The 72,089-nt window shown below is 39.2% G+C and overlaps 1 protein-coding gene across 1 annotated transcript; it reads right to left on the bottom strand.

Annotated features, from left to right (window-relative positions):
* Positions 1–31,581: 31,581 nt before the first annotated feature.
* LOC125819229 (uncharacterized) lies at positions 31,582–41,075 on the bottom strand (the record flags this gene model as incomplete). Its single annotated transcript, XM_049498695.1, is given in 9 exon segments — positions 31,582–31,702; positions 31,856–32,634; positions 32,752–33,389; positions 33,830–33,941; positions 33,943–34,087; positions 34,538–35,640; positions 38,396–38,514; positions 39,412–39,828; positions 40,982–41,075. Coding segments are annotated over 9 exon segments (3,528 nt in total), but the record flags the coding sequence as incomplete, so codon positions are not given.
* Between the last annotated feature and the right edge of the window lie 31,014 nt (positions 41,076–72,089).

Below are 72,089 nucleotides of genomic sequence, written 5' to 3' on the forward strand. Positions count from 1 at the left end.
GTATATTCTTGTTGCGGTTGATTATGTGTCGAAGTGGGTGGAAGCAATTGCACTTTCCAACAATGAAGGTAAGAGTGTCACCGCATTCTTGAAAAAGAATATCTTCTCCAGATTTGGTACACCTAGGGCAATTATCAGCGATGGAGGTTCCCACTTTTGTAATAAGTTGTTCAAAGCATTACTTGAGAAATATGGCGTCCGCCATAACGTAGCCACTCCTTACCATCCACAGTCTAGTAGGCAAGTCGAAGTGTCCAACAGAGAGATCAAGCATATTTTGGCAAAGACTGTGAATGCTAATAGAACGGATTGCTCGAGGAAGCTTGATGATGCTCTATGGGCCTATGCACCGCATTCAAGACATCCATAGGTATGTCCGTCCCCCTACCAACTTGTTTATGGGAAGTCTTGACATTTGTCGGTAGAGCTAGAGCGTAAGGCTATATATGTGGGCAATAAAGAAGTTAAATTCGGATTGGGGGGCCGCATCAAAGCAGAGAATTAGTGACTTTAATGCGCTTGATGAGTTTTGTTTAAGAGCTTATGAAAGTTCTGCCTTGTACAAGGAGAACATGAAGAAGTATCATGATCAAAGAATTGAAAAGCGAGAATTTGTTGTGGGTGATCTTGTGCTTCTATTCAACTCTAGGTTGCGCTTATTTCCAGGCAAGCTCAAGTCCAAGTGGACCGGGCCATTCTTAGTCATGCAAGTGCTCCCACATGGACCGGTCGAGCTCAAAAACAGTGAGGGAACAAGGTTTAAGGTAAATGAGCAAAGGATCAAGATCTATCTGGGTAACATGGAAAGTGTGCAAGAAGTTGTTGATGCCTATTATCTTGATGAAGTCTGAGTAATCAAGATGTCTGAATCGTGCCACGACGTTGAATCAAGTGCTGCTTGTGAGGCAACCCAAGTTGTACAATCTAGACAACTATAGGATTTTCTTTTCGGTTTGGTAGTTTTCTTTGTTTAGTTGATTTTCTGTATTCCTTTAGATAAGTGCTTCATTTTTACTTTAGTGTTGGCTAGATATAGCATAGGGTTCGTGTCTATAAAGTATCGAGAAAATGTAAAAAGAAAGGCCTAACGGTTGCTATATGTGCAGGATTGAAAAGCAAAATCTATAGAAAAAGTCTATTGCAAAGGTCTACGAACCCCATCGACGGTCTGTGGTTCATCCCATGGACCGTGAATGGCGTCCGTAAATCCCAGGTAAGTTCTCTGAAATTTCTAAGTATGAGAGTGACCTACAGACCCCATTTATGGACCGTAGGTCGACCCACAGATCGTAGATGGGGTCTCGTGGGTCCAAACCCTAGTTCTGCCTGACCCAACCCGGACCCCTCTTAAATAAATCCCCCACGTTGGAAATCATTTCCCATCTCCCACATTTTACTCCCAACCGTTTCTAAACCCCTCTAACTACTAAAATCCCTTCATATTACTCCCATTTCCCCATTGATTACTCCACATTTCATCAACCTATAATCTCTAATTTCCTCTTCTCTCCCAAAATCCTTTTATTTTCAATTCTGCAAGAGATTTCGGTGTCCGGGTTTGGTGTGAAAGGCGAGTTAGAAGTGTTGTAAGTCTAGAGTCGTCACACAATCACCCCATTTCCTTTGCTTGTAAGGAAATTGACTATCCCTTCACATTGAATTTCCGATTCATTGTTGTTATAGAAAGTCAGGAATTGGGTCTTGACCTTGGGTAGTTGTTGTATGAAAATACATGCTAAACTAAAACTATAAACATCCTTGGGACGATAGATTGTGATTGTGTTGTCTTTATAATGTGTAAAATCAGCTAAATAAGAGTCTAAATGCAAGTTTCGACTTACGGTTCCTAGCCTTGTATTCATTACCTGTAAAAAATTCAGTAATTGGAACCCTTGGGATGACAAACTAGCATAAATTATGTTGAAATGCATAGTTAGGCTATGGTCAATAGGTTTGAAATGATAAAATTTGGTTTCGAAAATAAAAGTGTATGATACTTGGCACATACTGGATCCACGAGACCCCGTCTACGGACCGTAGTTCAGTCTACGGACTGTAGATCGGGTCCGGCCGGGTCAGCCTACAGACCGTAGATACCCACCGTAGGTGGCCACTGAACCAACTATCTGAAATTTTTTTAGTTTTTCGTTTTTGTTTGTTCTTTGTTCTAAAAAAAATTCGAGTGTGTTTTTAGGTTGTATTAGTACTAATTCCCCCTCCATAAGTACCATGGCCTCGAAAAAAGCTATAGCCATCAAGGGTAGATCCAAATCCATGGCACCGACTTTTTGGCTAATCAACGAAGACACTGATGTGGAGAAGGACACCGAATATGTCCCCCCACTAGAAGGACATCACCCACAGCACCCCGGGACACTCAAAATCAGTCCAAAAAGGTGGTCTCCGACGTAGTCACTGCCTCCCAGTCTAATTAGGAGCATACATTGATCGAGTAACCGGCTGGGTCTGCCTCCGGTTCTGAGAACGCACCAGTTGCAGGGTCTGCTTCTGAGTCCACCACAGGCTCGAGTTCACATGGTAGGGCTTCCTCGTCTGATGAGGCTACTAGTTCGGGGGTGGTTCCAGTGCCATCAAACACAGACCCTCATTCGGTTGCGGGGAGCCTAATAGGTGGTGTGTAGAGGGTCAATGAAAGATATATAAAGATGCCTTGATGTTGAATGAGAAGAGGTTTAAGGCCCAGGAAATCACTGAGGAGTGTAGAGTTCTCACGAGGAGCCTACACACCATACCCGACATCCACCGGCTCTTCCAGAAACACAAGTTCGATTGGATGGCTAGGAACCCCGGGACTTAATAAGAGGTGATTGTGAGGGAGTTCTATGCTTCCTATGCTGCCACACTTCGGGGATCTATCGATAGACGGGCCAAGCCCATATTCAAGGACCCACTCACTTCCACTTTAGTCCGAGGTATTTCAGTGGACATATCGCCGATCACTATCATTCGATTCCTCTATGGTTCGGGCACCTCTTGGGCACTCAACACTCAAGAATTTGACTATCGGTGGGATATAGTGAGGGGCAGTGAGTTCCAGTGGCATGCAGAGAAGATAGAAGTTGTTCTACTTTGGTTAGTCAGGCATATAACAATGGATGGAGAGCGCACGCAGTGGGTGAGCACACCACGTTTGGGTATTCGGATGTCCACCCTAAACTTGATGGTCGAGTTCTTCTGGCTGCTGGTACGCAACAGGATATCGCCCACTAAGGCCGATAATGCACTTACTTGGGATAGAGCGGTGATGGATGCGGCTCTAGTTGTTGGGTTCGAGATAGACTATCCCCGCATGTTGTAGGAAGAGATCCATGAGAGGGCATTCAAGACTACCACTACTCTACCCTTTCTGTGTATGAATTTTCAATTGTACAGGGATGCTAGGGTGCCTATATGTCATTGTGACAACTTGGTACAGGCGATCGGGACAGTTGATATCGGCCTTATTTAAAATGCGGCCAATGTAGCTGCCCCACAACGTGGCCCTGTTGAATCCACAAATTGGACTCATTTAGGGATTTATTTTGATAAGAATAGTGTCCTCGAACGCTTATTTTGTCTAAATATCTAATGAAAACTCTTAAGTTTCAGGTATTTGAAGTTTTAGTGAAAGACGGACACTTAGGTGCAAAAATAAACAAAAAGGTTGAAAAGAACGACGAAGCTGAAGCCAAAGCATCGCCAAGCACACTTGGTGATTCGCCAAAGGGATTTACTCCGCCCTTTGTTCCAGTACGCGAAGCCCTGAAGGAGAAGGATCCAAAAGGCGATGAAAGGAGCAGTCGGCGCTTTGCCGAATAGTTTCACGAAGCAGTACAATACCGCCCAATGTTCCAGAACGTGAAGGTGCTGAAGGAAAGCACGAAACGGCGATGAGACACACAAAGGGTGAGTCGCCTAAGTCATTCGGCGACATCGACTAACTTTTCTGAAAGATCAGTCAGTGCTATTTTCTAAAGTCTATCAATATTGAACTTATTATTATTTTTAATAGTCAAACTTTTATTTTAATTTCCAGAATAAAATAGTACTTTTTAGATATTTTCTCTCAAGTTTGGAGAGGGTTTTTGGGACCTTGAAGAAAGGAGTTCATCTTCCCCAAGTTGGAAGTGGGTCTTCTCTATTCTTCTTCCTTTGCTTAAATTAAGGTTTAATTTCCTATACCCATTTAATTTTACTATCATTTTAGGTGTATTTTGTTAATTCTTGATGTGTGGCTAAAAACCCCCATTATTGGGGTGTGATTTATCAAATATGTGTTGATATTATCGTTGGGTCTTGCTTGCTAATAGGTTAGATGTAGTTTAATGGTAATTTCACCTAGTGGTTGTGGTTTAATCCTAAGGGTTTGTAGTTGCAAATACAAAGCCACTCATGTGTTTTCGGCTTGCCCAAGAGGGAGGTCGCGAAACCAAGACAACTAGACTGATGGCCTAAGGAGTGGGTCGACATGAGGTTCAGCCCGAGAGGGTGAACCCTAGTCCCATATCCTAACACTCAGCTCGAGAGATTGAGTGGGGTAAGGCGTAGGATGGTCTTCATGCGGCAAATGGGTATTTGAGAGGAACGCATTTGAAACGAGGTAAGTTGCTCGAGAGGGAACTTATTTCCATTTAAAGCTAAACCTAGTCACTATTATCTTACAAATTTCTTATCAAAGAACCCAACTATTTATGTCAACTTGTATTGTGGTCACACCCTAAGAACATTTCCATATACTTGATTTTCTTATTAATTTTTTCCATTTTTACTACTTGTGACAAAACCCCCAAATCGTTATTTGATACTTTTATGTCACCCCCTTTATTTACCATGTTTTTACTCGTTAATATATTTAGCTACGACTAGTTAAAGCTTAATTTTACTTTTCTGCTAATTCTCAAAACCACTCCCTTGGGACATGACCCCAACCTTTAGTTGGATTACTATACAATCGATGATTGTAGACACTCATACCGTAGGTTAGTGTCGTTGGACACAATAAGCATCAAAATGGAGCCGCTGCCGGGGAGTGGTGTTATTTGAGAATTTTTAGATTAGTAGAGTTTTCGTTCTTCTTAGTTGAAGTTCACTAATTTAATTTTTAGTTTTGTTCTATTGACTGTGTAAACATTTCAGAATACATGAGTGTTAACGGTAGTAACAGGAGAAAACTAGGCCATTAGGACGACATTGGTAACCTCCACGATGTCCAAGAACCCAACATCAATGATTCACATCTCATGGGAGGTGTCAGAGCCATCCGTCTACCTCCAGTAGAGGGAAATGTGGTGTTCCACATAACAAGCACCATGTTGCAACTTTTGCAACTAAAAAGACTTTTCAGTGGATTGCCTCATGAGGACCCACATGAACATCTTCGAAACTTCGTGGATGTGTGTCGACCTTTCTCGTTCAAGAACATCTCTCAGGAATCAGTTCGATTAAGACTATTCCCTTTCTCATTGATTGGGGAAGCTTGCAAGTGGCTAGCCGAATTGATAGCATCCAAGGAAGCTCTACTCCATTGAAGGACAAGGATGACGCTTTAGAAACTCCAAGGAGGCCCATAACAAGATCTCAAACCAAGGAGTTCAATGATAAGCTCAATGGGCTTCAATCGCTGATCCAAAGGTTTCTTATTGGGGAAGAAGAGCTCAAGCCCAAGGGAGAGGAATTGTCCAAATGCTACAATTATTTGGTGGCCCAAATTCAAGCCCAAGATGAGGAATTTTAAGGTCCAATTTCGTGCAAAAAAGGTCAAGAAGAGTCCAAGAATCAGCCACAACAAGAGTTGCTTTCTGCCCAAGTTTTGAGAGAAGACTAGTCAAACTTTCCAAGATTGTCAAGATTCTTTTCCTAGTTGGGATTTACCTTATTTATTTATTTATATATAGGTTATTAATATTTCCCTTAGTCTATTTATGGTCTCCTAAGTACCATTTAATGCTTTCCTAGAAGTACTAAATTTGTTCCTAGTTAGGTTACTTTATTTCCTTTCTAGAGTAGGATTCCTTGTAATTGTTTTTTTTAGGGTTTGGCTTCTTGGACGTTTTTCCCTTCTCCTATATATAGGAGTCCTTTTCATTCATTAAAGACAATTTTTAGATTGATATTAATAATATTTGAGAGAGTTCTTTGAACCTTTGTGACTTGTTCTTTGAGAATTTATCTTTAAACCTTTACTAGTTTCATAGTTTAAAGTATAAAGTAACTTCTTCTTGTGATATCTTTGGTTTCTTTTTGGTATTCTTTAGAAGGTGATTAGTTTCTACATACTAATTATTGTCTTTAGTTACTCATAAAGCGGTCAAGATCCGAATCTATCGTTTTGATTCGTTTTCTCAAGTAAAGGCGTTAGATTTCTTCCATAAATCTATACGTTGTTACTTGGATCTTTTCAAGGACTTAGAACATCTAATCTTTGGAAATTCGTGGATCTTTCCTTCGAATTTCCCATATCTTTATTTAGTTTTTTTTTGTTTCTTTTCTTTGTGCTTCCGCATTCTAATATTTAATTCTCTATTTGTGATCTCCCTTAACCTTGCTGTTATCACGAATTACCACGAAATTCAATCACTTCATGGGAGGAACTGGTCACCGCATTTAATGTGCAATTTTTTCCCTCCATCGAAGATGATGACTATCGGGATAACATCCAAAGCTTCAAGCGTCTCCATGGAGATCCTATTCACGAAACTTGGCTCTGATTTAAGGAATTGGTGCTACAATGCCCCACCCATGGTCTACCTGATAATGTGCTCCTTTAATACTTTTACCAGAGTCTAAACTCAGTGAACAAAGGTGTAGCTGACCAACTCTCGCCCGGAGGCTTAATGCAGCAACCATATGCGGTGGCAGCTCAACTTCTCGATGGGATGACAACCATCAACAGTGTGTGGTACACTCATGAAGACCAGGTCTCACCGGTCACATTTCAGCTATCCAAGGAGTAGGTTCAAAAAGATAATGAGAGAGATCAAAACATGGCCAAGATCATGACGCAGCTTGCCATTTTATCAAAAAATGTCATGGGGGTTGGTGCCCGTGGTGTCAATGTTGTAGGAGCCAGGGGTGCGAATCGTGAGGAGATGAAGTTTGAAGCCATGTATGACGAGGAAGTAAATTTCCTAGCTAACCAAGGCGGGTGCTACCGTTCAAACTACCCAAGGCATGGTGGAAAACAAGAATGGGTTAGAGACGAAGGCTAGAAGGATTGATATCGTGAATGGAGGGACTGTAATCCAAATTGGAAGGATGGGGAGAAGGATAGATATGTGCCTCCCCACGAGCGTCAGAAGCCCAAGGATTCGGAAGGTGGTAGGTCTGAGGATAAGCTCTCGCGTATCCTAAACAAAATTGAAGGGTCAGACAAAATGCTAAAAGGTATGAAAGAAGATGTGTCTACCCTGAGCCAAACTGCCTCTCATTCAGTTTCAATCAAATAGTTAGAGACCCAAATGGGTCATATCTCATCTCATCTCAATCCTAGACAACAAGGGGGTTTGCCTAGTGAAATTATGGCTAACCCAAAGAGTGAGGTCTAAAGGTGAACTTGCGTCGTGCTGCGACGTTAAGGCACTGTTTGGGAGGCAACCCAAAACCATTTACTCATTTTGTTTTATCTTGATAAAATAATAGTGTGTTGTTTGTACAAATTGAGTAAGGAAAGTGCTTGAAAAGATGTATGGAGGCGAGCAACAGTTCAGTTTGGCGGATCGTCAACGAGTTCGGCACACCCAACCATTCCCACCATTTGACGCAATACATCTTAAAGATTGAGTCTGTAAAACTCGGCGGAGTATGAATTTTATTGGCGTATCGCCAATCCAATTGGAGATCTTAATCAAGACCGCCAATGCATTGCTCACCTGAACTGAAAATTATGTGATACTCGGCGAGGACATTAGATATTTAGCATTTCACCGAGTGATTGAGTAAGATCAACTGACATCGCTGAATGAGCAAAAACTGGACGGTCACAAGCCACAGGTTTAAAATTTCCATTTCATTCACTTTCTTTCACTTTGTCCCTTTTCACAAACTCACACTCACACTTTAGCAGTATATTTCTTGCACTTTTAGAGTATTTTACGTGTCAAATTGTGCTCAGATTAGCATCACATTGATGCCTAGCAAACCAATACTATCTAATTCGGCATCAAAGGTTGGTAATCAAACTCCTCAGTTATTTGATAAGACTTTTAACTCATTTGGATAATCACTGACAGTAGAAAATCTCTGTTGAGTCTCTGAGTCACTAGAATTGTATGTATTATCAATTAAGACTTGATATTCTCTACATGATTTGAGGGACCATCACTTAGCTTTGCTTTGAAGTGAACTGTTAAGCGGTGAGAATAGCAGTTTCTTGGGTTTTCGTTGAAATCGAGTTATATAAGCATAAGTTGCACTATCTGGGTTGCGGGGTGAAATTTGAAAGGATGGGTTGAAACTAGATACGTTGAGCAGATCGGCGAGATGAACATAATCCACCGAACTGCTCGCCGATTTGCCTATCGTCCCCATTCCGCCTTTAACTGAATACTTTTTGTATTAATCAATCTGTGACTTTCAGCGGTCAATTTAAATCGCAAAATATATTCAGCGACTCGCCGAAAGATCCCTTGCTCGCCCTTTGTCTGCGCCCTTGTATCAGTTGTACATCATTTTCAACAATTGACCTAACAGGATAAGTACTTCACCAACTAGCTTGGCAAATCGATTCCACACCCACAAACACCCTTTCTCTCCGCTTTGAAGTGCTATCTAACTTATCCTCGAAATTGTTGCAGTAATGGCTAGATCAAAAGTCGCAGGGAGAAATGATCCACCCATGCACATAAGAGCACGAAAGTTCAAGAAAGAAGAAAAGAAAGTAGAGCTAGCCAGACAAAGGAAATATACCAATGAAGCTAGAGCAAAGAAACGAATTCCCATCGACCTTAATGTTCCTTCATGTGATCAAGGTTTTGTTGATGCAATACGGGCATTCGGAGCAGCTCAGGAGATAGATCAGATGATTGCAACTAATCTTGCTACAGAGCCCAAGGAAGAGGCAAACAATACTCCGGGTATTGATGCCCAGACAGATGAAGTGACTTATTGGCTAGGATCACCTCGTTACCTCCCACTCTGTCTTATTATATTTTCTAATTTTGGATTCCTAATACTTGTATTTGAGGACAAATGATCTTATTTGTGGTGGGGTGAGGCTCACCTTTTTGTGTGTTTGTTTTAGATACTTGTGCTTTGTATATATTTGGGTTGTCTGTTTATAATTGTGTTAAATACTCCTTTTTCTGTTGATGTTTGAGCTTGTGGCTCCGTTTACTTTTAATTGCAAAATGATTTTGACCCTTCCAAAAAAATTTAAATTTTTCGCACATTTTTGCCATCCCTCGTGAGTTGAATGTGGCTGTTCTTTTGCAAAATTTAAATCCCAGTTTCGATCAATACTGATCACTTGAATAGTTCTCTCAATTGAACGAACATGAATGTATGGCTATGACGAGGCCAAATGAAGTCGAATAGACAATATGTGAACTCTTTTCATCTCGTTGTGATTAGCCATTTATAGAATTGATTCTCTTGTAATTACCATTGCACACTAGCAAAAGTGTGTAGTCTTGTTTGACTTAAGTGTCGATGCCTTGTGTGATTAGCTTGCTTTGAACCATGCAATAATAAACCTAAAATGTGCCCTATTAGTCTGATTAATTTAGAAAGGCGTCCTCTTGATATGATCTTAGGCAAATTTAAAGAGTGTGAGCCAAATTTGACATATACCTCTTTTGTAGCCTACCCATGAGTGTGTGAAACTCTTTTCAATACCCTTTGACCTTACCTTTCTTTGGAAGATTCTTGATGAACCCTAGACCTCACTTGACCCACTACCTATAATCCTCTTAATTTGTGGTTTAGTGAATAACCAACTTGATTTTCTTGTTATTTTTTGCTATTTTTAGTACTTGTGACAAAACCCCCAAATCGATATTTGACACTTATGTGTCACCCCCTTTATTTACCATGGTTTTACTCGTTAACATCTTTAGCTATGACTAGTTAGAGCTTAATTTTACTTTTCTGCTAATTCTCAAAACCACTCCCTTGGGACACAACCCCAACCTTTAGTTGGGTTACTATACTATCGACGATCGTAGACACTCATATCGTAAGTTAGTGTCGTTGGTCACGATAAGCATCAGGCCCATAGATTGAGGTGCTTCCATTAGGAGCAGATTTAGTAGTTGATGTGGAGCAGATGCAGGGTGATGACCCTGCCCCTCCAGCCCACACTGATGATTCTCCGAGCTCTGCACCTCAATTTGCCAGTCGGGCCCCTAGCTCATCCAGAGCCACCCCACCTTTTAGAGTTGTTGTTGTGCCCTTGGCCCGAGTTCAGAAATTGAAGGCACAGATGGCTATATTGTTTCATCATGTGAAGCCATTGATGCAAAAGTCAATTGCAAAGTCTGAGACAAGGATGGAGCGGATGATAGAGACCATGATGGACCAGAATGTCCAGGCCGTCCATAAGCACTTGGATGTTTTCGAGTTGAGAGTCCTCGAGTGACTAACCCCAGTTACAGATCTGTCCTCTTTTCAGACCGAGTTAGATAGTCTCTGGGCCGACCTTGATGCCAACATTGCCCCACCTACAAATGAGCCATAGTTTGCACATAATGTACTGGATGATGATACAATGCTTTGTGCTTTATTCAGCGAGGACATAGCGCAGCCCAAGCCGACCCGTGCTCGAGGGAAGAGGCACCGTTCTAGTCACATTTCTGATACTACTCAAGATGCTCCAGCTAAGAAGCAGGAATGCCAGCAGAATGCGCAGGCTAGGAGATCCTCCATTGTAGATGAGAACTTGCGGCAACAGAGGGTTCGAGAGTTCTATGCCCGTATGGTGCGGTGAGAGTAATTGATAGCACTACTGAGGATGCTGCGATAGATGATGTGGATAATACTGAGGGTGACCCAAGTGTTGTTCCAGCGGGCTCTGGGAAATCAGACCCACCCGCTTATTGATGAGTTTTCGGTGCTATGCACCACAGGTTTACTTCACCTAATCCTGTATTCATTAATTTTATGCATTGGGGACAATTGCACTATATTTTGTTGGGGGTGGCGTAAATGGATTGTGAGGGATAGGATGAAGTCTGAGTAACCCAACTCATAATTCTCTCTTGGGGTTTTCTTGCCTACATTATTTTTCCCCAAGAGACTGTGTTACTTTCTGTTGAACTAGCATGTGTTAGGACTGTACATGTAGAAGCATGAGAAAGAATGAAAGCATGATGGCATAATAAAGGAAGAAAAATGATATCCGTCCAAAATTTGTGATATGTCCTAAAGTCTGTAGGCTCGAATGAGTTGAATGTTTTGGCTCTGAGTATGACATGATAAAGAACCAACTTGATTTCATGACTTAAGCTAAAACTTGAACTGGGTAATCTGATAATGAAACTATATGCCAAGAGTGTGTGAGAATGGTTGTTTATTCAGACAGTTTTGTGCCAATCTAGAACTTGCCCCGTTGGTCCTGCTAGGATAATCTAGGCTAGAAGTTAGGAAGTGATCATTGGTCACTATTCAAATTAGTCCACTTAAGCCTAAAACGATCTAACCAAATGATAGCATTATTCCCTTTTGATCCAAATATTTGAACCTAAAATTGACCAATTCTTTTGATTCAGCTAACTCACCTTCCCATAAAAACATTATCTTAGCCCGGTCCCTCGTTGGACATGTGCACCTTGACTTAGGCCAAAAGCCTAAGTTAAGGGTGGCTAAGCCCAAAAGTTACCTTAATCTTGGCCCTGGTCCGACATCGGACATTGTGCACCTCAACTAATGCAAAATGCATAAGTTGAGGGTGGCAATGAAAAAGGAAACCAAATGGAAAAAAAGGTATGGAATGAGTTTAGTTTTGAAAAGAGAAAAATTATGAAAGAGGATGTAACTTTGTGCAAAAGAAGCAAAAGAAAAGTGTTGAAAGAAATAGAAGAAAAAAGAAAGTAAAAGAAAAAGAAGAAAGTGAAAAATAAGAGTAAAAAAAAAAAGAAGTCAAAAGTCACATCTATGTTGCAAAGAAATAAAGGAAAGAGGTTAAAATGAAAGGATGCCAAAAATAAGTCAACGAAGAGGTAAAAAGCCAATGTGATGCCAAGGAGGACAGAAAGTCACTAAAAAGTACCCAAATGAACCACACCTGACCCAGAGCCTACGTTACAAGCTAAGAAAGTCCTATAGTAATCCTAGAAACTAGTTTGGAGAGTCTAAGCAGTGAAAATAAGGGCAAGTCTATGGTATTGAGCACTAACTATACTTGAAATTACTTTTGAGTGTGAGTGTTGAATGAATCCTTGTACTCAAAATTATATTAATTGTGTGAAAAAGGGATTTCGTTTGAAGTAAGGGCACTAGTTACATTGTCGGAAAAGTTGGTACCTTGGTGATAGCAAAATAGTGTATGTTTAGTGTTGATTGGTCGATCTTTGTCATTTTTTGATCTGCATGAGTTAGCTTGTTCAATTTAAGAGGATAGATTTTCACTCAAAAAGAGAGTTGGGATAGAGAGCATGTGATTGCTTGTACTTGGATGTTTGCTTCAGAACAAGTATCGTTTAAAGTCTTAGTGTGTCGCTTGAGAACAAACAACAAATTTAAGTTGAGGGTGTTGATATACCGTAAGTTTACGGTATTTTTAATACATTTCAATTAAGAGTTGTGTGTGTCTAGGGCCATTTTGTAGTGGTATTAATGTATTTTTATCATGTTTGCAGGAAATAAGTTCAGACGTGGAAGTATGCGACACAATTGAAGAATTGTGCAAAAAAGGGCATATACGGAAGTGATTGACGGACCGTAGGTCCATTCACGTTTTGTAAGTTGTGATAGTAGGTGGGCAGGCAATGCATGAAGAAGAAATCAGGGAATTCTTGACTAAGTGTAGAACCACGAACTCAAACGACGGACCGTAGGTCGACCTACAGGACATCCTGCAAGCCCGTCAAATGTTTCAGAGAGGGGTTCCAGTACCTGATTTTGAAGATTCCAAGAATGGAGCTACGGAGGAGGACCCACGGACCGTGGATCAATCCACGGTCCGTATTGTTGGTCCGTTGATTGAAGCTGAGAAGTGGAGATTTTGCAGTTGAAAAAATGCCTAAGTCATGAGTCACGAAAGGGACCTACGGACCGCAGGTCAGTCCGCAGTCCGTAGGTCAGTATCATAGATCGAAACTGCGTCTGAAACTTTATTTCTTTATTTCGTTTCCTTTTTAGTTGGGACTTATTTTTCTATATATAAGGTATGTACACCTCGTTTTTGGGGGTTAAACTCTATTATTTTAGTTCTAGTTTTTGGCTTTGGAGATTAACTTGCAATTTTAGCAATTCTTGATTTCCTAAGTTCAATTTGAAGATTTTGACTTTTAAATTCAAGTTGAGATTGTGAGTTTCTTCTATTCATTACGTAAGTTCATGATTTCTTCATCTAAAAATATGAATTGTGTTCTTGCTACTATAGGTAACTAAATCCACAACTAGGGTTGTGGGAGCCATTAACGATTAACAAAGTATGAATAGTAACTAAGTAATTCTTGAATAGTGTTATTGCATACATTGATAATTCTTTCGTTTAGAAGTCTTTTTAACGAGTGCACACGTTAGAACTCGCCTTGTTGCTACTTGCCGGACCAAAGAGGTAGTTAATAAGAAAAGAATTATCAACATAGATTTAGTGTGATACTATCTAATAGTCTAATGTCGATTGGTGCAAGGGGGAAAACTAAGCCATACATCGATGTGATGTCTAATATGAGGTAACGGTAAGGGTTAGTAAATTATACACACGTAGCCTGACCAAGGTGCGGGGTGAAATTCTCTAGTTGCCGGACCAAGGAATTAGAGAAACATAACTTATCACTTTGCATGTAATTAAAGGCGATCAAGGGGGATTCGACGAATTGCCAAGTGGTTCGGCGAGCTCGACCCAGCTCACCATATTGCCCAATGTGCCTACTTTTTACCCCGATTTCCAAAGTCTACCCTGAAACACCCGAAAACAAAATCAAACCAAACACTTATTCAATTATACTCATACCCATGCTACCAAGGTACTCAAACTTCACCCGACTAGACCCAACAACAAATAAGCACAACCCAACAATTTAGATCAATTTTAAAGCACTAAATTTCGGGAAATCAACAACTTAGGCATTCAAGACATGATATCGAATTAAAAATCAGCAAACAATCACACAAACACGGATTCAGAGAGGCCCAGCACACATCATTAATAACAAATGATTGCAAATGAGTTTAAACTCTAATTATGAGTTTCGAGGTTCGGAAGAACAACCTTTAATGCCGAATATATGATTTGAAACGCTAGGTGGTAAAGAATTCCAAATCCAAACACAAGATTGACGACTGAGAAGCGGTAACGACATCAAAATGTAGAAAATATAGTGTGGGTGTGATTTTGGGAAGTTAAAAGGTGAGGGAATGTGAAAGAGTTTGAAATTTTAAACCTTTGGCCTTTTAAAATATGTCCAGTTCTTTCCCTTTCGGTGACATTAATTTTTGTCGCCTAACCACTCGGCGACATGCTGAGTGGTCACTTATCTCTTCGAGTTTTATAGGACCTTCAATTAATATAGGGATCCCAAACGGCAGTCCAAGTCAGGCTCGCCAACCGTTTCGATGAGTCGCCGACTGGCCCTTTTGCTCGCCAACCTGCACTTTTCAAACACATTTTACACTTCAACCTACAAAATCAACCCACGATTATTTCAAAAACAAAAGAAAACAATATAAACTTAGGTTGCCTCCCAAGAAGGGCCTTATTTAACGTCGTGGCACGACGCAAGTCCCTACTCAAACTTCATCCATAGGGTTTGCCATAGTTTTACTAGGCACTCCCCCTGTTTGTCTAGGGTAGAGACAAGACAGTTCATGACCCATTTGGGTTTCCACTAACTGAATAGATATGGAATGGGAAGCAATCATCTAATTTAGCATTGAGACATCCTCGTTTATTTGTTTCAACACGCTATCGTGTTCTTCGACTTTGTGGAGAATGAGTGATAGTATCTCTTCTACTTGTCCACCCTCATAGTCCTTGAACTTTTTACGCTCATAAGGGGGAATGTACTTGTCTTCCTTTTTGTGCGGTACTTCCAATTCCATGATCTTTTTGGCCAAGAGATCCAGCTGAGTCAACAATATGGCAAAGACTTAGTCTTTCTCTGTCTCCTTGTTGGTCTTAATCATGCGATCAAGGATTTGGGTTGTTGCTTCATATGGTTATCGTATTAGACCACCCAGAGAAAGTTGGTCAACCACTCTTCTATGTTCAGGACCAAGACCTCTATAGAAGCATTCCAGTAGCATCTTATCTGGAAGTCCATGAGTTGGGCACTGCTGCAATAGTTCCTTAAATCTTGTCACAACTCACAGATAGTCTCACCCTCCAATTGCTTGAAAGTTAGGATGTTATCCCTACAAATCATCAATCTCAAAGGAGGGTGATCCATTTAGTCACCGTTGCTACACGATATGCTCCTTTCCTCTGTTCAACAACCAACACGAAAACTAAAACTAAAAGTAAGTAGATTCAACTATGACTAAAAAGAACAAAATTCAACTTCACCAAAAAAATCTCTAACAACACCACTCCCCGGCAGCGGTACCATTTTGATTAACGTTTCAAGGAAACTTCATCCAATTCTAAGTATCAACAATCGCTAGTCAGTATAAAAACTAACTAAATGTGTTGGGGTCGAATCCCACAGGGAGCGGTAGGTGTTTGAGAATTAATTAGGAAGTATGAATATGGTCAAATAAGCCATAAGAATAGACATTATCGAATAAAAAAATAATTTCCATCAAGGGGTGAAACGAATGTCAAATAAGGGGTTCTGGTTTTAATTCTTAAATACAAATAGTGGCAAACAATACGAAATAACAATAATGAGACGGGTTCTTGAGATGTGATTCGATTATAGGCTAATATAGACAAATGGGTAATTGCAACTATTAGAAAATAGCCAAATATTAGTGAGTAAGCTAGACTATAGAAGAGGTAAACTTTCTCTCGAACAATTTACCCCGAATCAAGTCGATTTATCTCGACCATCAACAAGCATGCAAAATAAGAACAACCCACACCTTAGTTCATTCACTCTCTCGAGCTGAATGTGTGGGATTGAGTTTAGGGTTCACTCTCTCGAATTGAACCCAGGTCAACCCAACACCCACTAACCATCAATCAATAATCCTAGTTTTAAAATCTCTCTCTCGAGCAAGCAAAAAACACAAGGGTAGAACTGCATTTGCAACTACAATTCTTAAATTAAACCACAATTAATGATTGAACTCACTTCTAAATGGCATTTAAACTAACAATTAGCAATACCCATAAACTAAATCAACCCATAATCACATAATCACACCCCAAGAATTGGGGTTTTAGATAGACATCATAAAAAGATAAAAATCGTTACCAAATTGAGTTTCCATCAACTGGGTAAGATTGATTTTGCTCTTACAATGTTCCTTCCAAGTCGAAGAATCTCAAAGACCCACGTCCAATTTCTTGCAAGTAAAAAACTTCAATTCTTCAAAGCTTAGGAAGAACTAGGGAAAAAATTGTCTCAATACATAGAATAATAATCACAATTCGATATAATGAAAATTCAATGCTAAACTAAAAGTTCAAAAATGTATTTATAGTCGCCAACAATATGCTGTGAAGGGACACTTTGTGCAGTAAGTCGGGCACGCCGAACCAGTCGGTGATCCCCCCTTTGGTCAAATCCATCGCCCTTCTACCTTGGCCTTCAGCGTCCTCAAGGTCTGTAACTTTAGGCGATCCAACACTACATAATAGAACCACTCGACGATCCACCGACTTCTCCTTTATCTTGACAACTTGGTTCTTCCATCAAGGCTTGGCAGACTAGAACTTTAGGCGGTGAAGCAGCCATTCGGCGACTCGCCAAGTCGACTTGGTGATCACCAGGCTTGCTTTTCTTCATTCTTTCAGCTCGCTTTGTTTCTTTTTGCAAATTAGTGTCCTTGCTTTGTTCATAAATCCATATACCTAGAAATCAAGGATTTTACATCAATTATTAGCACAAAATAAGCATTCGAGGACACTAAATCTATACAATAAATCCCTAAATGAGTCCAAATCTCAGGCTCATCAATGGGTCAATAGTAGTTTCTTTCATGTCATTTTATGTTTCGAACTGTGTAAAAAGGTTGTGACCCTATTATTGATTCAACGTTGTATTAGATGACCATGTGAGAAAAAGTTAGAATTCCGCTGTTTTTAAATAAAGACTTCGATCGTATGGAAAAATGTTTTTAAATTTCGTACCATTTTTTTATGTCTTATGTTATGAATGCTATGAGGCTTGTATGAGGCTCTAAGGAGTCTTGTACGCCATGTTACATCCGGGGTGTAGGCTCGGGTCGTGACAACCATGGTGTTGTGACAAATTGGGGTCATGTGGTAGTTCATGGGTTCATGGGGAGTTTTACTATAGAAACTACCATTAAACGTCAAATCATCCATAATATAAGATAAATAACATAATGAAATCGTTTTTAAGAAGAACCATTGGCTAGAATGAAAACCCTAGTTTTGAATAATATCCCAAATTTCAAAATTAGAGTTGAAGGCTTCATGGAGAAAAGTATTCCATGAATCAAGGTTCCCATACCTTAGTTGAAGTTTTTCCCACGAATTGGAGTTGAGAAGATTGATTCTTGAGCCCTAACCTTCAAGTTCTTGGTGTTCTTCAATGGAGGAATTTCTAGAGAGACAAATATTGAAAGGAGATGATTTTGGGGAAATATTTGGGTGTTATGAATTAATGACTAAGTCTTGTGAATTTTGACTTAAAAACAATATATATTTTACCCCAAAAATAGACAAAACACCCCCAATTTAATTGGACTTAAAAAGGAAAGGACTCAATTGACCCTCACTTAAAGACCCCATCCACGTGTCACGCCCATCTTCATGAGTTGTGGTGAGGACCACGACTCGTCGTCCCTCTCGTGAAGATTGGGGCAGTGGCTAGATTTTGGTGGCATTTGGCTCATGAGCCCAACTCATCTCCACGGACCCCTTCACGGCTCATAAAGTGGACCACGACATGTTGTCATGCCCGTGGAGGGTTGAGGCAGTAGCCACCCACTTGGGGCCTCTTGCTAACTTGCCTAAGGCAACTCCACTAGCACCTCCCATCGTCGTGGTCATGACCACAGACCGTGGTGATGGACGTGAAGTTTGAGGCAGTAGCTAGGAAAAGTGGTGGCCAAACTTTCATGGCCAAGGCAAGACCACAACCACCTTCACGAGCTGTGGTGAGGACCACGACTCGTGTGTCCTTCTCGTGAAGGTTGAGGTAGTAGCTAAAGGCTATGGGGAGCCTTGGCCCCTTGTCCATGGCACTTGCCTCTTGGCCTTGACTCATATAACTCTCATTCAAGACATTTATCCTCACGTTTAGGCTATAGTTTAACTTATCATTTTCCGAAGTGTTACAGTGTCCCCTTGGCCACGCTCTCACACAGTTATCCTAGTCGTAAGGGCATCAGTGGTAGCACTCAAGGGTGTCACAGCATCAACGAGGGCTGTCTGAATCATCCCCAGAATGGAGGCCTCAAGTCTGGTAGCACAACGATTAGCAGAATGGTCTAGCTGCCCCATCCATAGCAATGCAGCCTGACTAAGCGGGCGTTAGGAAGCAGCAACAACACTACCAGATCTGGGAGGCACAGGAGCAGTAGAGGAACTGGGAGTATCATAAGGAGAAATGTTAGATACACTTGAAGGCCCAGGGGCCGAAGTAGGCAATACTTCATCTACAGGTAATTTCTGAGGATCAACAATCGGGGATGAGTTCACCGGGGTTGCCTTGTTTTTCTCTGCCTCATCTTTCAGGTACACCGCCTCAATCCTCCGAATGTTGGTAGAGGATATGGGAATCACTTCCACATCCTTCTTCTCATCTCTAGGAACCTGAACCGTTTGCACAGCACGGTGACCAACACCAGAAATGGGAGTGAAGTTTGGAGATGCTTGGCCCTCATCAACATCTCTTTCTCAACGATCATACCAAAATGTATGCGCTATCGTGCAATGATTGAGCCAAGACAAGCCACCTTTGTGTGGCGTAGGATGGAATCATTTTGGGATGGCATGATAGTTTTGCTCATAAAGCCAAACCAATACCTCGCAGCTACATGTAGGTCGTTCTTTTCTATTGGAGCCCCTGCCTCCAACCACCTCGGAGTACCATCACATATGAGAAGCGCTAGCCAGCTTTTCATGCTCTCCAAGGACTTAGTCTTGACCCTGTACTACTGGGCGTCTACAATGTTGTCGGTGCACTACAACACCGCATTTATATTAGTACTATCACACAACACTTTCTTGCCCCGAACAACCACATAATCAACCGGCCTGAATTTGGCAGCCAGCTTCTTCCGTTACGGCACCAAGGCTCGGTAAGCGGTGTAGAACTCCCAGATCCCAATTTGGAATGTACGGTCCATGGGACTTGATGAACAACTGGAACTTATGGAATCTCAGCTAGCTCATGAACTTCAGGTACCTGTCTATCACCCCATCAGTAGAGAGCCTCTTCTCCTCTATGATGGTCCTCAGCCCCTCAGTTTTCAGTCTGTTCATAAACCATGAAAGAGGACCCTGTACCTGTGGTGCTAGGACCACAGCCTGTGCTGGAGCTAGAGTAGGAGAAGTAGTCTGAGGGATCCTGATCCTAGATGGATCATTCAGCCTCTTTGAACGCAGCTCTGCTCTCTGAGCTGTTAGTAGCTCATCCTCAGGCTCAGAAATTTCAGCCTGATGCTCCTGGTACTCACCCTCACTCTCAGAAGTGGTGAAGTGAGTATCATAGATACCGCCACTATCAAAGTGGACCTCTGGTGGTGCGGGTGCCTTCTCTCTTCATTTTCCCTTCCCACCTGTTGTTGGAAGTTTAGTAACCTTTGTCTTTGATGCAGCTGCGTCCTCATTGATTTTTATTCCCTTGGCCCGCTTGCGGGGCGGCATGTCTCTTCCGGTCTCTTTTGGTCTAGCCATGTCTGTCAAAACATCAAAAAGAATTAGGAATAGTTCAAGCAAAATTGCATAAAAAATTGTTGAAGACAGACTCGCCAATCTGTTTGGCGAGTCGCTGAATTTCTTTGACGAGCCAGATCGGGCTCGCCGAAAGGATTGGCTCAAAAATTCCCAGAAAAAATGACATGTCGGTGATGGGATGGGCCTTTCGGTGAATCACTGACATCATTCGGTGAGTAAGGGTTGGCCAGCCGAAATTTACAGTGCTTTTAGGGATTAGGGGAGCAGAAAAAGGCGATCAAGAAGGACTTTCAGTCAGTCACCGAGTGCAGTCGGCAAACTCAGGCTTCTCACCGAAAGGTATAGAACCCAACTCAATATGAAGCATGAGATTAAAGGCTATAAGGGGTGATTCGGCGAAGAGCCGAGTGGTTCAACGACCTCGACCCAACTCACCAAACTACCTAACGTGCCTACTTTCAATCAAACATCCCAAATTCAACCCCGCAGCCCCTGAAAACAAAATCAAACAAAGCATCCAATCAATTAGACCTGGACCCATACTACCCATAACCCCGGGATACTCAGACTTCTCCCGGTTTAGCCAAAATTTGGCCATTTGATGACTTTTACCCTTAAGAATGACATCAACAGCTCTATCATTGGGAAAATTATGTCATTTGGCACAAATGTGGGTTACTTAGACTTCACCCGACTAGACCCAATAACATTTGGACAACACCCCACATTTTAAATCAATTTTAAGGCACAAAATACTCGGGAATTCAACAATATAGGCATTATATGCATGATATTCAAATTACAATAGGCACACAACCATACATTTATGATCAGAGAGGCCCAGCACACATGACTAAGATAAAAATCATTGCATATGAGTAAAAATCACTTAATAAGAATTTGGGGTTCGAAAGACGAACCTTAGAAGCTGAATAATCAAATTGAAAAGCTAGGCGGTAAAGAAATCTAACTCCGAGCATACAATCAACGACTAAAATGTGGGAAAAACACAAAAATAACGGACTCATTTAGGGCTTTATTTTAATAGAAATAGTGTCCTTGAATGCTTGTTTTATCTCAATACCTGATTAAAATGCTGAAGTTTCAGGTATTTGAAGTTTTAGTTGAAGCATGGACACTTAGGCGCAAAACGGAGCAAATAAGGCTGAAAAGAACAAGAAATGGAATCCTGCGGATCGCTGAGTTCAACTTGGCGAGTAGCCGACACAACATGAACCACCCTTCGTTCCAGTACGCGAAGCCTTGAAGGAAGCGGATCAACAGGCGAGGAAAGGAGCAGTCACTGATCAGTTCCGCGAAGCAGTACTGTACCGCCTAATGATCCAAAATGCGAGGATCCTAAAGGCAAGACATTGAAGGTGATAAGCTGACCAAAAGGCGGATCACCGAGTTCATCGGTGATCTCGACTAATGTCACCGAACAATCCTCCGCAGCACAATCTGTGAAAACTATAAATACTAGTTAGAATTGTAGTCTTAGTATGGAACAATTATTATTATTATTTTCACTTTAGAACATACTTTAGCTTTTTTTTTTTCTCTCAAGTTTGGAGAGGGTTTTTTGGAGACTTGAAGAAAGGAGTTCTTCTTCCCCAAGTTGGAAGTGGGTCTTCTCTATTCATTTTCCTTTGCTTAATTTAAGGTTTCATTTCTTATACCCAGTTGATTTCATTATCATGTTAGGTATAATTTCTTATTTCTTGATGTGTAGCTAAAAACCCTCATTCTTGGGGTGTGATTTAGCAAGTACGGGCTGATATTCTTATTGGGTCCTACTTGTTGATAGGGTAGATGTATTTTAATGGTGATTTTACCTAGAAGTTTTGGTTTAATCTAAAGGGTTGTAGTTGCAAATACAAAGCCACCAATGTGTTTTCGGCTTGCCCAAAAGGGAGGTCGCGAAACTAAAACCACTGGACTGATGGCCTAAGGAGTGGGTCGACATGAGGTTCAGCCTGAGAGGGTGGGCCCTAGTCCCATATCTTAACACTCAGCTCGAAAGGAACGCATTTGAAACGGGTAAGTTGCCCAAGAGGGAACTTATTTCCATTTAAAGCTTAGCCTAGTCACTATTATTTTGCTAATTTCCTATCGAAAGCATGTACCCAACAATTTATCTCAACTTATATTGCGGTCACATCCCAAGAACCTTTCCCCATACTTGATTTTCTTATTTATTTTGTTCTTTTAGCACTTGTTACAAAACCCCCTTTGATATTTGACACTTTTGTGTCGCCCCCTTTAATTTACAATGTCTTATATAGCAAATGTCTTTAGCTACGACTAGTTAGAATGTAAATTCTATTTTTCTATCAATTCTCAAAACTGCTCCCTTGGGACTCGACCCCAACCCTTGGTGGGGTTACTATATTATCACGATCGTAGACACTAATACCGTAGGATAGTGGTGTTGGTCACGATAAGCATCACTAGGCTAGACTTTAACGGGGATAAGCTCTCTCTCGAGAAACTTACCCCGTTTCAAGCAGGTTCCTCTCGGACACCCAATTGCCGCATGAAGAACAGCCTCCGCCTTAACCCACTCACTCTCCTGAGCTGAGTGTGTGGACATGGGACTAGGGTTCACTCTATTTAGTTGAACCTCATCTCGACCCACTCACACTGACCATCAATTTAGTGGTCTTAGTTTTACGACCTCTCTCTCGAGCAAGCCGAAAACACATATATGAGATTATATTTGCAACAACCTCATTAAGTTCATCCGCAACCACTAAACGAAATCACAATTAAACTACGATTAAATTATTAGCAAGCAAGACCCAACAATTATCTTAACCCATATTCGCTAAATCACACCCCAAGAATTGGGGTTTTTAGCACACATGTATAAGAGATAGAAATTTATACCAAATTGAGATTGCATTCAACTGGGTATGAAGATTTAAGTCTTGATATAGGCCAAAATCAAAGAATCCAAGAGACCCAAATCCAAATCTTGAAGATGAAACCCTTTGGATCTTCAAGTTTTCAAAACCCTCCCAAACTTAGAGCAAAAATATCAAAAAATACTATTTTATATGAAAATTATAATATTTTTTTTGACATTTAAGACTACAACTCTAACTAGTATTTATAGTTTTCACAGATTTGTGCTGTAGCGGATCATTCGGCTACGTTAGTCAGAAATGCCGATCAACTCGGCGATTCGCCCTTCTGTATAGTTCATCGCCGTCTTGCACCAGCCTTCAGCATCGTCATGCACTTATTCATTGGGAGACATGGTATTTCTTCATGGAACTTCTCGGTAATTCGCCGACTGCTCCCTTTTACCGCCAACTGAATCCTTTCCTTCAAGGTAATACGCTCAAATTACACCTCCTTACAGAAGTATAAGCGATTGTTATCAAGTAAATAACCCAACTTGTAGGTTGGGGTCGATCCCAAGAGGAAAGTGGTTTAGACTTTACTTTAACCAACAATTATATTCAATTAGTCAAATTACTTCCAGAAACAGGTAATTAAAAGGGGGGTTTTGTTTGTGTGAAACAAATAGTAAGAATTTAATAAGTAATCAGTAATCAAAACTCAACTTTGGTTGTTATCAAGATAAGAAAAATAACTAGGGTATACGTGTTCCCCACAAGCTCATAACGCCATAATCTTAGTAACAACAATCCTTTCCTAGTGTATTACATGCAAAGTGATAAGTTAGATATCTCTAAATCCTTGGTCTGGCACCCCGCTCCTTGGTCCGGCTACGTGTGTATAATTTACTAACCCTTACCTTTACCTCATATTAGACATCATAATCGATGTTTGGCTTAGTTATTACTTCGCACCAATCAACACTAGCCTGTTAGATAGTAGCACACTAAATCTATGTTGATAATTCTTTTCTTTTTGATTACCTCATTGGTCCGGCAAGTAGCAACAAGGCGAGTTCTAACGCGTGCACTCGTTAAAAAGACTTCTAAACGAAAGAATCATCAATGCATGCAAAACACTATTCAAGAATTGCTTATTTACTATTCATACTTTGTTAATCGCTCATGGTTCCCACAACCCTAGTTGTGGGTTTAGTTAATATTAGCAAGAACACAATTCATATTTTAAGACGAAGAAATCATGAACTTACGTAAATAGAATAATAAACCCAGAAATTCAACTTCAATTGCAAAGCCAAAGTCTTCAAAACGAACTTAGGAAATCAATAATTGCTAAAGTTGTAAATTAATCTCCCAAGTCACAAAGTAAAACTAGAATAATAATGTCTAGCCCCCAAAAATGAGGTTTACATGCCCTATTTATAGAAAACAAATCCTAAATTAAAAGGGAAACAAATTAAGGAAAGTTTGTTCAGGCACGCGTCTTCATTCCACGAGATTGACTTACGGACCGTCGATGAATCTATGGTCCGTAAGTCCCTTCCGTCAGCCAGGACTTAGAAAATATTTCAGCTTCCAAAAATCAGCATCTCTGAAGCAAACGACGGACTTGCAGTACGGGTCCGTCAATACCCTCCGTAGCTCCACACTTAGAATCTTCGACAATCAGGTACTGGAACCCTCGCAGTATCAATCTACGGATCAATCAGTACGATCCGTAGATCAATTTACGAATGATCAATGGCCACTGTGGTTCCACACTTGGTCAGATTTCCCTGATTTGTCTTCCATACCTTGCCTGCTGATCTACGGTCATCTCCTACGGACCGTCAATAGACCTACGGTCCATAGATCACCTCCGTGAATGCCCTTTTTCTGCATTTCTTCCAGCTGTCTCTATACTTCCGCGCTTGAACATCTTTCCTGCAAAATACAATAAAAACACATAAAAACCAATGCAAAAAGTCCCTAGACAAACACAACTTGTAAGTGAAATGTATTAGAAATACCGTAAACTCACGGTATATCACAAGGCTTAGCACACTAGAACAAAAGGCAAAGTAGGACCCTTCGACGACTCGCCAAGTGGACTCGGCAATCTTCAGGCCTTCATTTCTTCGTTCTTTTAAGGCTTTTCATTCCTTTTTGCGACGTAGTGTCGATGCTTTGCTTCAAACTCCAAATACCTGAAACTTACAGGTTTTCATCAGATATTGAGATAAAATAAGCATTTAAGGACACAATTTCTATTAAAATATAACCCTAAATCAATCCAATTTGTGGACTCATCAACACCCCAAACTTAAACTTTTGCTTGTCCTCAAGTAAAACTCAAGTTCAACAGCTCAACAAGGATGTCTCAAACATTGCTACACAAGACTCAATTATGAATGTACACAACAAGACTCAATTTACTTATGCAAGGATCAATTGTGTACTCAAAGATTCAAGTTTTGACACACCATTACCAAAGATTCTAAAGCTCGCAATACTTGCTTCAAATGAAAGTTCAAGGTCAACAAAAGCCTTTGAATGCCCTCACACAAATGATGATTCCATTTTAACACGCAAAGGTATAATCAATTTAAAGTTCAGGAATCAGATATAATGCTCACACACAAAGATGAACACAATGCATGCTTTCACCTATAGGTTTGCCCGTATTTTCTAATCAACATTTGTTTCGACTTTGTGAAGATCACAAAAGTCTTAATAAGGCTTGTAACGGAGCAGAGTGCAAAGGTATGGCCATTTAGGCTCAGTGACTTTTAACCTCATGAAATGTGGTGCTCTCAATACTTTCTTTCTTTTTCCTTCATCATTTTCATTAGTGCATCATAGGTCATCCTATTATTCGTTTCCCATGGATTGTTCGGAACCCTATTTCCTTGGTACTTTATTCCACAACTTTCTTTTTCATTCTTTTCTTTTCTTTTTATCTTTCACTTTTTTTATATATGGAGGGGTTCCATTTTTCTCAACACCATGGGTTAAAGGAGACTTTCCTTGCACTTCTTGACTTTCCCTTTACTTTTCACCATACCCCCAACTTAGGCTTTTGGCCTAAGTTGGCTACTCATTAAACCACAAATCAAGAGGATTAAAGGTAATGGATTAAGAAAGGTCTAGTTTTCATCAAGTTTCTTCCGAAGAAGGTTAAGGTTCAAGGGGTGTTCAAGAGAGATTCACACACTCACAAGGTAGGGCACAAAAGAGGTATATGTCAAATTGGCTCACACTCTTCAAAATTGCCTAAGATCATGTCAAGAGAAAGCTTTACTTAGTCGCCTGGACCAACGGGGAAAATTCTAGGTTCTATCATGCATGTTTCAAAGTAAGCTCAGCACACTAGGCATCGACACTAAAGTCAAACAAGACTCCACACTTTTGCTAGTGTGCAACGATCATCACAGGAGAATTGATTTGATAAATGGCTAATCATAACGAGATGTAAAAAGTTCACATATCGTCTATGGAACTTCATTGGTCTCATCGTAGCCGCACATTCATGTTTGTTCGATTGCAAGCACTATTTAAGTCATCGGTATTGATCAAAACCGAGACTCAAATTTGCCAAGAAACAACCACATTCAATAGTATAAAGGATGGCGAAAATGTCAAAAAATTTCAGAAGGGTCAAAATCATTTTTCAGTTAAAAATAAAAAGAGCTACAAGCTCAAACATCCACATAAAGCAGTAATCTCACAACATAAGCGCAAAACCCGAATATAAACAAAACACGAACATGGGTAGCACACAAAGGTGTGCCTCACCCCACCACAATTAAAAACATTTGTCCTCATATGCACATGACAAAATATCCAAAATAACAATTAAAGAATGACAGAGAAGGAGCTAAAGAAGGGATCATGTCTAAGCAGTCGCTCCATCTGACTGGGCATTAGTGCCCGGAGTGTTGTCATTCTGATTCTGGTTCTCTTTTTCTTTTCTCTCTACTTTAGCTTTTGCAGCGATATTAGCCTCGATCATATTGTCCAACTCGTGAACTGCCACAAAGGCGTGTATCACATTGCTGAACCCTCGAGCCCATGAAGGGACATTAGGGTCGATGGGCATCCTCCTCCATGAACTGGTTGTCTTGTTCTCGTTACTGGCAGTTCTTCTAAACTTTTGTTCTCTTATATGTCTGGGTGGCCTGTTTCTTCTTGCAACTTTTGGTCTGGCCATGTCTGCAAAGTCTTGAGATAATGTTAGAATATATTTGTCAACCAAAACAAAAACATTCAGTTTCACAAAGACTAGATAGTTCACTCGGCGTGTCGCCGAAGGTCACAATGCAGAACGAGTTAGAGGTGCAGACAAAGGGCAAATAAGAAGACTTTTGGTGAGTCACCGAGTTCTCTTGGCGACCTCATTCTTCTCACCAAAAGTTACAGATGCCACAACAAATAAAGCATGATAATAAGGGTGAGATAGGGCAATTAGGCGAACCATGGATTAGTTCAGCGAGCTCGTCACAGCTCACCGAATGACCTAACATGCCTACTTCTAACCCAACTTCTCAAAATCAGCCCTGCAACCCTCGAAAAGGAAATTTAAGGACAAAAGGCACAAATTCAACCAGGACCCATAATATACAAATACCACTCATCGCACCTTAACTCCACTTGATGCATTGGAGAACAAGATTTCACATTTTAGGCAATAAAGGCGGGGTTATCGAAGAAAAATCGACACATAAACAATTAAACCCAATCAGGGAGGTTTAGCAGATTTCAACAAGCTCATAATATTTGCAAATGAGCACAATTTTGACAAGATAATCACGGGGTTAAGGAAGATATCCTTCTGTGCTGACTAAATGGATAATGAGTTGCTAGGAAGCACTGTAATCCGACTCCAAGCACCAACCAGTAAACCAAAATACTCTGAGAATGCAAGTAATATAAAACTAGAGTGCAAGTGTGAGTTTAGGCAGGTGAGAAAGTGAGGGAAAGAAATGAAGATGAAAATTTTAAACCTTTGGCTGAAACACCGTCCAGTTTTTGCCAATTCGGTGACATTAGTCAAGCTCGCCTACTCACTCGGCGTTCCGCCGACTGTTTAGTTTCTTTGCCAAAATTTACAGGACCTCTAGTTTATGGGGGATCCAAACAGCGGTTTCCATCGTGATCGTCGACATAGTCGGCGATTTGCCAATAATTTCCAAAGCTCACCGAGTTTTACAGACTCCAATCTTGAAGATGTCTTGAGTCAAACGGCGGATAAGGTCGGATTCATCGACCCCTTCGGTGACTCACCGACTGGATCTATTGCTCGCCATCCTTCAGCTTTTCGAACACTTCTCATACTTTAACCTGTGCAAACAACACACCATTATTTTACCAAGAAATAAAAAAAAAATTAAAGGGGTTTTGGGTTGCCTCCCAAACAGCACCTTAGTTAACATCGCGGAACGACGCGAGTCCACCTTCAAACCTCACTCTTGGGGTTAGCCATAGTATCACTAGGCAATCCCCTTGTTGTCTCGGATTGAGGTGAGACGAGATATGACCCAATTGGGTGTCCAACTGCTTGATTGAAATAGAATGGGAGGTGACGGTCTGGCTAAGGGTAGAAACATCTTCTTTCATCCCTTTCAGCATTTTGTCTGACCCTTCAACTTTGTTGAGGATACGCAAGAGCATATCATCAGAGCTACCACCTTCTGAATCCTTGGGCTTCTGGCGCTCATAGGGAGACACATATATATCCATATCCCTATCTTTCCATTTTGGATTTCGGTCCCTCTATTCACGATCTCTATCCTTTCAGCCTTCGTATCTAGCCTAGCCTTAGTTACCATCCTGCCTTGGGTAGTTTTGAACGATAGCCCCCGCCTTGATTTGCTAGAAAATTTACCATCTCATTATATAGGGCTTCAAATTTCATCTATTCAGGATTTGCATACCCGACCCCCACAACGTTGACACTACGGGCACCAGCCCCCATGACATTTTTGGATAGAATGTCAAGTTGTGTCATATTTTGGCCATGTTGTGGTCTCTCTCATTGTCGTTTTCAATCTGCTCCTTAGATAGCTTGAATGTGAGAAGGGATACTTGGTCCTCGCGAGTGTACCACGCTCTGTTGATGCTTGTCATGCCATCTAAAAGTTGGACTACTACTGCATATGGCTGTTGCATTAAGCCTCCAGGCTAGAGTTGGTTAGCGACACCTTTGTTTACCAAATCCAAACTCCGTTAAAAGTATTGAAGTAGAACGTTGTCCGGCAAACCATGTGTTGGGCATTGCAGCACCAACTTTTTGAACCTTAGCCAAGTTTCATGCAGAGGCTCCTCTTTTAGGCGTTTAAAGCTCTGGATGCTATCCCGTAGTGACATCATCTTCGAGGGAGGGAAAAATCGCACTTGAAATGCGGTTACCAACTCGTCCCAAGAATTGATGGATTCACGTGGTAGCTCGGCTAGCCACTTGCACACCTCTCCCATCAACGAGAAAGGGAATAGCCTCAAACAGACCGACTCCTGAGAGATGTTTTTGAACGAGAATGGTTTGCACACATCTACAAAGTTTTGAAGATGCTCATGAGGATCCTCATGAGCCAGTCTACAGAAAAGTCCCTTTACTTGCAAGAGTTGCAACATGGTGTTGGTTATGTGGAACACTGCATTTCCCTCGGCTGGGGGTAAACGGATGGCTCCAACACCTCCCATGAGATGGGGACCGTTGATGTTGGGCTCTTGGACATCGTTGAGATTTCTGATGTCGTCTTGGTGGCCTAACTGGCTACTGTTGCTACCATTAACACTCATGCTTTCTGAAATATTCACACAGTGAACAAAACAAAACTAAAAAATAGGTAAGTAGACTACAACTAAGAAGAACAAAAATTCTACTAATCTAAGAATTCTCAAATAACAACACTCCCCGGTAACGGCGCCATTTTAATGTTTGCGTAATCAAGACATAACTTCCGATGCAAGTGTCTACGATCGTACAATAGTTTAGTAACCCAACCAAGGGTTGGGATTGTCCCCAAGAGAGTGATTTTGAAAATTAATAGAAGGATAAAACTTAGTTCTAACTAGTCGTAGCTAAAGACATTAACGATTAAAAACATTGTAAATTAAAGGGGGACACAAGAGTATCAATTAACAGTGTGGGGTTTTGTCACTAATAAGTAAAAACAGCAAAATAAACAAGGATTTCTAAGCAATGAGAGGGGATCGATGGGATGTGACAGAAATACGAGTTAAGTTAGATTATTGGGTACATACTTTTCATAGAAGATTCATAGAATAATTATGACTATGATAGACTTTAAGGGGGATAAGCTCTCTCTCGATCAACTTACCTAGTTTCAAGTTGGTTCCTCTCGGACACCCACTTACCGCATGAAGAACAACCTCCGCCTTAACCCACTAACTCTCTCGAGTTGAACCTCTTGTCGACCCTGATAACAGCAAGGTTAAGGGAGATCACAAATAGAGAATTAAATATTAGAATGCGGAAGCACAAAGAAAAGAAACAAAAAAAAACTAAATAAAGATATGGGAAATTCGAAGGAAAGATCCACGAATTTCCAAAGATTAGATGTTCTAAGGCCTTGAAAAGATCCAAGTAACAACGTATAGATTTATGGAAGAAATCTAACGCCTTTACTTGAGAAAACGAATCAAAACGATAGATTCGGATCTTGACCGCTTTATGAGTAACTAAAGACAATAATTAGTATGTAGAAACTAATCACCTTCTAAAGAATACCAAAAAGAAACCAAAGATATCACAAGAAGAAGTTATTTTATACCTTAAACTATGAAACTAGTAAAGGTTTAAAGATAAATTCTCAAAGAACAAGTCACAAAGGTTCAAAGAACTCTCTCAAATATTATTAATATCAATCTAAATTGTCTTTAATGAATGAAAAGGACTCCTATATATAGGAGAAGGGAAAAACGTCCAAGAAGCCAAACCCTAAAAAAACAATTACAAGGAATCCTACTCTAGAAAGGAAATAAAGTAACCTAACTAGGAACAAATTTAGTACTTCTAGGAAAGCATTAAATGGTACTTAGGAGACCATAAATAGACTAAGGAAAATATTAATAACCTATATGTAAATAAATAAATAAGGTAAATCCCAACTAGGAAAAGAATCTTGACAATCTTGGAAAGTTTGACTAGTCTTCTCTCAAAACTTGGGCAGAAAGCAACTCTTGTTGTGGCTGATTCTTGGACTCTTCTTGACCTTTTTTGCACGAAATTGGACCTTAAAATTCCTCATCTTGGGCTTGAATTTGGGCCACCAAATAATTGTAGCATTTGGACAATTCCTCTCCCTTGGGCTTGAGCTCTTCTTCCCCAATAAGAAACCTTTGGATCAGCGATTGAAGCCCATTGAGCTTATCATTGAACTCCTTGGTTTGAGATCTTGTTATGGGCCTCCTTGGAGTTTCTAAAGCGTCATCCTTGTCCTTCAATGGAGTAGAGCTTCCTTGGATGCTATCATTCCCCTCTTCTTGAAGAGAATTCGTCCTCGAATTCAAATCTGCATCAAAATGGGAAAGATCAGAAACATTAAAAGTAGCACTAACTTGGAACTCACCAGGAAGATCAAGTTTATAAGCATTGTCTCCAATCCTTTCAAGGACTTTGTATGGCCCACTTCCTCTAGGATCTAGTTTGGTCTTTCTTTTGGAAGGAAATCTTTCCTTTCGCATATGCACCCAAACCAAGTCACCAGGTTTAAAAACAACATATTTTCTGCCCTTATTCCTTCGCAATGCAACTTCCTTGTTCTTCTTTTCAATTGCAAGCCTTGTTTGTTCATGAATTTTCTTCATCATATCAGCCTTCTTCTTACCATCAAGATTAGCAAAATCATTAGTAGGCAAAGGCAATAAATCAAGGGGGGTAAGGGGGTTGAATCCATATACAACTTCAAAAGGAGTCTTACCAGTAGAAGAATGGAAGGTCCTATTATAAGCAAATTCTACAATAGGTAAGTAATCTTCCCAAGAAGTCAACTTTCCTTTTAAAATAGCCCTCAACATGTTCCCTAAAGTTCTATTAACCACTTCCGTTTGCCCGTCCGTTTGTGGGTGACAAGATGTAGAAAATAGCAATTTAGTTCCCAACTTTCCCCAAAGAATTCTCCAAAAGTGACTTAAGAACTTGGCATCCCTATCGCTAACAATAGTTCTAGGTATTCCATGCAATTTAACCACTTCCTTTACAAACAAGTCAGCCACATGAGATGCATCATTAGTCTTTTTACATGGGATAAAACAAGCCATTTTAGAAAATCTATCTACTACCACAAATATACTATCCTTACCATACTTAGTCCTTGGCAGCCCCAATATGAAATCCATAGATATATCAATCCAAGGGGAATTAGAAACAGGTAAAGGAGTATAAAGACCATGCGGCAATGTTCTAGACTTAGCCTGTTTACATTCAAGACAATAAGAACACACTTTTTCAACATCCTTTCTCATGCTAGGCCAATAAAAATGTTCAGAAAGTATTTCCAGTGTTTTGGGTACACCAAAATGTCCCATTAGCCCTCCACAATGTGCTTCCCTAACAAATAGTTCACGCAACGAGCAGTTAGGAACACATAATTTATTTTCCTTGAATAGAAATTCATCTTGAAGATTAAATTTCTCAAAAGGACCTAACTTACATTCAGCAAAAATCTCACCAAAATCAGAATCATTAGCATAGAGGAACTTGATTTGGTCAAAACCCAATAACTTTGAAGTAAGAGTAGAGATCAAAACATACCTTCTTGAGAGTGCATCAGCAACCACATTCTCCTTTCCTTGTTTGTAAGCAATTACATAAGGAAAAGTTTCAATAAACTCTACCCATTTAGCATGCCTACGACTAAGTTTACCTTGGCTCTTCAAGTATTTTAATGACTCATGATCAGTCTTGACCACAAATTCTCGAGGCCACAAGTAGTGCTGCCATGTAGCTAACGCCCTCACCAAGGCATATAGCTCTTTATCATAAGTTGAGTAGTTCAATGTTGCTCCACTTAGCTTTTCACTAAAGTAGGCAATTGGCTTGGAGTCTTGCATCAAAACTGCACCTATGCCCTTACCAGAGGCATCACACTCAACTTCAAAAGACTTAGAAAAATCAGGCAATTGCAAAAGAGGCGCAGAACACAATTTATCCTTCAGCAAGTGAAATGCATCATCTTGTTCCTTTCCCCATGTAAAAACCTTATCTTTTTTAATAACTTCAGTTAAAGGAGCAGCAATGGTGCTAAAGTCTCGCACAAACCTCCTATAAAAACTAGCAAGTCCATGAAAACTCCTAACTTCAGTTACACTATTAGGTTTAGGCCATTCTTTTATTGCCTTGATTTTCTCATCATCTACTTCAACCCCCTTAGAACTGACCACAAAACCTAAGAAAACCACATGATCCACACAGAAAGTACACTTTTTGAGATTAGCAAATAAGCGCTGATTTCTAAGAACTTCAAAAACTTGTTTTAAGTGCTCTAGGTGTTCATCCAGATTTTGAGAAAAGATCAAGATGTCATCAAAATACACCACAATAAATTTTCCATGGAAATCTTTAAAAACATGATTCATTAGTCTCATAAAAGTGCTTGGTGCATTAGTTTGCCAAAGGGCATAACTAACCACTCATAAAGTCCATATTTGGTCTTAAAAGCAGTTTTCCATTCATCTCCAGGATTCATACGAATCTGATGGTAACCACTCTTTAGATCAATTTTAGAAAAGATTTTGGAACCATACAGTTGGTCCAACATGTCAACAAGACGAGGGATAGGATGGCGATACTTTACCGTTATCTTGTTGATGGCTCGACAATCTACACACATCCTCCATGTTCCATCCTTTTTGGGGACCAATAGGACTGGAACAGAGCATGGGCTCATACTCTCTCGAACAAATCCCTTTACAAGCAATTCTTCAACTTGCCGTTGTAAATTCTTTGGTCTCTTCAGGATTGCTCCTATAGGCAGGCCTATTAGGAAGTTGAGACCCAGGCACAAAGTCTATTTGGTGCTCAATCCCTCTCAAAGGTGGCAATCCCTTTGGAGTGTCATCAGGAAAAACATCTTCAAAATTCTGCAAAAGAGAAGAAACACTCTTTGGCAAAGAAGGAGTTAGTTGTTCAAAATTAATCAATACTTCTTTGTAAGTAAGTAGTATTATGGGCAGTCCCTCTCTCCTAGCATTCAAACACTCTTTGGCTTTTATATAAAGGCTCTCATTTTTCTTTTCCTTAGCCTCTTTCCTCTCACCAAAACATTTTATTTTTTTACTCACACCCTCTTTTACCTCTTTACTTAGATCGCTGCCCTCTCTCTCTTTCTCTCGGCCATCTCTCTTTTTTTCTATCTCTTGGCCTTTTTCTTTTCCCTCAAGCTCACTTTTTACCTCTCCCTTTTGTTTTCCCATTGTTTCCCTCAATCGTTTTTGATCTTCAAACACTTGAGAAGGAGATAATGGTGCAAGAGTATACTTCTTACCATTATGCAGAAGACTATACCTATTCTTTCTCCCATGATGAGTAGTATCCCTATCATACTGCCAAGGTCGGCCAAGTAAAACATGACATGCTTGCATTGGAACTACATCACAAAGAATCTCATCTTCATACCTACCAACATTGAATGAAATCATGCATTGTTTGTTTACTTTTACTTCTCCACAATCATTCAACCATTGGAGCCTATATGGGGTAGAGCGCTTCATGCATGCAATTCCTAGTTTATCCACCAAGTATGAACTCACCACATTTGCACAACTTCCCCCATCAATAATCATAGAATAAGTCTTCCCTTTTATCCCACACCTAGTATGAAACAAATTCTCTCTCTGCCCTTCATCAACACTACCCAAATTGATAGTCATAATTCTCCTAACCACCCCAATTATACCATCATTAGGCAGTTCCAAATCATCTTCCTCACTTACACCTTCTCCCTCTTCTTCTTCCCCCTCACTTTTTTCACTCTCATATTCTCCATTCTCTCTAAGTAGGATGTTTCTTCTACTTGGACATTCATGCATCATATGCCCCCTTCCATGACATTTGTGACATTGAATAGAACTTGAAGGTTTAGAAGATTTAGGATTAAAGGTTTTACCTCCCTCCTCAACCTTACCTTTACCTCTATCATCTTGAGGTTTGGAAGGAGCTTTCCCCTCTTGAGTTGACCATGGCTTCTTAGAGATAGTGTTTGATCGACTTCTCCATGAGTTATTTTGCTGCTTTTTCTCAATTTGTTTTTCAACTTTTACAGACAAATCAACTAACTCATCTAAAGTTACATATTGTTGTATCTCTACTACATTAGCTATTTCTGTATTTAAACCATTTAAAAATCTAGCTATTGTAGCCTCTTCTTCCTCCATGCAGTTAGCTTGGATCATAGCCATATCCATGCTTTTGAAGTACTCATCCACCGACATGGAGCCTTGCTTCAAGCGTTGAAGGCGAGATTGTAGATCTCTTTGGAAGTATGATGGAATAAATCGCTTCCTCATTACCCTCTTCATCTCTGCCCACGTAGCAATAGGTGGTAACTCCTCTTGCAATCTGTCCCTAGCAAGCTTTTTCCACCAAGAAGCAGCATAATCAGAAAACTCAACAATAGCAAGTTTAACTTTCTTACCCTCAGAGTAGTTATGGCAATCAAAGATGGCTTCAACTCGTCTCTCCCAATCAAGGTACAAGTCTGGATCCCTTGTCCCCTTGAAAGATGGCATCTTCATCTTTATACTATTTATATTATCATCTTCTACTCTACCTATTTGTCCCCTCCTATCTCTTCTTTCTAGATTAAATTCAACATCAAAATCATCATTATCATATTCAGGATTTACAAAAGGGATATGGGGTACATTCCTTCTAACTTGGGGTCTAACATTATTTGGGGGTACAACATTATTCTCCCTCCTAATTGCAGCTATGGTGTCATTCTGCTCGATAATCATATCCCTCATCTCTTGAAATTGAAGGGTCCATCTCTCAAATTGTTGGTGCATAGCTTGAAGGGTGAAGTCGTTCCTTCCTTTGACCTCGGCTTCTAAACGAGCCATTTCCTCATCACCACCTGAATTAGACATCTAAAAAAAAAGAATAAATGATCAAGTATCACACTTTTAATATGGCTTTTACCCTCTTTTAAACTCACCCACACTTGCCTTTTTCCACTCAAAATCACCTTTGAACGAGAATACTTTGTAGATTTATAATTAAACCAAAACGTGTATCAAGTTCGTAGTAATAAAGTATGGAATCTTGGGGTACAAAAGAAAGTAAAGAACTAGTCCTAGAACAAGTAGGATTTAGTTGAAACAAAACGCGAATAAAAAGGAACTTATTTTAGAATTATAAGAACAAGAAAAAAAAATTCCTCTTATTCTTAAAAGTCTAGAATCCCCTCTTCTTGCTACCTTCTTGCTTGGAAACAAATTAATGCAAAACTTGGAGAGCAAGTAATAAGTTTACTTGGAGAGCAAGTAATAAGATTTCTTGAATAGCAAGTAATAAGCTTTCTTGGGTATCAAGTAATCAAATTTCTTGGAGGACAAGTAATCAGATTTCTTTGAGAGCAAGTTATAACTTCTTTTTTTTTTTCTGTTCACGCAACTGTAATAATTTTTTTTTTTTTTTTTCACGACGCTACTGTTCACGCTATTTTTTTTTTTTTTTTTTTTTTTTTTTTGTTGCTCTAAGAAGAAATCCCAAGATTTATCAAGAATGGAATCTTGATAGAACCGCTCTGATACCAATTGATAACAGCAAGGTTAAGGGAGATCACAAATAGAGAATTAAATATTAGAATGCGGAAGCACAAAGAAAAGAAACAAAAAAAAACTAAATAAAGATATGGGAAATTCGAAGGAAAGATCCACGAATTTCTAAAGATTAGATGTTCTAAGGCCTTGAAAAGATCCAAGTAACAACGTATAGATTTATGGAAGAAATCTAACGCCTTTACTTGAGAAAACGAATCAAAACGATAGATTCGGATCTTGACCGCTTTATGAGTAACTAAAGACAATAATTAGTATGTAGAAACTAATCACCTTCTAAAGAATACCAAAAAGAAACCAAAGATATCACAAGAAGAAGTTACTTTATACCTTAAACTATGAAACTAGTAAAGGTTTAAAGATAAATTCTCAAAGAACAAGTCACAAAGGTTCAAAGAACTCTCTCAAATATTATTAATATCAATCTAAATTGTCTTTAATGAATGAAAAGGACTCCTATATATAGGAGAAGGGAAAAACGTCCAAGAAGCCAAACCCTAAAAAAACAATTACAAGGAATCCTACTCTAGAAAGGAAATAAAGTAACCTAACTAGGAACAAATTTAGTACTTCTAGGAAAGCATTAAATGGTACTTAGGAGACCATAAATAGACTAAGGAAAATATTAATAACCTATATGTAAATAAATAAATAAGGTAAATCCCAACTAGGAAAAGAATCTTGACAATCTTGGAAAGTTTGACTAGTCTTCTCTCAAAACTTGGGCAGAAAGCAACTCTTGTTGTGGCTGATTCTTGGACTCTTCTTGACCTTTTTTGCACGAAATTGGACCTTAAAATTCCTCATCTTGGGCTTGAATTTGGGCCACCAAATAATTGTAGCATTTGGACAATTCCTCTCCCTTGGGCTTGAGCTCTTCTTCCCCAATAAGAAACCTTTGGATCAGCGATTGAAGCCCATTGAGCTTATCATTGAACTCCTTGGTTTGAGATCTTGTTATGGGCCTCCTTGGAGTTTCTAAAGCGTCATCCTTGTCCTTCAATGGAGTAGAGCTTCCTTGGATGCTATCAGACCCACTCGCACAAGCCATCAGTTTACTGGTCTTAGTTTTACGACCTCTCTCTCGAGCAAGCCGAAAACACATATTTGAGATTATATTTGCCACTACAACCTCGTTAAGTTCATCCACAACAACTAAACGAAATCACAATTAAACTATGATTAAACTATCAGCAAGCAAGACCCAATAATTATCCTAACCCATATTCGCTAAACCACACCCCAAGAATTGGGGGTTTTAGCACACATGTATAAGAGATAGACATTTATACCAAATGGAGATTGTATTCAACTTGGTATGATGATTTAAGTCTTGATACAGGCCAAAATCAAAGAATCCCAGAGACCCAAATCAAAATGTTGAAGATGAAACCCTTTGGATCTTCAAGTTTTCAAAATCCTCTCAAACTTAGAGAAAAAATATCAAAAAGTACTATTTTATATGAAAATTATAATAATTGTTCGACACTTAAAACTACAACTCTAACTAGTATTTATAGTTTTCACAGATTTGTTTTGCAGCTGATCATTCGGGTTGTTAGTCGGAATCGCCGATCAACTCGACGATTCGCCCTTTGGTGTAGTTCATCACCGTCTTGCACCAACCTTCAGCATCGTCGTGCCCTGGGTCATTAGGTGACATGGTACTACTTCGCGAAACTTCTCGGTGATTCACCGATTGCTCCTTTTTTCCGCCGACTTGATCCTTTCCTTCAGGGCTCAGCACACTGGAACAAAAGGCGAAGTAGGACCCTTCAGCGACTCGCCAAGTGGACTTGGCGATCCTCAGGCCTTCATTTCTTCGTTCTTTTCAGCCTCTTCATTCCTTTTTGCGATGTAGTGTCCATGCTTTCCTTCAAACTCCAAATACCTGAAACTTAAAGGTTTTCATCAGATATTGAGGTAAAATAAACATTTGAGGACATAATTTCTATTAAAATATAGCCCTAAATGATTCTAATTTGTGGACTCATCAGGCACTTGCCTCACCGAGTTTTACAGGACCTCCAGTTAATGTGGGGGTCCAAATGGTGGACTAAGTCATGATCACCGACCTGGTTGGCGATTCGCCAATATACTCCTGGGCTCACCGAGTTTTACAAACTCCAATTTAAAAATGTCTTGAGTCCAATGGCGGTCCAAGTCGGGCTCGCCGACTCCTTCGATGAGTCACTGACTGGACTTTGAGCTCGCCAACCTGCACTTTTCAAACACATTCAACCTAAAAAATTAAAACACGATTATTTCTAAAACAAAAATAAAGCGATAAACTTAGGGTTGTTTCCGAAGAAGCGCCTTAGTTACCGTTGTGGCACGAAGCAAGTCCCTACTTAGGTTTCATTCCTTGGGTTTGCCTCAGTGTCACAAGGCAACCCCTTTATTGGTTGTGGGTAGAGACAAGACAGCGTTTGGTCCATTTGGGAGTCTAGTAGCTGAATGAGCATGGAATGAGAGGTTATCATCTGATTCAGCATTAAGACATTCTCTTTTTTCTCCAACAACAATCTGTGGTACTCTTTGACTTTGTGTAGAATGAGTGAGAGGACCTCTTCAATTTTCCCACCCTCTTTGTTCTTCTTCCTTTGACGCTCATGAGGGGGGATGTACCTTTCTTTCTTTTTGACATTACCTCCAATTCCATGACTTTCTTGGCGAAGACATCCAAGTGAGTCATCAATGTAGCCAATTCTTGGTCTTTTTTTGTCTCCTTGTTGGTTTTAATCATGCCATCAAGAATTTGGGCTACTGCTTCATAGTGTTGTTGTATCAAACAACCCGAAAAGAGTTGACCAGTTGCGCTTCTATTTTGGGGACCAAGACCTCTATAGAAGCATTCCAGAAGCACCTTTTCTGGAATTCCATGAGTTGGGCACTGCTGCAATAAGGCCTTAAATCTATTCCACAACTCATAAATAGTCTCACCCTCCAATTGCTTGAAAGTTAGAATGTCATCCCTAAGAATCATTAATCTCGAAGGAGGGTGAGCCATTGGGTCACCATTGCTACCAGATATGTTCAATTTCTCTGCTCAACAAGCAACACGGAAACCAAAACTAAAAGTAAGTGATTCAACTATAACTAAGAACAACAAAATTCAACTTAACTAAAGAATCTTAACCAGCACCACTCCCCAGCAGCGGCGCCATTTTCAGTTAACGTTTCAAGGACACTTCATGCAATTCTAAGTGTCAACGATCGCTAGTCAGTATAATAACCCAACTAAATGAGTTGGGGTCGAATCCCACAAGGAGCGATACGTGTTTAAGATTCAAGAGTAAAGTACGGATATGTTCTAATCAGGCATAGGAATAAAAATTTACGAATAAAAACATAATTCAAATTAGGGGTGACACGAATGTCAAATAACAAGGGGGATTTTTGTTTAAACTATCAGCTACAACAACAACAAAATAATATGAATAAGACAATAATGAGACGGATTATTAGGATGTGATCGAATTATAGGTTAAGGAATACAAGTGGGTAATTGCAATTGTTAGTAAATAGTTGTAACTCAATGAATAAGCTAGACTTTAGTGGGGATAAACTTTCTCTCGAACAATTTACCTCGAATCAAGTCGGTTTCTCTCGAACACCAACAAGCATGCAATTGAGAACAGCCTACGCTTTAGTCTATTCACTCTCTCGAGCTGAATGTGTGGAAAAGGGTTTAGGATTCACTCTCTCGAGCTAAACCCATGACAACCCAATACCTACAGACCATCAATTCAGTAATCTTGGTTTTAAAACCTCTCTCTCGAACAAGTCAAAAACACGAAGGTAGAACTGTATTTGCAACTACAATTCTTTAAATTAAACCACAATTACTAATTTAAATTACTTTTAACTAGCATTTAAACTAACAATTAGCAATACCCATAAGCTAAATCAACCCATAATAACACCCCAAGAATTGGGGTTTTAGCTAGACATCATAAAAAGATAGAAATCGTTACCAAATTGTGTTTCCATCAACTGGGTAAGATTAATTTCGTCTTTATAAAGGTCTAAATTTAAGAATCTCAAAGACCCACTTTCAATTTCTAAAAAATGGAAAACTTCAATTCTTCAAAGCTAAGGAAAAGTTGTCTAAAAAACACAGAGTTCAAACTCAAAAATTACTCTAATGAATGTTCAGAATAAAATTTGACACTAAACATAATGTTTGAAAATGTACTTATAGGTGCCAAAAATATGCTGCGAAGGGCCATTCCGCGCAGTAAGTCGGGCTCGTCGATCAGCTCAGTGATCTGCCCTTTGGTCAGTTCCATTGCCTTTTTTCTTTGGCCTTCATCATCCTCAAGTTCTATAACTTTGGGCGATCCAACACTACATCGCGGAACCATTCGGCGACACGCCGACTTCTCATTTCTCTCACCAAATTGATTTTCTCCTTCAGGGTTTGGCACAACTGAACTTTAGGCGATCAGGAGGCCATTAGGTGACTCACCGAAGGGACTTGGCAATCACCAGGCCTTCATACCTTCTCTCTTTCAGCTAGCCTTATTCATTTTTGCAAATTAGTGTCCATGCTTTGTTCATCAATCCAAATACCTAGAAATCAAAGGTTTTACATCAGTTATTGAGGACACAAAATATATCCAAATAAATCCCTAAATGATTCCAAATCATGGAATCATCATCCCACGCATAAGGGAAAAATGACCCTAACTTAAAAGTTATCGGGGCTACCGATGGACCATGTACTGACCGACGGTCCGTCCTATCAGTCCGTCATTTGGCATCAAAAGATGAGAGTTGTGGGCCACGATCCACAGTCCAGGACCACAGACCGTGGTCCAACCTACAATCAGTAGGTCCTGTTGTGGGTCATGCCTTTTCTGGAAAATTTATGGAAGAGTTGAGATAACAAACCACGAACCCCACCTACGGTCCGTAGGTGGCCTCCATATCTGCAACTTCTGAATATAGAGGGAACATTCATCCTTGAGTAGAGTCTAAACTAGCTGAATATGGAGGGAAAGAGCTACAATCCCTAGCACTAAGTACTAGGAACTGAAATCTAATTGAACCAAGTTCCAAGAACATGCAAATATGCTGAAATGCAAGTATAAATATAGGAACAAGATACTGAGACTGAATTTATGCAAGAGTAAACTAAGAAACTGGAGAGGAACTATTACATGAAGCCGAAATGAAATCGGAAGGAAAGAGGTGAGGATACTTGGCCTTCATGGTTGCTTCTACTTCCCAAGTAGCTCCCTCTATGGACTAACTCCTTCATAAAATCTTCACTGAAGCTACATCTTTGTTCTTCAACTTTCAAACCTGACGATCAATAGAAATAGTCAAAGGAACCCCGTGCAACCTAACTATCTCATGGATGTAGAGTTTAGTGTATTCCTCCCTTGAATATATAGTCTTGATGGCCAAGAAGTGAGTGGACTTAGTAACTATGTCTTCTATTACCCAAATGAAGTCATGATGTCTACGAGTACGAGGTAAACCTGTAATAAAGTCCATGTTGATCACTTCCCACTTCCATGTAGGAATGTTAATCTCTTGAGTCATACCTCCTGGTTTCTGATGTTCTACCTTCACTTGTTGACAATTAGGGTACTTAGCCAAAAAATCTGCTATATGCCTCTTCATGTCATTCAACAAAAAGACTTCTCGTTGATCATGGTAGATCTTGGTGGCACCCGGATGAATAGAATACCTTGATTTATGGGCTTCTGTAAGGATCTGTTGTCTCAACTCACCCATATTAGGAACACATAAACGACCCTGGTAGTGAAGCACATCATCTCCCCCTTGGGAGAAAACCTCTACTTTCTGTTGATGAACTGCACCCTTCAATTGAAGCAATATAGGATCATTGTCTTGTTTTTCTTTAACCTCCGTTGCTAATGAAGATTTTGACCCATTCTGAACTATCACACCATCATTTGATAGGTTCATAATGCAAACTCTAAAGCAAGCAAGCCGGTGATTATCTTTTTCTAATTCCTTCATTTCTCGCTCAACATGTGCTACACTTCCCATAGGTAGTCTACTAAGACCGTCGGATACTATATTGGTCTTACCAGGATGGTAAAGCACATTCATGTCATAGTCCTTGAGGAATTCAAGTCATCTCCTCTGGCAAAGATTTTAACTCCTTCTGGGTGAACACATACTGAAGGCTCTTTTGGTCTGTGAATGCATCTACGTGAACACCATACAAGTAATTTCTCCAAATCATTAGGGAAAATACTACAACTGCAAGCTCAAGGTCATGAGTCGGATAGTTCTTCTCATGCACGTTAAGTTGTCTAGAAGCATAAGTTAAAACCTTACCTCGATGCATCAACATACAACCTAGGTCGACTCTGGATACATCACAATAGATCACATAACCGTTTGAACCCTCTGGTAGAGTCAAAACAAGAGTTGTAGTCAACCTAGTTTTCAGTTTTTAGAAGTTCTTCTCACACTCATTTGACCACTGAAACTTAATATTTTTCTGAGTCAGCTTAGTCAATGGAGAAGTTATGGATGAAAATCCTTCCACGAACCTTCTGTAATAATCGGCTAAACCCAAGAAACTCCTGATATTTATAGGAGAGGTGGGTCTAAGGCACTGTTTCACTGCCTCTATATTCTGAGAATCCACTCTGATCCCTTTTCTAAACACTATATGCCCAAGGAAAGAAACTGATTATAACTAAAACTCACATTTACTAAACATAGCGAACAAGTATCGATATTTGAGAGTTTGCAGAACAACCCTCAAATGGGTTGCATGTTCTTCCTCATTCCTAGAGTAAATGAGCATATCATCAATAAAGATGATGATGCACAAGTCCAATTACTGCCTGAACACCCTGTTCATCAAATCCATGAAAGTTGTAAAAGGATTGGCTAGTCCAAAAGACATAGGTACAAATTCAACCGAATCTGAGGTCTATTTTCAAAAAATGACTAGCACCCTGAAGTTGGTCGAACAACTCATTAATCATGGGTATAGGGTACTTATTCTTGATTGTCACTTTGCTCAACTACCGATAGTCAATGTACATCTTGAGAGAACCATCTTTCTTTTTCATGAATAACAGTGGAGCACCCCATGGAGAGATACTAGGTCTAATGAAGCCCTTATTTAGAAGGTCTTTCAACTGTTCCTTCAAATCCTTAAGCTCAGTTGGAGACATTCTGTAAGGAGGAATCGAAATAGCTTGGGTTTTTGGAAGGAGATCTGTTTGAAAGTAGATTTCCCTTTCGGGGAGAATTCCAAGAAGATCTTCTCGAAACACTTTTGGAAACGCCTTTACTAATGGAACTGACTCAAGAGTTGGGGTTTCGGAGTTTGAAACCTTAACCTGGACAAGATGATAGATGTACCCTTTAGAGATCATCTTCCTGGCCTTAAGGAACAAGATAAATCGACCATAGGCACTGAGCTACTACTTTTCGATTCTAAGACTGGTTCGCTTGGAAATTGAAAATGAACGATCCTAGTTCTACAATCGACTAAGACATAACAGGAGTGTAACTAATCCATGCCTAGAATGATATCAAAGTCTACCATTTCTAACTCGACAAGATCTGCTGATGTGACTTTCTGAAAGACTGTGACAGAGCAATTTTAGTATACCCGTCTAGCTATAACTGGGTCACCAACAGGAGTAGAGATTGAGAAGGATTCTGAGAGAGTTTATGGACTAACACCGAAGTTCATTGCTATACACGGAGTTACAAAGGACAGAATAGCCCCTGGATCTAACAAAACATAAACATCTGAATGAAAGACTCGTAACGTACCAGTAACAACATCAAGAGAATCTTCATGATACTGGAGAGCATACAACATGTTATGGCGCTGACCACCACTTGTACAAATAAAGCACCCTATTAAGTTGGGCAACCTGCTGGTGCTATTGGGACTGTAGACTGAGCCCTACTATTGTTACCTCATTGTCCCTATTTAGAAGAAAGGCAATCACTCAACATGTGTCCAAACAGACCACAAACAAAACATCCTACCTTTCCTACAAGACACCCTCACAGTAGGTTATTACCATACTTTGGACAAGCTGGGTAGGTCCTGTTACCTAAAACACTCCCTTGAGACTTAGAGCCTGATGCCCTACCTTTCTGATCATGTCGAAACCTGGTGGATGGATTACTAGCTGATGAAGGTGCTCGGGCTGAAGATTTATGCTGAAACTGTGAGCGATTTCCACCACTCGTTTCTGCTGAGACTACTCATATTGCAGGTTCTAGCCTTCTTGTTGTCCTTATCTAGTTCTCTAAGTTTATCTCCTTCAACCTACTGAGCATGAGTCATACGCCTAGAGATATTCATATCCTCCAACAACAGAGCATTTCTTCACTCTGTCTTCACCGAGTTAGCTACCCCAAATAGAAACTAACTCATTTGCGCCCTGGGATAGGCAACCATAAGTGGAGCATACCTGGAGAGCTGGGTGAACTTAAGTTCGTACTCTTGGACTAACATTGAACCTTTTCTCAAATTTATAAATTCCTAAGCCTTAGCCTCCCTCAATTCTCTTGGGAAGAACCTTTTCCAGAAAAGCTCCGGTAAAACATTACCAAGTCACAGGAGGTGCATTTTCTCCCCTATTTTCCTTCCACTGTGTGAACCATATGTGAGCCACATCATTAAGTTGGTAGGATGCAAGCTCTACCCTATCATTTCCAGTCACTTACATCACTGAAAATATTTTCTTGACCTGATCAATGAAGTTTTGGAGGTCTTCACCAACCTGCGACCCTAGAAACTCAGGTGGATTCATCCTAATAAAATCTCAGACCCTAGCTGCAACTGATCTACCACTAGTATTCATAGGAACTGGAACCTTCTGATTGTTCTGATTAGCTACATTCTGAGCCAAAAGTTGGATAGCATTCTGGAACTCTGCATTCGAAACCTCATGGTCCGAGACTGGTGGATAGCATTCCTTGTGTAAGCTCTACGAGAAGGCATGATTTGAAATGCATAAAGTCAAATTAGAAACGAGAAGTTGGATCATACCTTATGCACGATAAGAGTAATAAAGAAACTGAAGTTTTTTCCTAAAACACTTCGTAGCCTCCATCTCATTAGATGTTGTGCACTTCACACCCATGAAAAGGAATCTACTTAGTGCGGGTTTCAAACATCCTATGACTCTTAAACCTAATGCTCTGATACCAAGTTTGTCACACCCCGAGGCTACCCCTTTGAGGTAAACACAAGACCTAGGATCATGAATGAGCCCAAGATAACCTTGAGCTGGCATATCAAAATCATACTTAAACAACTGAACATAAGATACAATGCGAAAGCTTAAAACATGAGATAAATTAATGATGGGGAATACCCAATATTGTTCTAAATACATAAAATATACTAAGAGTTTAGTGATACTAAACAATTACTCAAAACTAAAGCTTAATATAATATTATGCCTGAAAAAAGCCTCTAACTGACTAGAGTTGTTAGGACATGTCCCCAGCTAACCCTAGCAAAACTGAAACTGAAATGAAAGATTGAATTTGAAAACATGTCTATTGTCCTCGAAGTATGAGGACTCACTACTAAAGTTGCTGAATATGGATTAGGAACCGATCTACACGTGATTTGAATGCTGAGGACCTGAACTTACATCACGAAATGATGTAGTGCAGAGTATGCGTCAGTACTTAAAAGGTATTGAACATGCAGGATAGGATAAAGCTGAACAAATATATAAGTTGAACAAAGCATAATTGAGCAATAACACAATCTGAACATGATGGAAATACTGATATATACTGAATAGAACTAAACTGAATGCAATGACCAAGTACATAACATGCAGAGACTAAATACTGAAGTATAACTGAAAACCTAGTCAAATGCAGTAGAGTATGGTTGTGGCCCATGGGAGCTACTATTAACTTACATAAATCCACGTGAGCTAAACGTGGAGTCTGATGTATACGCCTCATCAAGAGGACCTAATATACCTTGCCAAGGGTATAAAGGCTTGAGTGGCATGATTACTAAATCAATGCCCAACAACGGGTATTTATAAACCTATGGGGGCACGTAGTTATGGGATTACACGGGTACGCTGAGCCCTAGTCCAACTCGGTGTTAAGCCTACTCCCAACTGGAAATCTGTACAATACAACATAACTAAAATATACTAAATAACTCAATATTCTAACATGTTAACTGAAAGTTCAACATATCATAACTAATAATGAAACATTAGAAATCTGAGGCATATATAATTGTTTTAACTGACCTAGCATGTAAAATTTGTGAACTAAATGAATACACAACTAGGGTTCTGAGTTTCATGCAAAGAACTAAGAAACAATGTTACGAAAACCTGATAATCTAATTAAGAATACTATTACAGCTAAATCACAACAATTCTTTGAAGTTCTACATACCCTAGGTCTAAACAAGAGATAGAGAATCAAGTATCTGATTGAATTCTAGGGACCTAGTGGATGAAAGGAATCCACCAGTGCAATCCCACATACCTGGTGACGAATTTCACAGAGAAATCTTTCGATTTCGGGGCAAGAACTGCAGAAAACTTATTGCGTTCTTGGAGCATTTTAGGTCGACTGCTTCTTCTCCTTTTGCTCTGGTTTGATCATTTTTTTATGAATGAATCGCTTAGGGAATGATCTGATTAAGTTATCAGGCTTAAACTGACCAAAACTATGTAGCATAGGGGTTAAACGACATAGTTTAGGTGTCCAACATATAGGGAAAAGGACCAAAACGACCCTAACTTAAAAGTTGTCGGGACCACTGATGGGCCTAACTGATGGACCATGGACTGATCGACGGTCCGTCCTGTGAGTCCATCGTTTGGCATCAGAAGTTGTATGGCCCCGGCAGCGGCGCCATTCTTGGTAACGTCCAAATATACTTCTTGAAAAGAAATATAAATGGTCGTATGCAATATATTTACCCAACTATGAGTCGAGATCGATCCCACAGGGAATATGGAAGAATATTATCAATAGAAAATATTTAACTCGATAGTCGTTATATAAAAAAGGGGGGATTTAAATTGAAAAAATATAAAAATAGCTTTGAACTAAGTATTTATTTATATTCAGATTATTAGAAATAACTAGGATGTGTTCCTCGTGATTTCATAAAATAGCAAGAGTATCGTACTAGTGATCTATTTAAATTTTTAGCATGCAAGGTTGGTAAGTTAGGTATTCCTAAGTGATTGGTTCTCCAAATAGGAAATTTCACCCCGCACCTTGGTCCGACTACGTGTGTATACTTTACTAACACTTATCTTTACCTCAGATTAGACATCACATCAATGTATGGCTTAGTTTTCACCCTCGCACCAATTGACATTAGACTATGAGATAGCATCCACTAAATCTTTGTTGTTAATTCTTTTCTTATTAATTACCTCCTTGGTCCGGCAAGTAGCAACGAGGCGAGTTTTAACGTTTGCAACCGTTAAAAAGACTTCTAAACGAAAGAATAACAATACATGCATAAAATCCATTCAAGAATCACTTTGTACATAAACTTACTTTAATAATTCATCATGGTTTCCACAATCCTTATGCCATTTAGCTACTCATTATCTCAAAAACACAATCAAAATTTATTAAAATAAATATGCTTGTGTTAATCATAAAAATTTAAGAACAATAGCTAAACTATCTTTTATTAATCACGAATACAAATATATAATAAAGGAAAAGAAAGAATAAACAACAATTCTCCGACCACAACGGCAGCTCTTCCAAAGTTCCTAAGCTAGAAGAAAAATTATATTATGTATTGTTTCTTGGTTCTTGGCTCCCCTAAACAATAACTTTTCATGCCCTATTTATATGTATAGAAATCCTAAATAAAATAATTAATTTCAAGACAAACTAGGAAAACAAAAGCCAATGAAATTGGATTTTCCGTGCGGCTGCAATTTCTGGAAATTATTAGTGGTAAGGGGTGCTGGTCAGCTGACACGTGTACAGCAGTTAGGCAATTGCAAATTTGCAATTTGCCCTTTTTTTGAGCTTACTGCCCAAATATGTAAATTTATTATTTTAATAAATTTGACCTATTTAGATGCCTGCTTGATTTCCTTCTTCAACCTTTCATTTTTATTTCTTTTTAGCTCTAAATTTTTTCATTTTTCCATCAAATTAATCCTACAAATAAAATATATTATTTAGCACAATTAAAAAAATTCTTGCTCAAAAATACAAAATATAAATATTAAATGTGAGGTAAATAATGATAAAATATGTATAATCTTAGCCTCACATCAGCTGCGGGTCACGATCCATGGACCGTGGTCCCACCTATGGTCCGTATGTCCCATCGTGGGTCATGCCTTTTCTCGAATAGTTGAGGTGACCAACCACGGACCCCACCTACATTTTGTGGGTCAACCTACGGCCCGTAGATGGCCTCCGTTGGTGGCACCTGAAAATTTTGAAATTTGCAATTTATCCTTTTTCGAATCTAAGGTGTTACATTATTTCCCCCTTGATAACATTCATCCTCGAATGGAGTCTGAACTAGCTGAATATGGAGGGAAGGAGCTGCAATCCCTATCACGAAGTACTAGAAACTGAAATATAACTTAACTGAGTTCCAAGAACATGCAAATATGTTGAAATGCAAGTATAACTGAAAAAACAAGATACAGAGACTGAATTTATGCAAGAGTAAACTGAGAAACTGGAAAGGAACTATTACCAGAAGCTGAAACGGAATCGGAAAGAAAAGATGAGGATACTTGGCCTTCATGACTGCTTCTGCTTCCCAAGTAGCTCCCTCTACGGACTGGCTCCTTGACAAAACCTTCACTGAAGCTACTTCTTTGTTCCTCAACCTTCGAACTTGATGATCAAGAATTTCAACTGGCTCATCTTCATAAGTGAGACTATCCTTGACAGCCACACTCTCTAATGGTACAATGGATGTCAGATCACCCACACACTTCTTCAAAAAGGAAATGTGAAAGACGGGATAAACCGTTGTTAGTTCTGCTGGCAACTCTAACTCATAAGCCACATTTCCAACCCTCTTCAGGATTCTGCAAGGACCTTCAAATCTCGTACTGAGCCTCCCTTTCTTGTCAACTCTCATCACCCCCTTCATAGGTGACAATTTCAGGAAAAAGCAATCATCGATCTCAAACTCTAAGTCCCTCCTCCTCACATCTGCATAGGACTTCTGACGACTCTGAGCTTTCTTGAGTCTATCTCTGATGAGCTAAATATTTTCCATAGCATCATGAACCGAATCTGGTCCAATCATGGCTGTTTCACCTACTTCAAACCAACCAACTGGAGATCTGCATCTACGCCCATATAATGCCTCATAAGGTGCCATCTGAATACTAGAATGGTAGTTATTATGGTAGGCGCACTCTATAATATGAAGGTGATCATCCCAACTGCCCTTTAAGTCGATCACACAAGCTCTTAACATGTCCTCTAAGGTCTGAATGGTATGCTCTACCTGACCATCTGTCTGTGGATAAAATGTTGTGCTAAGATTTACCTAGGTACTAAGACCTTTCTAAAATGACTTCCCAAAATGAGAGGTGAACTGAGGAACTCTATCTTAGATGATAGACAAAAGAACCCCATTCAACCAAACTATCTCATGGATGTAGAGTTTAGGGTATTCCTCCATTGAAAATGTAGTCTTGACGACCAAGAAGTGAGCGGACTTAGTAGTTATGTCTATCATTATCCAAATGAAGTCATGTTTTTTGTGAGTACGAGGTAAACCTGTAATGAAGTCTATGTTGATCACTTCCCACTTCCATGTAGGAATGTTAATCTCTTGAGTCATACCTCCTGGTTTCTAATGTTCTACCTTAACCTGTTGATAATCAGGGCACTTAGCCACAAAATCTACTATATCCCTTTTCATGTCATTCCACCAAAAGACTTCCCGCAGATCATGGTACATCTTGGTTGCACCTTTATGGATAGAATTCTGGAGTTATGGCCTTATATAAGGATCTGTTGTCTCAACTTACCCACCTTAGGAACACATAAACGACCCTGGTAGTGAAGCACACCTACTCCCCCTTCAATTAAAGAAATGTAGGATCAGTATCTTATTTTTCCTTAACCTCCGCTACCAATGAAGATTCTGACCCATTCTGAACTATCACACCATCATCTGATAGGTTCATAAGGCGAACACCTAATCGATCAAGCCAGTAAACATATTTTGCTAATTCCTTCCTTTCTCCCTCAACATATGCTACACTACCCATAGAGAGTCTGGTAAGAGCTTCGGCTACTACATTGGCCTTACCAAGATGGTAAAGCACATTCATGTCATAGTCCTTGAGGATACAGGCCATCTCCTCTGGCAAAGATTTAACTCCTTGTGGGTGAACACATACTGAAGCCTCTTATGGACTGTGAACACATCTACGTGAACACCATACAAGTAATGTCCCCAAATCTTTAGGGAAAATACTATGGCTGCAAGCTCGAGGTCATGAGTCGGATGGTTCTTCTCAGGCACCTTAAATTTTCTAGAATCATAAGTTATAAACTTACCTCGATGCATCAACAAACAACCTAGGCCAACTGTGCATGCATCACAATAGATCATATAACCGTCTGAACCTTCTGGTAGAGTCAAAACAAGAGATGTAGTCAACCTAGTTTTCAGTTCTGAGAAGTTCTTCTCACACTCATCTGACCACTGAAACTTTTTTTCTGAGTCAGCTTAGTCAATGGAGAAGCTATGGATGAAAATCCTTCCACGAACCTTCTATAATAATCGGCTAAACCCAAGAAACTCATGAAATATGTAGGAGAGGTGGGTCTGGGCCATTGCTTCACTGTATCTATTTTTCTGAGAATCCACTCGGATCCCTTCGCTAGACACTATATGCCCAAGGAAAGAAACTGATTGTAACCAAAACTCACATTTGCTAAACTTAGCAAAGAGCTAGCGATCTTTGAATGTTTGCAAAACAACCCTCAGATTGGTTGTATGTTCTTCCTTATTCCTAGAGTAAATGAGGATATCATCAATAAAGACGATGACGAACAAGTCCAAATATTGCTTCAACTCCCTAATCATCAAATCCATGAAAGCTGCAGGAGCATTGGCTAGTCCAAAATACATAAGTAAAATTCATAATGACTATACTGAGTTCTAAAGGGTTTTTTGGTATGTCACTATCTCTGACTCTGAGCTGATGATAACCGAATCTGAGGTCTATTTTCAAAAAAATGACTAGCACCCTGAAGTTGGTCGAAAAAGTCATCAATCTTAGTGATAGGGTACTTATTCTTGATTGTGACTTTCTTCAACTTCCGATAGTAAATGCACATTTTGAGAGAACCATCTTTCTTTTTCACAAATAACACTGGAGAACCCCATGGAGAGATAATAGGTCTTATGAAGCCCTTATCTAGAAGGTCTTTCAACTATCCCTTCAATTACTTAAGCTCAGTTGGATCCATTCTTTAAGGAGGAATCAAAATAGGCTAGGTATCTGGAAGGAGCTCACTTCTGAAGTCGATTTCCCTTTCGGGAGGAATTCCAGGAAGATATTCTGGAAACACTTTTGGAAACTCATTTACAACTAGGACTGACTCAAGATTTAGGGTTTCGGAGTTTGAATCCTTAACCCGAGCAAGATGATAGATGTACCCTTTAAAGATCATCCTCTTGGCCTTAAGGTACGAGATAAATCAACCCATAGACACTAAGCTACTACATTTTCATTCTAAGACTGGTTCGCTTGGAAACTGAAAACAAACGAACCTAGTTCTACAATCGACTGAGGCATAACAGGAATGTAACCAATCCATGCTTAGAATGATATCAAAGTCTACTATTTCTAACTTTACAAGATCTGCAGAGGTGACTTTCTAAGAGACTGTGACAGGGCAATTTTTGTATACCCGTGTAGCTATAACTGGGTCACCAACAGGAGTAGAGACTGAGAAGGGTTCTGAGAGAGTTTCTGGACTAACACCAAAGTTCATTGTTATATACGGAGTTACAAAGGATAGAGTGGCCCCTAGATCTAATAAAGCATAACATGCAACGTACCAGTAACCACATCAGGATAATCTTCCTTATCCTAAAGACCTTAGAGAACATACAACCAGTTCTGGCGTTGACCACCACCTATACAAGATGACGCACTTTACTGAGTTGGGCGAATTGCTGGGGTTGATGGGACTGCAGACTGAGCCCTACTATTATTACCTCAGTTTCCCTATTTAGAAGAAGTGCAATCTCTCAACCTATGGCCAGACTGACCATATCCAAAACATCCTTCATTTCCTACAAGACACTCTCCTGGATTGATCTTACTACACTTTGGACAAGTTAAGTAGGTCCTGAAACGCACCCTTGAGACTTAGAGCCTGAAGCCCTATCTTTTTTATCCTATCAAAACCTAGTGGATTAAGGTGTTGGGGCTGAAGATTTCTGTTGAAATTGTGAGTGATTTCCACCACTCGATTTCTGCTGAGATTATTCATAGTTGCATGTTCTATCCTTCTTGTTGTCTTTAGCTAGTTCTCTAAGCTTGCCTCCCTCAACCTGTTGAGCATGAGTCATGACCCTAGAGATATTCATATCCTCCAACAATATAGAATTTATGCTCTCTATCTTCACCAAGTCAGATACCCCAAATAGGAACTTACTCATTTACGCCCTGGGATCGGCAACCATATGTGGAGCATACCTTGAGAGTTGGGTGAACTTAAGTTCGTACTCTTGGACTGACATTGAACCTTGTCGCAAATTCATAAATTCATGAGCCTTAGCGTCTCTCAACTCTCTTGGGAAGAACCTGTCCAGAAAAGATCCCGTAAAACACTCCCAAGTCACAAGAACTGCATTTTCACCCCTATTTTCCTTCCACTGTGTGAACCATATGTGAGTAATATCCTTAAGCTAGTAGGAAGCTAGCTCTACCCTATCATTTCCAATCACTTACATCGCTCCAAAGATTGTCTTGACCTCATCAATGAAGTTCTGGGGGTCTTCACCAACTAGCGACCATAGAAACTCTGGCGAATTCTTCCTAACAAAATCTCAGACCCTAGCTACCACTGATCCACCATTAGAATTCGTAGGAACTGGACCTAATGATTGTTCTGATTGTCTACACTTTGAGCCAAAAGCTAGATAGGGTTACGAAACTTTGCATTCGAAACCTCAAAGTCTAGGACTAGAGAAACTGTGTTAGTGTTGCGGGCATTAGCATTCCTTGAATAAGCTCTGCGAGGAAGCATGATCTGAAATGCATAACATCAAATTAGAAATAAGAGCAATCATACCTTACACACGATAAGCGTAACAAAGAAAGTGAAGTTTTTTCTAAAACTCTTCGTAGCCTCTCTCTCATTAGATGTGGTCCAGTTCACACCCATGAAAAGGACTCTACTTAGTGCGGCTTACAAACATCCTAGGACTCTTAAACCTAATGTTCTGATACAAAATTTGTCACACCCCGAGGTTACTCCTCTTGACGTAAACACAGGACCTAGGATCACGAGTGACCCCAAGCTAACCCTGAGTTGGCATATCAAAAGCACACTTAAAAGATTTAACAGAAGATACTATGCAGAAACTTAAAACATGAGATAAATTGAATGATGGGGAATACCCAATACTGTTCTGAATATATAAAATATACTAAGAGTTTAGTAATACTGAACAATCACTAAAAACTAAAGTTGAATCTAATACTATGTCTGAAAAAGCCTCTAACTAACTAGAGTTGTTGGGACATGTCCCCAGCTAACCCTAGAAAAACTAAAATTGAAATAAAAGACTCAATACGAAAACATTTCTATTGTCCTCGAAGTATGAGGACTCACCACTGAAGTTGTTGAATGTGGATCGGGAATCGATCTACACGTGATATAAATACTGAGGACCTGAACCTATATCACGAAAAGATGTAGCGGAGAGTATGCGTCAGTACTTAGAAGGTACTGAGCATGCAAGATAGGATAAAGTTGAACAAATATATAAGTTGAACAAAGCATAACTGAGCAATAACACAATCTTAACATAATGGAAATACTGATATATAGTGAATAGAACTAAACTGAATGTTATGACCAAGTACATAACATGCAGAGACTGAATACTAAAGTATAACTGAAAACGTGATCAAATGCACTATAGTAAGACTGTGGGAGCTATTATTGACCGACATAAAACCACGTGAGCCAAACATGGAGTCCGATGTATATGCCTCATCGAGAGGACCCAATATACATTGCCAAGGGTATAAAGGCATGAGTGGCGTGATCACTAAATCGATGCCCAACAGCGGGTACTTATAAACCTATGGGGGCACGTAGTTATGGGATTATACGGGTATGCTGAACCCTAGTCCAACTCGGTGTTAAGCCTACTCCCAACTGGAAATCTGTACAATACAACATAACTGAAATATACTAAATAAATATATTCTGACATTCCAACTGACAATGCAATATATAAATATTGATAATGAAACATTCGAAATCTGAGGCATGTATAACTTTTTTAAGTAACCTACCATGTGAAATTCATGAACTAAACGAATCTACAACACTAGGGTTCTGAGTTTCATGCAAAGAACTAAGCAGCAATGTTACGAAAATCTGATAATCTGATTGACAATACTATTACAGCTAAATCACAACAATTCTCTGAAGTTCTAGAAACCCTAGGTCTAAACAAGAGATAATAGAGAATCAAGAATTTGACTGAATTCTAGGGACCTAGTGGATGAAAAGAATCCACCAGTGAAATCCCACATACTTGGGGATGAATTTCATGGAGAAATCTTTCGATTTTGGGACTGGAATTAAAGAAAACTTGTTGCTTTATTGGAGGGTTTTGGGTCGACTGCTTCTTCTCTTTTTGCTCTGGCCTAATCAATTTTTGTATGAATGAATCGCTTAGGGAAAGATCTGATTAAGTTACCAGTCTAAAACTTACCAAAACTACGTAGTTTAGAGTTAAACGACGTAGTTTAGGTGTCCAATGCATAGGGGAAAAGACCAAATGACCCTAACTTAAAAGTTGTAGGAGCCACCGACGGGCCTGACCGATGGACCGTGGACTGACCGACTGTTTATCCTGTGAGTTCGCCTTTGGCATCAGAAGCTGAGAGTTGCGAGCCATGATCCACAAACCAGGACAACATGTCGTGGTCCCACCTACGGTCCATAGGTTCCGTCGTAGGTCATGCCTTTGCTTGAAAATTTCTAGAAGAGTTGAGGTAACCAACCACGGACCCCACCTACGGTACGTGGGTCAACCTACGATCCTTAGGTGGCCTCCGTTGGTGGCACCTGCAACTTCTGAAAATTTGCAATTTATCCTTCTTCGAATCTGGGGTGTTACATTATCTTCCCTTTTGGAACATTCGTCCTCGAATGGAGTCTAAACTAGCTGAATATGGACGGAAAGAACTGCGATCCCTACCACTAAGTACTAGAAACTGTAATGTGATTGAACTAAGTTCCAAGAACATACAAATATGTTGAAATGCATGTATAACAGAAGGAAGAAGATATTGAGACTAAATTTACGCAAGAGTAAAATAAGAGATTGGAGAAGAACTATTACCTGAAGCTGAAACAGAATTGGAAGGAAAGATATGAGGATACTTGGTTTTCATGGCTTCTTCTGCTTCTGCTTCCCAAGTAGCTCCCTCTACGGACTGACTCCTCCACAAAACCTTCACTGAAGTTGATGATAAAGAATTTCAACTTGCTCCTCTTTGTAAGTGAGACTATCCTTCACAGCCACACTCTCTAATGGTACAATAGATGTCGGATCACCCACACACTTCCTCAACAAGGAAATGTGAAAGACTAGATAAACCACTGCTAGTTCTGCTGGCAACTCTAACTCATAAGCCATATTTCCAACCCTCTTCAGGATTCTGTAAGTACCTATAAATCTAAGACTAATCTTACCTTTCTTGTCAAATCTCATCACCTCATTCATAGGTGACACTTAAGGGAAAACCCATTCATCGATTTCAAACTGTAAGACCCTCCTCCTCACATTTGCATAGGACTTCTGACAACTCTAAGTTGTCTTAAATCTATCTCTAATGAGATGAACCTTTTCCATAGTATCATGAACCGAATATGGCCAAATCAAGGATGCTTCACCTACTTCAAACCACCAAACTGGAGATATGCATCTACGCCCATATAATGCCTCATAAGGGGCAATCTGAACATTAGAATGTTAGCTATTATTGTAGGCAAACTCTATAAGAGGAAGGTGATCATCCCAACTGCCCTTGAAGTTGATTACGCAAGCTCTCAACATGTCCTCTAAGGTCTGAATGGTAAGCTTTGCCTGCCATCCATCTGTGGATGAAATGTTGTGCTGAGATTTACCTAGTACCAAGACCTTTGTGACATGACTTCCAGAAATGAGAGGTGAACTAAGGACCTCTATCTGAGTTTATAGACAAAGAAACCCCATGAAACCTAACTATCTCATGGATGTAGAGTTTAGCGTAGTCCTCCGTTGAAACTATAGTCTTAACGGCCAAAAAATGAGCGGACTTAGTAACCCTGTCTACTATTACCCAAATGGAGTCATATTGTCTGCGAGTACGAGGTAAACCTGTAATGAATTCTATGTTGATCACTTCCCATTTCTATGTAGCAATGTTAATCTCTTTAGTCATACCTCTTGGTTTCTGATGTTCTACCTTCACCTGTTGACAATTAGGGCACTTAGCAACAAAAACTACTATATCCATCTTCATGTCATTCCACCAAAAGACTTCCTGAAAATCATGGTACATCTTGGTGGCACCTGCATAAATAAAATGCATGGAATTATAGATGAAAGGAATCCACCAGTGAAATCCCACATACCTGGCGATGAATTTCACGGAGAAATCTTTTGATTACAGGGCTGGAACTGAAGAAAACTTGTTGCGTTCTTGGAGGGTTTAGGTCGACTGCTTCTTCTCCTTTTGATCTGGTTTGATCTATTTTTTTTTATGAATGAATCGCTTAAGGAAAGATCTGATTAATTTACTTGGCTTAAACTGACCAAAACTATGTAGTTTATGGGTTAAACAACGTAGTTTAGGTGTCTAAGGCATAGGGTAAAAGACCAAAACGACCCTAACTTAAAAGTTGTCGAGGCCACTGGCGAGCTTGACCGACGGACCGTGGACTAACCAACGGTCCGTCCTATCAGTCAGTCATTTGGCATCAGAAGCAGAGAGTTGTGGGCCACAATCCACGGACCAGGACCACGGACAGTGGTCCCACCTACGGTTTGTAGGTCCCGTCATGGTTCATGCCTTTTCTGGAAAATTTCTAGATGAGCTGAGGTGACCAACCACGGACCCCACCTACGGTCCATGGGTCAACCTACAGTCTGTAGGTGGCCTCCGTTTGTGGCACCGCAACTTCTGAAAATCTGCAATTTATCCTTTTTCAAATCATGGGTGTTACACTAACAACTTACAATACATAGCTCACAAGGCTTAACAATCACAGTCTAATAGTCACAGTTCAACAATCGACAAGTATAGAGTCAATCAATCATAAGTATCAAGCATGTCAATCCTTAATAAGCAAACACTTGCCGGAACCATTTTCCATATACACAATACCACTCATCAGAACTATTTCTCATCTGCACAATATCATTTGCCATAACTATTTCCTATTAGCTCTGTATGATGTAACTTGTCGGAAAAATTTCTCGTTGCCATAATCACCATATGTCTCATCATAGTGTATAGAAATCAATGCAATTAAGTAATTTCGCACCATAAGGAAGAAACAATGAGCTCAAGCAATTCAAGTCCATAATAATGTCATTAAAGCAGTTCATCAATCAAAAAATTGAGATCAACATCAAGGTAATTTCACCAACACTTTGCCTTTTTCATTTAATCTCATTTTCAATCATTAAGATCAATTAATTAGAGAAGTTGAATCAAACACCTCATTTTCATTACTCCCCCCACACACAATGAGGGGAAATACAAGATTCTACAAGTTTCACAAGTTTTAGAAATTCATCTTCCTTAATTCAATCAAAAGTCAATTCGAGACTTGAGATTTTTCCTTGCCAAACAATGTCCAAAGCCACACAATCTAAAGTAAGCACAATAAGATTCCAAAAATAACAACTTTCATATCATACACTTTGAAAAATATGTCAAATAAACTCAAAAACTGAATTCCAGAAAATAAGGTTTGAATTCAAAAAATTTTACTTGAAAATGTTACCCAAGGCATTGGAGTTCATTGGTGAAAACTATTTCGATAAAGGAGTTAAAATTAGTTATTATCATCATTTTACCTTATAACTCAAGTTCTTGAAAACCTTTAATTTTGACAATCTAAAATTCCATTTTTTTGTTATGTTAAAAAACACAATTGATCAAATGGAAATTGAACTTTTAAGGTTACAAAGTCTTAGCAGAAGATTTAGCATAAGAAATCTTTTTAAAATCACCAACGATTTTCAAGAACTCAAAATGGGAAAATGGGGTAAAACTCCAAAATTACAAGCCAAAATCCTCTCAATTATCACTTTTGAGAACCTAGGGTCCCTTACGCGATCATCGCGATCACGACCCATGGTTTGCTTACTCGAACCCGTAGAACTGGGTAGTCTCGCTCGCGAAATTGATAAGGCTGTCCGAAAGCAAAGGTCAGCCATTCTAACCCCTTGCTAACTGATGTTCGACGTAATCAACTGACAGTATTTTGGATCTAGTGCCAAACGATCGCGTGTAGTGATATAACACAACCAAGGGTTGGGATCGTTCCCACGGGGAGTGGTTTTGAGAATTAATAGAAAAAAAAATCAAGTTCTAATTAGTCATAGCTATAAACATTATCGAATATAAACATACTAAATCTAAGGGGTGATGCAAGCATCAATTATCAATGGAGGTTTGTATTAATTAACAACTAAAAAGACCAAAAATATAAAGAAACTATCTATGGAGACGAGATTCTTGGGATGTGATAGGAATACAGGATAAACTAGACTATCGGGTACATGTTTTTGATAGTAAATTGTTAAACATTTGTGACTAGGCTAAACTATAGTGGGGTAAATTCTCTCTTGAGCAACGAGTTGCCGCATTAAGCACAGCCTCCGCCTTAGCCCATTCACTATCTCTAGCTTAATGCGTGGGAGAAGGACTAGGGTTCACTCTCTCAAGCTGAACCCATGTCTACCCAATGCCACTGCCTATCAATATAGTAGTCTTAGTTTTATGACCTCTCTCTCGAGCAAGCCAATAACACTAAGATGAAATCGTATTTGTAAATACAATCCCATTAAGTCATACACAACTACTAAACGAAATCACATTTAAACAACAAATAAACCATTAACAAGCAAGACCCAACAGATAATTTAACCCATATTCACAAAATCACACCCCAAGAATTGGGGTTTTAGCTAGACATGTAAAAGAGATAAAAATTTATACTAATATCAGTTTCTATCAACTGGGTATGAAGAATTAAGTCTTAAAGCATGTCAAGAGTGAAGAATCTTCGAGACCCACGTCCAATTTCTTGGAGTTGAAACCCTTTTAATCTTCAAGGTCTTAGAACAAAGTCTTTGAAACCCTCTAAAACTTAACTCTCTCTAAAAACTGTAAAAAGTTTGAATAATAGAAGTGATACTAAGCTAGAAATTTAAAACAAGTATTGATAGTGTTTGAAAATTTGTGTTGCGGAGGACAATTCGGTGCAGTTAGTCGGGATCACCGATACGCTCGGCGATCAGCCTTTTGGTTGATTTCATCGCCTTCCTGCTTTTCCCTTCAGTATTATCGCATTTTGAGTCATTGGGCGATAGAAATACTGCTTCGCGGAACTGCCCGGCGATGCGTCGACTGCTTCTTTTCATCACAGAATTAACCTTCTCTTTTAAGGCTAAGCACACTGGAACAAAAGGCAATCTCCAGGCTGGTCGGCGACTCTCCAACAGGGCTCGGGGACCTTCAGGCCTTCATTTCTTCATTCTTTTCAGCTGCCTTGTTCCTTTTTGCCAAGTAGTGTCCATGCTTTGCCTCAAACTCCAAATACCTGAAACTTAAGGGTTTACATCAGTTATTGAGACTAAATATGCATTTGAGGACACTAATTCTATTAAAATATAGCCCTAAATGAGTCCAATTTGTGGACTCATCAACACCCCCAACTTAAACTTTTGTTTGTCCTCAAGTAAAACTCAAGTTCAGCAGTTCAAAAAGGATGTCTCAAACAGTACTACACAAGACTCAATCATGAATGTACAGAACAAGACTCAACTTACTTATGCAAGGATCAATTGTATACTTAAAAACTCAAGTTGTAACACACCATTATCAAAAATTCTCAAGCTCACTATACTTGCTTCAAATGCAAGTTCGAGCTCAACAAAGGAATTCAAATTCCCTCACACCAAGAATAATTCCATATTCACACACAATAGTTTAATCATTTAAAGTTCTGGAATCAAATGCAACGCTCACTCTCATAAAGAAGAACACAATGCATGCTTTCACCCATAGGTTTGCCCGTATTTTCCATTCAACAACTGTTTCGGCTCAATCAAGTTCAAAAAGGTCTTTCCAAGGCTTGTAATGGGGGTGAGTGCAAAGGTATAGTCATTTAGGCTCAGTGACTTTCATCCTCGTGAAATGTGGTGCTTTCAACACTCCATTTTCTCTTCTTTCATCATTTTCTTTATTGCTCATAAGTCATCCCATTATTCACTTCCATGGATTGTTCGGAACACCGTTTCGTTTGTACTTTATTCCACAACTTTTTCATTCTTCTTCTTTCGTTTCTTTCTCTCTTTTTTTGTATGGAGGGGTTCCATTTTTTTTCAACATCATGGATTAAAGGGGACTTTTCTTGCATTTCTTGACTTGCCTTCTCTTTTCACCACATCCCCAACTTAAGCTTTTGGCCTTAGTTGGCTATTCAATCAACCACGAATCACGAGGATTATGGGTAGTGAATTAAGAAAGGTCATGTTTTCATCAAGTTTCTTCCAAAGAAAGGTAAGGCTCAATGGGGTGTTCATAAGGGGTTCACACACTCACAAGGTAGGCCATAAAAGAGGTATATGTCAAATTGGCTCACACTCTTCGAAGTTGCCTAAGATCATATCCACAGATAGGCTTACTTAGTCGATCGGACCAACGGGGCAAATTCTAGGTGCTATTATGCATGGTTCACAGTAAGCTCATCACACAAGGCATTGATACCAAAGTCAAACAAGACTCAACATTTTTGCTAGTGTGCAACACTTATCACAAGAGAATCAATCTGATAGTTGGCTAGTCACAACGAGATGTAAAGAGTTTACATATTGACTATGTAACTTGGTCTCAGCGTAGCCGCATATTCATGTTCGTCCGATTATGAGCACTATTTGAGTCATCTATATTGATCGAAATTGAGACTCAAATTTGCTGAAGAACAGCCATAATCAAGTACATACAAGAGTGAGCAAAAAATTTGGAGGGGTCAAAATCATTTACAATTTAAAATAAAAGGAGCCAAACATCTACAAAAAAGTAGTGTAAAACACAATTTTAAGCGCAACGACCCAAATATAAACAAAACACAAACATCAATATTCACATAAAAGGTGGGCCTCACCCCACCATAAATAAAAACCATTTGTCCTCAAATGCAAATGAAGTAAAGTATCCAAAAGTGAAAGAAAATAAGATAGAGAGGGAGGTAAAGAAAGGATCATGTCTATGCAGTCTCTCCATCTGTCTGGGCCTCAGTGCCCAGTGCAGCAGTCTGTACTTGGGCATCAGTGCCCGAAATCACCTCAGAAGAGCCAACTTCACAAGAAACAGCAAAAGGTGTACCTACTAAGGAAGCCTGCACAGCCGCATCTATCATGACTGCTTCAGTCTCAGTCAGGTCCTCATCTGCAGCTCCCTTAGTTTCCTCAAGTATCTCTTCATCAATCTCTACCTCTGACTTAGGCTCGGTTGTCTGCTCCATTCTATCTTCATGTCTGGCGATATTTGGAGGTATTTCAGGAACATCTGGAATCTCCACTGTTCCAAAAACCATGGACATATCAGTGGATTTCAGGTAGTCCACATCTTTTCTCAGCTCAGCAATGGTAGCTTTTAACGCCGTCACCTCCTCGGTGGCTCTTTGATCACACTCACACACCGCTATCCTTGCTGTAAGGATATCAATGTCAGCGCTCAATGGTGTCACAACAGCAGTCAAAGCAACCTGAATCATATCAGGAATGGATGTCTTGAGCTTGGTTGCCTGACGATCCGTAGAATAGGCAAGATGTCCCATTCAAAGTAATGATGCCTGGGTGATTGGAGTCCGGGAGACAGCAGCAACAGTAGGTCTAGGAAGCAGCACAACAATAGAACAACTAGGGGCCTCAGAAGATACAACACAAGGAGTACGTAAAGTCCTAGGGGCCAGAGTAGGCAAAGATGCCTCTGCAGGTGATAAGTCTATGTCTACAATCGGGGTTGTCTTATTCTTCTGCTCTGCTTGGTCTTTCAAATATTCTGCCTCGATCCTCCGGATATCGGTAGAGTATGTGGGAAACACTTCCACATCTATCTTGACATCTCTAGGGACCCGAGCCCGTCTGCACAGCTCGGTGATCAATACTGGGAAGGAGAGAGAGGTATGGCGCTGCTTGGCACGCATGAGAATCTCTGAAGTAATAATCATCCCCAGATTAATTCGCTCATATGTAATGATTGCACCAAGACAAGCTACCTTAGAGTGGCACAAAATGGACTCATTCTGGGATGGCATTACAGTACTGCTGATAAAGCCAAACCAATACCTAGCAGCTACATGCATGTCCCTTTTCATTATCAGGACCCCTACCTCTAACCACTTTTGAGTGCCATCACAGATAACAGAAGCCAACCAGTTTTTTATTTTCTCGAACGACTTAGTCTTCATCCTGTACTGGTGAGGGTTGGCAATATTATTTGTGTATTCTAAGACTGCATTTATCGTAGTGCTGTTACACAACACTTCCTTGCCCCAGACTACCACGTGATCGACTGGTTTAAATTTAGCTGATTGCTTATTTCTTTGTGGAATCAGGGTTCCATAAGAGGAATAGAACTCTCGGACCCAATTTGGAATGTAAGGGCCACGGGGTTTGGTGAAGATTTGGAACTTGTGAGACTTCAAGCAATCCATTATTTCTCGGTACCTGTCGATAACCCCATCCGTAGACAGACGTTTTTCCTCAAGAATTGTCCTCAATCCCTCAGTCTTTAATCTGTTCAACTACTTGGGCAGAGGACCCTGTACTGGAGGTGCCAGCACCATTGTTTGTTCTTGGACTGGAGGAGTAGAAGTGGCAAGCTGAGGGGTTTTTATCCTGGATGGATCATTTAACTTTTTAGATTGTAGCTTTGCCTTTTGTGCTGCTACCAGCTCATCATCACCTGATGCCACAGTTTGAGGTTCTTGTTGCTCACTCTCATTCTCAGAAGCAGTGAGGTAAGTGTCATATATGTTTTTGCTGTCAGAGATGACCTCTGGTGATGTCGGTGACTTGCCTTTTCCTTTGCCCTTTCAACCAGTTGTGTGGAGTTTTATGGTCTTGCCCTTGGATGCAGCTGAATTCTCATTCAGTGTAATCCCCTTTACTTTCCCTCGGGGTGGCATGTTTCGCCCTGCAACTTTAGGTCTGGCCATGTCTACAAATCATTGGGAAAAAGTTAGTAAATATTCATACCAAAGGACAGGCTGCAGACAGACTCGCCGATCAACTTGGTGAATTGCCTAATCTCTTTGGTGAACTAAGTCGAGCTCACCGAAAGGATTGGCTCAAAAATTATAGCAAGTCAGCGATGGGAATGTCCTTTCGGCGAATCGTCGAAAGCTATCGACGAGCAAGGGTTTGTCCGCCGAAAGTTACAATGTAACAAGATTTCAGGGGTGTAGACAGCGGGCGAACAAGAAGACTTTGGGCTAGTTGCCGAGTGCTTTTGGTGAATTCAGGCTTCTCGCCAAAAGTTGCAGAAACCAACAACACATATAGCATGAAATTAAAGGTGAGATGGGGTCATTAGGTGAACCGTCCAGTGGTTTGGTGAGCTCGACCCAGCTCGCCAAACGGCCCAATGTGCCTATATTTAACCCATCTTGAATTCAACCCCGCAACCCCCGAAAACAAAATCAAAGCATGCACTAGTCTAAGCTCAGACCCATAACACCCATTGCCGCGATATATTTAGATATTTCCCAGTTTTGCCAAATTTGACTATTTGACGACTTTTGCCCTTAAGAATGGTGTCACCCACTCTATCATTATGCAATTTACGTCATTTAGCACAAATACGGGCTACTCAAACTTCACCCTACCAATCTAAGCAACATGCAAACATACCCCCACAAAATTTAACTCAATTTAAGGCATAAAAATACGGACATTCGACGATCAAAACATTAAGGGAAAGATTAGCAAATTAAAAATGGCATTTAAGCATTTTAATCCTATCAGAGAGGCCCAGTACACGACAATACGATATGATCATTAGCAAATGAGTACAAAATGCGATAAAAATGAACACTGGATTCAGAAAACCCACCTTTTATGCCGAACAATATAAATTTGTGATGCTATGTGGCAAAGTTTTCCAACTCCAAGCACAAATCAACAGCCAAAATGCTTATGGAGTGCAAAAATATTCAAAATACTAAATAGATGCTAGATTTGGAAGGTTAAAAATGAAGGAAAATGAAAGAGTAGGAAGTTTAAACCATTCTTTCTTTTTAAAGACCGTCCAGTTCACACCCATTTGGCGATTTTAGTCATGATCGCCGATACTATCGGCGACTCGCGGATTGGTCATTTACCTCACTGAGTTTTTACAAGACCTCTATTAGTTTGGAGGTCCAAACGGAGGACTATCTCGTGTTTGCCGACCTGTTCGGTGACTCGCCAATAGTTTCAAGGGTTCGCCGAGTTTTACAGACTCTCATTTTGAATTTGTCTTAAGTCTAACATCGGTCACGGTCAGGGTAGCAGACTTCGTTGGTGATTCGCCCACTAGATCTCTAACTTGCCAAGTTGTACTTTTCAACATTTTCCTCACGTTATCCTACACAATCAACACACCATTATTCTAAACTTAAAAGAAAGCAATTAAGACCTTGAGTTGCCTCCCAAGAAGCGCCTTACTTAACGTCGTGGCCCGACACAAGTCCTTACGCACTCTCCATTATTGGGGTTGGCCCTAGTGTTCTAGGTAACCTCAATAGTTCATCTGAGTGGGGCTGAGGCATTGTATAACTCATGAGTGTCCTGATCAGCTGGATAGATCTAGAATGAGTGTCAATCATCTTATTCAACACTTCAATATTCTCCTTCATCTATTCTAACACTCGATCTTGTTCGGTGATCTTTTGGAGAATGATTTGTAGTGTGTCCTCGACACAATTATTCTCCCTATCTCTAGACTTTTTCCGCTCATGAGGTGGTATGTACCTCCCCTGACTTTTGCACTGATTTTCCACCTCTGATATTTTGGTGGCCAAATTGTTCAGCTGAGTTACCAGTGCGGTTAACTTGAATTCCCTCTCGACTTCTTGATTCGTCTCAGCCAATTTGCCACCACTTACCTCAGCCATGCTCAGGGTATCTGCCTACAACAACAACTCAAAGAAAAACAAAACTAAAAATAAAGTTAATAAAATACAACTAAGAAGACCAAAAATTTTACTAAACTACCAATTCTCAAATAACACCACTCCTCGGCAGGTGGCGCCATTTTGAGGTTCGACGTTATCAACTGACACTATTTTGGATCTAGTGCCAAACGATCGCGTGTAGTGATATAACCCAACCAAGGGTTGGGATCGTTCCCACAGGGAGTGGTTTTAAAATTAATAGAAAAATAAAATCAAGTTCTAATTAGTCATAGCTATAAACATCATCAAATATAAACATACTAAATCTAACGGGTGGTGCAAGCGTCAATTATCAATGGGGTTTGTATTAATTAACAACTAAAAAGAGCAAAAATAAGAAAACTAGATGTGGAGACGGGATTCTTGGGATGTGATAGGAATACTGGATAAACTAGACTATCGGGTACATGCTTTTGATAGTAAATTGTTAAGCATTTGTGACTAGGCTAGACTATAGTGGGGGTAAATTCTCTCTCGATCAACTTACCCCGAATCAACTCGGTTTCTCTCAAACATCGAGTTTTCGCATTAAGCTCAACCTCGGCCTTAGCCCATTCACTCTCTCGAATTGAATGTGTGGGAGAAGGACTAGGGTTCACTCACTCGAGCTGAACTCATGTCGACCCAATGCCACCGGCTATTAATTTAGTAGTCTTAGTTTTATGACCTCTCTGTCGAGTAAGCCAAAAACACTAAGATAAAATCGTATTTGCAACAAAAATCCCATTAAGTTCATACACAACTACTAAACGAAATAAAATTAAACAACAAATAAACCATCAACAAGCAAGACCCAACAGATAATTTAACCCATATTCACAAAATCACACCCCAAGAATTGGGTTTTTAGCTAGACATGTAAAAGAGATAAAATTTATACCAATATCAGTTTCCATCAACTGTGTATGAAGAATTAAGTCTTAAATTACGTTAAGAGTGAAGAATCTTCGAGACCCATGTCCAATTTCTTGGAGTTGAAACCATTTGAATCTTCAAGGTCTTAGAAAAAAGTCTCCAAAACCTTCAAAAACTCAACTCTCTCTAAAAACTGTAAAAAGTTCGAATAATAGAAGTGATACTAAGCTAGAAATTTAAAATAAGTATTTATAGTGTTTGAAAATTTGTGTTGCGGAGGACCATTCGGCACAGATAGTCGGGATCGCCGATACGCTCGGCGATTCAATTTTTGGTCGATTTCATCCCCTTCCTGCTTTTGCCTTCAGCATTCTCGCGTTTTGAAGCATTGGGCGATAAAAGTACTGCTTTGCGAAACTGATCGGTGACGCGCCGATTGTTTCTTTTCATCGCGGAATTGACCTTTTCCTTTTGGGCTCAGCACACTGGAACGAAAAGCGATCTCCAGGCCGATCAGCGACTTGCCAACAGGGCTCGGCGATCTTCAGGCCTTCATTTCTTCGTTCTTTTTAGCTACCTTGTTCCTTTTTGCCAAGTAGTGTTCATGCTTTGCCTCAAACTCCAAATACCTGCAACTTAAGGTTTTACATCAGTTATTGAGACAAAATATGCATTTGAGGACACTAATTCTATTAAAATATAGCCCTAAATGAGTCCAATTTGTGGACTCATCGCTAACGCGAGTCAATCATCAGTAATGCGACCCTCGCAAAAGCGAAGACCCCTTCACGAATGTGAGGATTACGACACTAGTAACAATCAGCCAACATAAATATCTCTGGATAGACCCTTTAGATTCTTTTGAAACCCTATTCACATAAACTAAATATGTTACTCAACTAAACTCGTTGTTCTGCACTCAATGGAAACATCAAAATATTATTCTGAGGTATCCTTAATCTGAAATTCGTGAAGGTCACAAGAAATGAACATAACACCTAAAAAGGCCAAATCAAGCTCATGGCCTCAAAAATCAATCAAGACCTCTCTCCTATGCTTAAAATTATCCTCTGAATCCAATGGAACTATCGGAAATCCAATTAGAGCATCCTAACTCTGAAGGTGGATCAAAGTAAACCCAAAGACTAAAATTCCACTATTTCCAACTTAGGACCTAAGTTTCATGAAAAGAATCCGAATTTGAAACCTACAACTCTCTTAGACCAATTTCTACATTTTGAAACTGATGAAATCGATAAAATTTTATTCCAAGAGTTGAACTCCAAAAGACATGAAAAACTAATTTTTAACCACTCTAGACTTTTAAACTCTAAAACTTTCAAAATTCACAACTTTTAACTCGAAGCTCGAAACAAATTTCAAAATCAATTCAAAAATGACTCAGAATCAATATTGATAGGGGTAAAATGGTACAAAAAATCCAAAATGATATTTCGGGTCATTACAAATATATCTATATACTATCATTGTATCATTGAGGTCTATTTCAATCTTTCAGTGAGACCGCCATAATACCATCAGAATATATCTATAGACTAACATAATATCATTAAAGAGTGTGTCATATAAATAGTAACACTTCTCATATCATCTATGATACCATCACAGTAAAACCTCCATGATACTATTGATGTTTGCTCCAACCCTTCAATGATACCTCCATGGTACCATCACAATATATCTATATAATAGGATTGTATCATTGATGTATGTTTTAAAGTTTTAGTGAGACCTCCATGATACCATCACAATATATCTATAAACTGACATAATATCATTAAAGATTGTTTCATATAATTAATAACACTCATCATATCATATATAATATCATCACAATATCTGAATATACAGTTTTGGTAGCACTAAGGTTTCCTTTATTCATTAATTCTCAAAACTACTCATTCATTAATGATAACATAACAATATAATCATATATTGATGTGTATCATTAAGGTTCCTATATTCAGATCATGTACGTTATCATCATAGTATATTTATATATTGTCATTGTATCATTGATGTATACTTCAAAACTTTAGAAAGACCTTCATGATATCATCCAATATATCTATATACTGACATGGTATCATTGAGAATTGGTTCAGTATGTATTGATACCATCATAGTATATCTATATATTGTCATGGTATCATTGATGTATGTTTCATTCTTTCAGTGAAATACATCAATCTTTCATGGTACAATTACATTATATCATATACTGACATAGTATCATTGAGTATGCCTCAATCTTTCAATAAAACAAAAAAATCAAAAGTCTTATTTACTTGTTAAACTCAATGCCAAGTAAAAACATGACAAACAAGTTAAAATAGAAGGAGTATATGTTTTGATTTCATTTACAAAAGCGAAAAAACTACTATAAAAATATATATTTCATTAATTTAGATTTTACAACATCAATTAATAGAGAAAGTGTGGTAAAATAATCATGTCAGTCATTATTTTTCTTAATAAGTGTGTCAAGTTCAAATATAACTAGTAAAAATAAACATATGAGAAAATTAATGAGAAAATGATAAAAGTAAGGATAAAAATAATAAATGAGAAGGGGACAAAAGTACTCCCTCTGTCCCATATTAGTTGATCACTATACTAAAAAAAATTGTCCCATATTAGTTGATCATTATACTAAAAATAGTTGTCTATCATTAGTTGATCATCTTATTAAATCATGAAAGTATTAATTATTTTTTCTCATATTACCCTTGTAATTGATTCTTTTTGAAAGTGGTCAAACTTGTTTGTAATGTTTCGAAGATGTTCTTAAGGGGTGAATTGGTAAAACTACCTTCTTATTTATGATTTCTTAATATTCGTGTAAAAATTAAATGATCAACTAATATGGGACAATGAGAGTTATTAGTGATACGAAAAAATAATATATTGAAGTATAAAGACAATAAATAATAGGACAAAAGTAACACATTGAAGTACAAAGACAATAAATGATGTAACAAAGGTAAGGAATTGGAGTACAAAGGCAATAAATGAATTGACAAAGGAGAACGAAAGGAGCATTGGTCCATGCAAATTAAGGAGCATCTCAAAATAGTTGGAAAAGCTACATAACAAGGTAAACAGGTGCTTCTACCTCCGTCCACTTTTAATTGTAATGGTTTCCTTTTTTAGAGTCAAACGATAAGCATTTTGACTAACATTTTACGATGTATTTTTTCATCATATTGATATGCAAAAAATTGCAATTTATAGTGCTTTTCGTATAGCTTTTGAATATTCAAATATTTTGTTTGAAATATCAAATTAATGTAATCAAATTTCAATTTGAAAATTAGTCAGATTGACTTTCGAAAGCGCAACATGATAATTAAAAGTGGACAAATGGAGTAGTAATTTGTATATATAACTATAGTATAAAAAAGTTATATTTTCCAACTATATTATCCATTTAATAAATATTTTTCAATTTAGAGAGTATCTTTCAATTAGTGTAATTTTAGGCATTGTAATTATAAATTATTTATCTTTCCTTTCTTCTCTCTCCAAATTAGTGTATAACCCTAAATTAGCATCATTTATTTCCTCTTTCATTAATGATTTGTTTCTTCTTCTTTTTTCATGAATAGTTTTTTTGAATTATTTCCAAATTCAAACTTAAGATGTTGTGTTTTCTCTTCTTTTCTACCACAAAGTGTCGTCGTCATTAGTTCATGATTCCTCCTCCTCTAAGGCTCTAAAATGTGATTTCTCTTCCTCTAAATTTTATCTATTTTTCTAGGATTTCTGTTGAAGCTTGTGTTTTCACGATTACAATGGTGAATAGTAGTACTTTAAAGAGGGTTACACGTGGTATACCCTTCTCTAATTGAGGCTCTATTGCTGCAATAGCGACTGAAATGCGAATAATAGTATCAAAATGACTCCATATCGATGAACCTACCTGAACAATAGCAAGGAAACAAATCTATCGAGAGAAAAAAAGTTCAAAATCATTAAAAGAGAAAATAAATCTTGAAAAGAGAAGAAAATTCAATAATTTTGCTTCCAGTAGCAATGAGAAAAAAAGTCTAGCAGGAATAGAGGAAACGATATTTTACTGTATTTACTTTTTTCTAGGGCTGTACATAAATACCAAAAAACCAAAATACCGAATCAAATTATTTCGGTTTTTCAATTTTATTTTTTCAGTTTTCGATTAGATTTTTAGTAACATGTTTTTATATTTTGCGTATTTCGATTCAATTTTCGATAACATGTTTTTGTATTTTCTATATTTTGGTTTAACCAAAATATACATACTAATATATTGTATACATACTATATTATATATTGTGTAATTATTATGTTTACATTGGATTTTTTTTTAACCCCGGGATAACCCGCCATCGCTACTACCTCTGCCCTTCGGGTGAGCACTTTGTGTGCACTGGATAAATCTCCCACTATATAATAGCCTGAAAAATTACATATTTTTAGTACTAAGCCTTTTATTTCCTTTTTGGCCTTAGGCATTAGGTTTTCATTTTTGTCTTTTTGAATTTCTGAATTTTAATTGTCTTTGACTTTTTACTCTTCCGCCGCACCTTCTCTTCCGAATTCTACTTCCAGGCTCCACTAAGCAGCAACTTGTAGCTTCCTCCGGCAAGCATATGGCATCTAGCTAATGATGTCTAGTGAACAATGTCCAGACTCAACTCTCAAGTACTACTGCGGTTTCAACTTTTAGTTTCATAACAAAAAAATCGAATTTAATAAAT

Source organism: Solanum verrucosum, unplaced genomic scaffold (genome assembly GCF_900185275.1).
Source record: "Solanum verrucosum unplaced genomic scaffold, falcon-dt-bn FXZP01000246.1, whole genome shotgun sequence".
In the NCBI taxonomy this organism is placed as follows: Eukaryota; Viridiplantae; Streptophyta; class Magnoliopsida; order Solanales; family Solanaceae; genus Solanum; species Solanum verrucosum.